General features: G+C 42.0%; 1 protein-coding gene across 1 annotated transcript; it reads right to left on the bottom strand.

Annotated features, from left to right (window-relative positions):
- Positions 1-1756: 1756 nt before the first annotated feature.
- On the bottom strand, positions 1757-27819 carry LOC119252665 (5'-nucleotidase-like). The gene is given in 4 exon segments (XM_037520048.1): positions 1757-1789; positions 1791-1990; positions 5925-6147; positions 27397-27819. Coding segments are annotated over 4 exon segments (795 nt in total). The 5' UTR covers positions 27736-27819.
- Positions 27820-61051: the final 33232 nt, after the last annotated feature.

The following is a 61051-nucleotide window of genomic DNA, read 5'->3' as shown; positions in this document are numbered from 1 at the left end:
TATTTGCAATTTATAAAGTGTTTCTGCAGACACAGCTCATATAATTCTCACAACAATGCAGCACTTTGAGCATTATCCCCATTTTGAAGTGAAGCCAATAGGTTCAGAAGTTCAAGATTTTTTAAGTGAGTCAGAACTGAAGTCTTCTGCCCTGGTGTTGTGTTTCTTTCTTTTCTATCCATAATTTGTTTCTCTTTTTTTGATTGCAAAATAATACACACTCATTATTTGAAAACAGAAGTGCTAAGAAGAAAAAAAGCTACCTGTATTCTCTTCTTAGATAACCCTTTTAACATTTTTGGTTATTTTCTACTGTTTGGGATATTTTTCTTTACTTTTCTTTGATGAAAAGAGAATGTCCTCAGAGAGCTCATGGAGAGATGGCCGAAGCAGCAACCTCCTTAGTGGAGGAGTGTTCCCCATCAAAGCTCCTCACTGCTGATAAAAGCCAGCCACCATCCTGGCCCTCCTAGTCTTCCTTTTCTTGAAAATACTTCAAAGCTTCTTGTGGCTGTGGGGGGGCCCAGGGGGAAAGGCTTGTGGAGCCAGACCCAAAAGTTCTTGGACATTATAGATTCAGATGGAGGTAAAAAGTGGTTTTCTAACTAAAAGTACCTAACACAGAGAAGGCAGTGGGAGAGAGGATGAGAAATACTGGGGGCAGTGTCTCCCAAGGCACTCCCTCCGGTCTAGTGTGTAGTATAGTCAGGGCTTGAGCCCAGAGTTCCAGTATCTGTTTCCTTTTTTTTTTTTTTTTTTTTTTTTTAAGATTTATTTATTTTATGCACACAAGAGCTGGGGTACAGGCCAGAAATGCGGGGAGTGAGAGGATTCACCAGAGACAGAGTGGGGAACAGAACAGGCAGATCAACTGAAATACACTGCTGAGGGGAGCAGTGGGCCAGATAGGAGAGGTCTGCTGCACCTGTGGTTAGCTTGCTGGCTGGGAATCAAACTCGTACTTCATTGGCTATGGATAGCTCCACAGGTTGTTTCTTAACCCTTGTGCCACCAGGGAGGCCCACCTTTTTTTAAAAAAAAAAATTATTTATTTATGTATATAAGAACTGGGGCCACAGGTGCGGGGGTGGGGGGTGGGGTTGAGAGGATTCACCAGAGTGGGAGCAGAACAGGCAGATTGACTGAAATACACTGCTGAGGGGAGCATTGGGCGAGACAGGAGAGGTCTGCTGCGCCATGTGGGTAGCTCCCTGGTCAGGGATCAAACTCATGCTGCAGTGGCTGTGGGTAGCTCCATAGTGCCTCGTCTTAACCCCTTGCACCACCAGGAAGGCCCCAGTTACTGTTTCCTTTGAACCTACATATCAGATCCTGTCACCTTGACGTGTGAGGGTCTTATCTATATTATTTTGGTTATGCTTAAAATTTTTATATAAGATGTTGCTTTTTGGTGTAAACTGACTGTTGGGGCTCAGCAATCTTTTTGTTTTATATATATTTGCATATATATTATATATATTTGCATATATATTATATATTTGCATATATATTTGTTTTATATATTTGCATATATATTATACATGTTATATAAAGATATTGTAATATGCCTAAATTAATGTAATTTAGGTCATTGTGAAGCAATCAATTATTCTGGTAATGCTCTAGAATCTTTCCTTGAGAAAGATTCACACATGTTAACATTCAATATGTATTACATGACTATTACACATTATGTAATATAATTCATACTATAGGTTAAAAAAGCAGCAAAAATAATAAGCTACAAAGACAAAAGTTATCTAGACATCCTGGCCCACATCATTTTTGGGGAAATAATTACCTGTATAAAGAAATGTGTTGGAGTGGCCTCCCACCACGACGTCCACTCCCTTCACTTTCTGAGCGATGAGTTTATCCATCTCAAAGCCAGAGTGTCCCAGTGCAATTATTTTGTTCACACCTAGAGTTGTTAGTTTATCAACTTCAGGTTGTAAGGCAGCAATTTCTTCTTCAAATACTAAATCTCTTCCTGTGGAGCAAAATAAATAAAATGGACATTATTTGGCAGTAATTTTTATTATATTACTTATTATACACACTGATATGCCAGTAAAAGACACCTTCATATATTGAGGCTCTTCACTTACTTAGACTAACACATATTTATAAATCACATATGAAATCCCTAGAAAGCCAAAAAAATTTCCATCAATAGCCTCAGTTACAATCACTCAGTGTTACATTAGTTTAGGATTGTGAATGATAGTATGTTGCTCAAATTCCATGTAAAATTATGAGGAGGTTTCAGACCTGGAAATCTATTTTTAATGTGTTTTATATTTAGATTTCTGTTATGCCAATGCAGAAAATGAGCACACAAGTGTGATAACTATATGTATGCCAAGTCATAATGCTATATGTACACCTTTAACCTACACAGCATTGTATGTCAAATATATTGGTACGTATTATACATGTATACCCTAACTCTTCAGCCATGAATTCAGCAGCCCCTGAAATCAAGTCCTCACCCAACTTTCCAGCTTTCCCTACTCCGAAACTTTGTTCTAGGAAACTACACCTTCAGCTACCTTGTGACTGTGGTCCCTGCGCACTCCTGCTCTCACCATTCATCCCAGCAACATTCACTGAGAACTTCCCAACTGCTGCTCCCCGCCCCCGCCACCTGTGTCTGTTCTACTGAAGGCCCTTGGCCCTGGGGTTCTTGACAGGACCCTCCAGGGGTCAAGGAGGTCTTTGCTCAAGTCTGTCTGCCCCCACCCAAGGCAACCATCACTTTACCCAAGCCCCCTTCCTCTCTCCCTCCGACTTCACAACTCTCTTGTGGTATTTAATTACATTCTATCTTAAGTGAACTACAAAAAAACAGTGGACAGAATATAAATTATGGAGACATAGTTTGCTTTCGAGTTTGCTGCCTAATAAATATTTATTTAGTTTTTCAACAAGTCTACATCTTTATCTGAAATTCCCAGCTGACCTCTATGTTACATTCCAGATGTTCATTGAGAGGAGACACAGGTTCTGTACTCTGGTTGCTCAGGCCGCTGCTGACAGGTAGAGACTAAGGTGTTTTCTGGTGTTATCGGTACTCAGACTAGGAGCATCTGACCAGGTGGCCACTGTAGCAAGAGGCCACTCATCCCAACCCTACTCACTGGGAGCATTTGGTTTGTTAGAAGTGAGGCAGCTTGCTTTGGTGGTGGTGTGGTGTAGTAACATATATCTGAGGAGGTGTGACTCTGACTCACATACAGTGCTGTAATCAATGTGGTCTCAGTAAGAAAGAAAACAAAGAAAAAAAGGCATCAGGCAGTCTGGCTCCCTCTGTAATCTCAGCCCTATCCTCTTTGCAGAAGCCCACTCTCCCCCCCCACCCCTCACCCCCGAGTCCTCAGGTCGAAGCCTGCCAAAGTCACTCTGGTGGGATCACATCCTTTTTTTTTTTTTTAAAGATCCATTTATTTATTTATACAAGCACTGGGTACAGTCAGAAGCGCAGGAAGGTGAGAGAATTCACCAGAGCCAGAGCGGGAACAGAGCAGGCAGAAGGACCGAAGTACACTGCTGAGGGGAGCAGCGGGAGGCAGGAGAGGTCTGCACGCCATGTGGGACCCTCCTTTGGTGGCCGGGTTGCAGCCGGGGATTGAACCGGCGCCGCAGAGGCTTCGGGCAGCTTCGCAACCCAGCGCTCAACCGCTGCGCCACTGGGGAGGCCCGGGATCACATCCTTTTAGTCAGAGGAACACCTTTAAGACACTTAAAAAATAGGTGACACTTGACATCCACAATGGCGCTCTGGCTCCCCCATGACCTCAACAGTAACAGCTATTGACCATATGTCCACAGTGTGCAAAGGCCTGGTCACCGTGGGGCAGATGTCCACCCCCTGGGAGGGCCAGATAATCTCAGTCCCAACAGTAGGGAGCAGGAGAGCCTTGTCTGTTCTGTGGCTGAGTGGCCGCAAGGCCCTCTCCCCTCAGAGCCCAGCAGCTGCTTGGGTTGAGGGCACCTGACCTTCTGATGTTGCTTTGAATGGCCTGCATCTGTTAAAAACAATAAATAATATATTATGTATTTGTATGCTAAATTAAAAATATCTTCAATGTATTATATTATATTAAATGTTATATTTTATTATGTTATATTATATTTTATTATATTAAATGTTATAGTCTATTATATTATATATTATATTTATTATATAATATATGATATCATATTATTATATTATATTAATATTATATTATATTAAATGTATATTAATTTATATATCATATATTATTTTTCTAATTGTTAAATAGCAGCATGTCCTATGTTAATTCTGTTTTTAAATTGAAGCATCATTTTTTCATTCTTTTTTTTAAGATTTATTTTATTTATTTATGTATACAAGAGTTGGGGTGCAAGCCAGAGGTGCAGTGAGTGGGGAGGGAGGGGAGTGAGAGGATTCACCAGAGACAGAGTGGGGAGCAGAACAGGCAGACTGACTGAAATACACTGCTAAGGGGAGCAGTGGGCAAGTCAAGAGAGGTCTGCTGTGCCATGTGGTTATCTGGCCAGGGCCTGCCCATAGCTTCATGGTGCTGAGACTTAACCCCTTGTGCCACCAGGGAGCCTCCTTTTTTTCATTCTTGTCAGTGTTTTGACAGTATAGGATGTCCCCCTCAGGTGTGATTGCCGACGCACTCCCACCAGGGAAGCAGCCACAGTCTTGCACCAAGTCCCTTGTGCTCTGCCCTCCCCTCAAACCTCTGGATGCCTCAGATCTATGGTCAGCTTTCAAGGGTTGGTTTTAAAGTTTGTCTTTGACCCTTTGTTTGGTTTCTCTGTATTCCACATATAAACAACACCATCCTGTATTTATCTTTCTCTTTCTGGCTAATGCTTGCTCCTGGTTTCCCAATTTCCTTTTTTTTTTTTTTTTTAAGGGAGATAAATTCTTTTTTTTTTTTTTAAGATTTATTTTTATTTATTTATACAAGCACTGGGTACAGTCAGAAGCACGGGAGGGTGAGAGAATTCACCAGAGCCAGAGCAGGGAGCAGAGCAGGCAGAAGGACTGAAGTATACTGCTGAGGGGAGCAGCGGGCAGCAGGAGAGGTCTGCATGCCATGCGGGACCCTCCTCCGGTGGCCAGGGAGCAGCCGGGGATCGAACCGGTGCTGCAGAGGCTGCGGGCAGCTTTGCAACGCAGCGCTCAACCGCTGCACCACCGGGGAGGTCCTCCCAATTTCCTTTAAATAAGGAAAGAAAATTTGTTTCGATAATTTAAAGAAAATGCCATTTTGTTTTCACTGCCAAGGTTTTCAGTGAAAGTGGTTCAAATGTTTCTTGAATGGTCTTAACATTGTAGAATAATGTATGTACACATATGTATACACAAATACATGTATATTGTAGCAGCTTTATATTAGAATATAGATATACACATGTATCTACACACAGACACAACAAAGTCATTAAAACTACAAGAGATAAATAATGAAAAGGAAGAAGGTAGAGTTAACTAGACATGTCATAATCATACTAGAAAAGGAAAAGATAGGGTGTACTGAGGAAAAGATAGGGTGTACTGAGCTCTGGGTCCCTGGTTCTGAAGAAGGAAGGGCAGTGAATTACATGAGTCTCATTCTGGAGTAAGTGACTCTGTATTGTTTCGCACTGGTTACAAATAGCCTTTCACCCAATTTTGAACTCACTGATTTTAAACAATGATATTGTTTATGTCAACAAAGAAGTTCATTGAGCAGAAGAGTGAATGTCTTCAAGGCGAAACTGAGAACAACATGGAAGTCACTAGATGGATTTCATCAATGTCATCCTAAGAACAATACCATATGTGATTCCTGTTATTATCTATAATGTCCATTAAAATAACACCAAATCCTGAGTTAGTGCATCTATTTTCAAGCAACGCATGTCAAAAGAGTAGAAAATACCTGGATTTGAGAGATAGGGCGTTTCTTGTGAGGTATATCTAACAATTCCCACCTTTTCACCACCAATGGAAATAGCTTTATATGGAGCATAAAGTCCTGATATTTGAGATGCTAGCGGCCCCTTTGCTTTAATGTTTGCACTCAGAATTGGAAATGTGGCGTTTTTGAGGAGTGGATCAATCAGTCCTTCTACACCATTATCAAATTCATGATTTCCCAGTGCCTAGTAGAAAGAGGAAGAGAAAAAAGAATTAGGAACTCTGGAATTTCCAATAGAAGCATACCTTGAAGAGCATTACACTAGGCCAGAGGCACACAGACCTGGCTGGGCTCTGGGAGGGTAACTCCATGGCTTCTGTCCTCATGCCCATAAATCTTACTCAATGGCCCTGAGGCTTGGCTCTGGGACACTGAGCTCTCTGGCTGCTCTCCAGCCCCCACACCAGGGGAAGGAAGGTGGCCTCAAGGCTCATCAGGTCCCCTGGAGAGCTGGCTACAGGCCACTGACTTGCCAACCCCCACTGGAAGCAGGCTAGAGGGTCTGCATGGTCTTTTCACATAAATCCCCATTTCAATGCAAGAACCCAATCATCCCAACCTCCATCTTGGGAGAACTGTCTTTCTTCTCACAGCCACTTGGTTATAATCTACTATGTCCCCATAATTGTTTCCTCACAAGAGCTCCATAGTCCTCAGTGGAGAAAGAAGATTCACAAAGGCAAGCAGGAGATGGCACTGTCTTACAGTGTGTCATCTGTTTCTTCTTTTGGGACCACCCTGTGTTTCATTCCCGGCTGTGTCACAGGTGACGAAATGATCACATGACTCTGGGGGTTCTGGATACCTCCTGAGCAAAGGGCTTGGTGAGACCTGGCATGGGTTCTGCCTCCATCTCCTTTTCTGTCTCCCATCCCTCACTGCTCTGGGAGTGACCACTGGGTGGGTACAAAATAATCAGCTCTGACTTCAGCAGCTCCTTCTGACAAAACATGACACATCATTCACTTCCCTGAAGAACCTTCCATCCTCTCTCCATGACCCTCTGAATAGTCCCGTCTCCTTAAAGCTCTATCTCCCTGCTGCTATCTCCCCCTGCTAGACCTAGCTCCCTACTGCTCAGGCTGCCGAGGCTGATTCCCTGAGTACTTAAATGTGTGTTTCCAACTTGCTCAACAGCTTTACTTCGCAGGTCAATTTGGAGCAGGCTTGAACGTGCTGACTGGTGGCCCCTCCATAAATTAATGTTACCCCGCCCCCCATATTGTCTTATGGACCCACCCGCTGCTTCCTTATTAGCACTTCCTTCACCCTAAGGGCATGTCTACTTGTTGGGTGGTGTGGGGGGTGGGGTATGTGGGGTGGGGTGGGGGGGGGCAGGCCCTGGCCAGGCCAGACCCAGTTCTCTCGGGCTGCCCCCTGCCCTCCCCTCCCAGGTAGGCATGCCCTGATCATCTGGGCTCAAAGGAGAAGGTGCATGATGTTTCCCCTGTGCATATGCTTGTCCAGAGAGAGCAACACGATACTACTTCTGCATTCGCCCTTCCCCCATCCATCTCTGAGGATCTAACCATTTTTAAATCTATTTGCTATTTACTTCTAATTGCTTCCATCTTAAAGGCTGATCTAGACTTAAATATTCTCTCTGTTTTGGGTGACTGTCACCTTTTTTCTCTTCTATTCTTGGAACTTCATGTTTTCTTTTTATGGGGAAATAAGTCTCCCTTATCAGATGATATTAACTATCTTACTTAATGGGCTTATAATTCCTGAAAGCTTATCCAACTGTCAGTCACAGGGCATTTTATTGACGGCATTTTACTGTGGGTATTCAGCAAACATGGACTGCTATATTTTCATATGTTTGTTCTGTGGTTCATGCCTCCTCCCCCAACTTGAGTGCAACCCCTGAAAGTGTTGATTTTGGCCATCTTTTCACCTCTCTGTCCCCTTGGGGGCACAGGTCCTGATCTGGGTGCTTAGGCTGCTGTGTGGTCTCACTGAATGGTCTCATTCATATTTGCACCTTCAACTCCAAACATAACATTTGCTGCCCTGACTTTTCTCCTGACCTCTAGATCTAATGTCTAACTGCTACATGAACATTTCCTCCCAACATCTCAAAAGCACCCCAAACCTATTTTGTGCTCAAAATAGCCCCCCAACACTCCCTCTCTTACCCAAGATACCATCATCTACCCAGGCAATAAAAGCAGTAACCCTGGAGCTGCTGGATCTCTCCCCATCACTCACTCCCTTACCTCCTACGGGCATTCCTCCCCTTGCCTAAATGCCCCATTTAGTCCATTCATTGCTGTTATCTGAGTGCAATCCTTGCTCCTGGACTATAAATTAGGAAGCAGAATCCTCCTTACTGGGCTTTTAGCTATCCACATTCTTTTCTCTGACCCATCCTAGATATACCCTATCTATGTGTGCCACCTCTATATATTGCTTCCAGAATAAGCTTTCTCATATGCACGTGAGATCTTGTCATCCCCGCTGTAAGTTCCTCCAGTGGCTGCACTGCCTTTGTGGTTAAATTCAACATCCTGAGTCCTCGGTACCTAGGTTTTGAGATCTGGCCTTATATCTCACCTCACTCCCCCAGCCAATGTCTGACATCTACTCTCTAACATGTGAGGCTACGAGGCGGGGCTGCCTCTGCTGCTTATGAGCTGTGAACAGGATGGTTTCTAACCACAGCTATTCTGGAGGGGTAGTGAATACACATAAGTTGTAATGAGAATAAACCAGCATTTAATAAACACTTGCTACACACAGCTATCACGCAAACTGTTTTGTATAACAATGTAATTTTGTGCTGTGAAGTGCGTGTTATAACTATTATCAATTTACAAGAAAAAAATGAGATCTAGAGAAGTTAAACACATTGTTCAAGGTCACATAAATAATTAATAAGTAGTAGAAGTGGGGCTAGAACTACTGCTGTTTGACTCCAACCTTCATAATCTCTATGCTTGGGTCTAAGGGTTGAGGCTGGACATAGTGAGCATTTCAAATCAAACCCTAAAATGCTTGCAGTTTTCCTGCTCTCACTATCTCTGACCCTCTGTAGATGAGAGATAAGGATCAACTAATTGATACACAGCTAGGTAGACAGAATAGAAAAGTCCTTTTTCATGTCATGCCTGTACTAACTTATTCAACTAATGGTTTAATTACTGAAGTCTGATGGCCCTTTTCAAAGAGAAACATCCCAAGAAGTCTTCCTATCCCCTGTCTGAGCTATCTGCCCTTCCTCTGCTCTAATGGTCACGTCTGTGCAGCCCCAGCAGACGTGCACCTGCGCACTCAACCCCTCTCACCTCTGGCTCACTCCCTGGAACAGGGCAGGGATCCCCCATTGTGTGAGTACATGATGAAGCAAAGAAAGCTCTAACCAGTTTCCTGTGTGTATATACAGCATTACCTACAAACAATGCAGAAAAATTCCTTGTAAATACTCATTTTCTGCACAGACCTCTCCTGTGTCACCCCCTGCTCCTTTGCAGATATTTCAATAAATCCACCTTTTCTGTTCTTAAACATAAACACTCATTTTCTTTAGAAATGTGAATATCCATTTCCATTCCTTGACTTTCTCCACCTGTCTTTCTTCAACAGCACTTACTAGAACTTCATTATTCACAGCTTTCAGAAGAAGGACACACAGCTCACCAGCCACACCAGGCTCCTGTCATGTGGCTGGCAAATGGGGGCACACGAGAAATGTGTTATATAAATTGATTGTATTTCCATGTCAATTTTGTATTAATAACATGAAAATACCTCAGAACGATCTGCCCAAGAGAAGGACTTGGAGCAATAAGAGAACAGAACAGAGCAGGTCACCTTTCCGTGTTCCTTTATCTTACAGGGAGTTTATGGAAAAAACAGAAGAGATTTAAAAATTTATAATGCAGTATCATTCCACTTTGCTTTTGGGTCCTCTGTGAAAATTTCTGTTCATGTTTCTTACATGTGCTTATAAGTCCTTGGTTGCTCTGGCACCCAGTTTCCCTTGTGTCTTTAACTGCCCATCCTGATCTGAGCTAAACTGTCACTGACCACTCATAGCTATGACCCCCACATCAGAAAGTGACTTTGTGACCCTGTCATATTCTTTTTTTTTTTTTTTAAAGATTTATTTATTTATTTATACAAGCACTGGGTACAGTCAGAAGCACGGGAGGGTGAGAGAATTCACCAGAGCCAGAGCGGGGAGCACAGCAGGCAGAAGGACGGAAGCACACTGCTGAGGGGAGCAGCGGGTACAGCAGGAGAGGTCTGCGCACCATGTGGGAACCTCCTCTGGGGCCAGGGAGCAGCCGGAGATGGAACCAATGCTGCAGAGACTGCGTGCAGCTTCGCAACCCAGTGCTCAACCGCTGCACCACCGGGGAGGCCCCCTGTCATATTCTTATGCTCGCTCTCCTTTTCCTCCTTCGCCTTCCCCCTTTCTTTGCCTTCCAAATATTTCATTTGTAATATTGGGCTCATTCATTTTTTTTTGGCTCATTCATTTGCTAATCACATTCATGCACTACTTCTATCCCTATGACAATGTTGTATAATTTTATTACAAACACTAAATTTACCAAATGCACTTTTTCTGTAATTTAAGAGTTGAGTCTAGCAAAATGACCATCAGCATCTCCAACACCAGTATCATACAAGTATAATGTGAGCATATGGTCAAGCATATGGTCTAGTATAATGTGAGCATATGGTCTAGCCTCAGCTGCTCTCCCTCACTGCTTTCTTTGTGCCGGAGATGTCTTAAATATTACTAAAAAACCCCATAAAATTTGGGTGCCATACTATCTATTTAGCCCATTGCATTATGTCTAACTACCCAAACACCTGGAATGTTACCTGACTTTTAAAGCTAAAAACACAGGGCCTCCCTGGTGGTGCAAGGAGTTAAGTGTTAGCACCATGAAGTTATCAGGAGCCACTGCAGCATGAATTCGATTCCCGGCCAGGGAGGAGACTCAGATGGTGCAGCAGACCTCTCCTGGCTCTCCTGCTGCTCCCCTCAGCAGTGTATTTCAGTACATCTGCCTGTTCTGTTCCCCACACTGTCTCTGGTGAATCCTCTCACTCTTTGCACCCCTGGCCCACACCCCAGCTCTCAAATGCATAAATAAATAAAACAAATCTTTAAAATATATATATAGCTAAAAATATGAAAAAGGACAATGGAGATTCCTTTCTTCTGTGACTCAAAACCTGCTGTTGTTGTTAAACTCTGAGGAGTGTGGTACGATGCTTTCTAATATCTTCTGCAGGTATTGTGCAGTTAGGAGTGAGAGAAAGCTAATGTTTCTAAAGTTTGGCTTGTAATCCTGACAAATTCCATGTACAGACCAAAGTCTACCTTCCCTTCAGGGATAAGCCTTTCCTCACTTAAGGCAAACCTTCAGGTAATCATGAGGTAATCACATCTCTGATCATTTATTTCCAGTGCTTAAGCTAAATATTTAAACTAATAATCAATTACTATCTCTTGGATACCAAAGTAAATGGAAGGTACCTAGTATTCACCCAAGTTGGATGCAAACAAATGCATGATGTCACAATGCCAGGTCTCCCTACCCCTTTCTCTGTCAGGGGCAGATGCCAATTAGTTGACTGTATTCCTCTTTCCCAGTGAGTTTGGACAGAGCCTCAGAATCTTTCTTATCCTGGCCCTATAAGGAGTTATTGTAAATCAATTAGAGATGGCACTTAGATGAATTGGTTTCATGCTTGCGCTAGGATTATACGTGTATGATCTATTAACTTTTTTTTTTAAGATTTATTTATTTATATAAGAACTGAGGTACAGGTCAGAGGTGCACAGGAGGGTGAGAGAATTCACCAGAGACAGAGCAGGGAGCAGAACAGGCTGAGGGGAGCAGCAGGCAAGACAGCAATCGTCTGCTGCGCCATGTGGGTTTCTCCCTGGCCGGCCGGGATTTGAACCCGCACTGCAGAGGCTGTGGATAGCTTCACAGCGCGGCGCTCAACCGGCTGCGCCACCAGGGAGGCCCTGATCTATTAACTTTTAACAACAATGATTAACAAATGTAACGGGAGTCACTAAAAAGGCAATCTTTTCACATAAAAAGGAAAGAATCCTTCCTGACTTTTCTCTTTTAACAGTATTTGTTCTGCGAACAGAATGCCTGGAATAGTCACAGTGGCACTCTGCTGCCTGCACACTGTCCACTAAGGCCACATACCAACTTCCATGTTTTTCTTTTTCAAAGTTCTTCCCAGTAGGAGCTGCTATTTAACCATTTGTTCTCTTTACCCCAAACATATGCTCCCATTGGTATGAACTAAGTAGATAAATGGAAGAAATAATGAGCACACGTCCCAGGGTGAGAGTAAGAGAAAGAAAGCACTTGGAGGAAGAGTGCCCCACAGCCCCAGGAAGGAGGACCAAGGTCTGAGTCTTAATGCTTGTATTTATTCACGGTCTGCAGGAGGTGACAAGGAGTCAGTGTTCTCAGATGGCCTCTTGTTATTCTGGAATATTTTGTTTTTAAGGAAAAATCTCCCACTTTACAATCTCTCCTGTTACAGTGGTTTGATCACGTAATCTCTCTGTTATTAAATAATACGCATTAATTGGCCCCCATTACCCATTTAAAATGTATGAAGCATAGGGGAAATACTTGTTAAATATTTACTGAATGAATGAGTAAGCCAATAAATAATTGGTGGGGGAAGGAAAGAAGCCACAGAAACTTAATTTACAAGACTGGGATTACTGTTATTCAGCCCCCGGGCCAGTTGCCATCAGTGGCCTCTTCTCTGACTGCACAAGTGTCATCATGTCCATGTGCACTGTCTGGGAAAAAAGATAACAAGACACAGTATCTCACTTTATCTCAAAAAGGTAAAGGGTTGTGTCTTGAAAGCTTCTAATGATGGATGTAGCAGCTACAGAATGATCATTTCAGCAGGCAACTGGTTCCTAAAAGGCCAGGAAGTAGTAAAGTCCTGAAGCTGAAGGGGCCTCAGAGGCCAAGAACCTCTTAGGCGTTGACACGCAGCTGCATTCTCAGCTGAGCAACGTGCCCTCAAATAAAGTTCTCAGGAGGTCACAGTGGACCAGATCTGAGAAGCACCACATACAGCATCCCTAGTGAGCTTGCAGCAGAATTTTTAATGCAATGGTTGCCAGAAAATTTAGACTTTTTCCCAAATTGTGAAATGACTCCTGTCTTCTCCATTTCAGACTGGCTCAGCTTGAAACCACACAAGGGGGGAGGGGTTCACAGATACTGAAAACGCACCAGCCCTGAAGAGGGCCCGAGGCCTGCCCCCTTGTCCATTTCCTGTCTCAGGAGATAGCATAGGGTGCTGACTGGTGTGATTTGGTGCTTGCTGCCCTTTCCTCCCACACCCTTCGTGTGGCCCCTGACTCCTCATTTGGAGGCCACCGAGTCCCCTGTCAGGCTGAGCCCCTGCAGAGGACACTTAACCCCGGTAAGCTGTGAGAAACTTGTGAGGATTCATGTAGGAAAGGAACCCGCACAATCAGAGGGAAATGCAGAGAAGCACCGAGCACCAGACAGCCTCCCCTTCTCCGGGTCCTCCTCTGACAGCCAAGAAGCCATCAAGTTGCTCTTGTTCTGGTGCCATCCCTCATGTGGTCTTCTCCTCCACCCTCCCACTGCTCCCTCTGCCTCATCACTTCTCTCCCAGACCCTTCCAGAGTCTTCCAGCCTGTGGGTTGGCCACCATACTTACACAACTTCCACCCTCTCCCGCAGGCCACCAGCCTACACACACCCAGCCCACTGTGTCTGGCCCTTGCTTTGGGATCTCCAGAGCTTTCCACTTCCCACGGGAATCACAGATCTGATTCCCGGGATGCCTTACAAGACCCTCCTGGATCTCCCTGAGCTGCTTCTTTTCTGCAAAACTGTACCTCAGGTCCAGGAACACCAAACGTTCCACATGATTTATTTATTTATTTTTGATAGGTAAATGATACCATTTCTTTATTTTTTCTTTTTTAAAGTTATATGTCATTTGTTCTTTTAAAATCAATATTTTAGAAAATTTGGAAATTATTGAAAAACACAAAAGAAAAATAATAATTACGTATATATTGCTAGGCATCTTCACACATTTTTCCTTGAGTCCTCCAAACAACAGCATGAAGTACAATAGTTAATTTTGTCCCCACCACAGTTACACAGTTATTTCCCCTACAGGTCATAGAGGTTAAGTGAGTTGCCTATATCACACAGCTAATGAGAGAGAGTGCTGGCCACCAAGTCAGGTTTTTTGACCTTCAGACTCAAGCTTTCCCCACTAGAGTTATTGTCCCTAGAGGGATGGGAGAGGACAGAAGTGCACTCTATATACATGCCTGGTCACTTGGAGCAGGGTGTCAACTGAGGGCTCAGTAATCTTCACATGGCATCTGGAAGCAATGGAAAGAAAACATGGACCAGGAGTCAGGAGCCCTGGGTCCCAGCTGTTGCTCCCCCATGATGAGATATGTGTTGTGGAATTCAGGTCCCCTTTCAAATCTCGTTTTCATGGTTTCATAAAGGTTGTCATTGGATGGTCTCCAGGAGACATTAACTGGCTTCTAAAAAGTTTGGGCATGGAATGTCAGGGTACAGTTGGCTACTGAGTGTTTGACAGTCAGCTCAGTGATCTGCTTCTGCTTCTGCTTCAGCTTGATGCTACTTCTCCTTCAGCAGGAGAGGCTGCTTCCTGGACCAAGTTCAAGGGAACTGGGCCCTAGGAAGGACACAGCAAACTTCTCTCTCTGTAGTGACTCATAGCAGAAGTCAGGGAATGTCACCCTCATAGGTTGCAGGGACCCTGGCAGCCTTGCTAATTAATGTATCACCCACATTGGGATCCTTTCAACTTTGATTCCAAAATCAAAATTTGAAAGGAAATGGACTGGATCACAAGACGTTGGTCTTGCTGTGAGCTCTAAATTCCTTTTACTTTTATAAAGCTCTTTAAATTTAGAACAGAATATCCAGGTTTGGGAGCTGGGACCTGGGCTTTCCACCTTGGCAGTGAACCCACTGTAACCTCCACTTGCATTCCACATGATTTAGATGCAGCTCAAGTGTGACTTTCTGTAAAGCCTTCTGGGATCCCTCCACCGAAGACGCCCCTCCCTTTTTGGGGCATCTGTCATTTCTTGCACACTTGTCTCTGGCAGCACTTTTTTCATTGCCCCTGTCCATTGATACATCTTTCAGATTCAGGAGTGACAGTGACTGTCCTTTTATCCTTAGGGACACTGATGAGCATCTGGCCCGCCAGATGCTCAGCACAGGGCCCAGCAGATGTTTACTGAATGAATAATAGCACCTCCTACACCACCTGCTCCTTTTAAATTGGCCCTATTTTACTTTATGATTTGGTGTATGTGTTATTAAGACTTTTCAAAAGAAGGCACAATATAAAAATAAACCTGGCAGGTAGTTGCCAATATCTTAGTTGTAAAATGAGAGAAAGCTGGTGGCTTTGAAGCAGGTGAGATGTTTACCCTAGTGCATCAGAATTGGCGGCCTGGCCCTCCACACCCCTCTCAGAGTATCTGCCTGGTTCGTTGTTTTGATTTCCTGTGTTTTTATTTACATTTACACTAATATCTCATTGGTGATTGTGAATGGAACAGGTGTTTTTAAAAAAAGTTTGTTAAACTGTTCCATAGGTGTGCCTTCTGTGTGAGCACATGAACATGAGGCAGTTGGGGAGAAAATGGAACTGTTTGAAAATTCTCTTTGTGTTGGAAATATGCTAAGGAGACCCACTATTTGGTATATTAAAGGACAACTGAATTAATCTGAATTGAAAAAGGGGATATTTCACAGTCTCAGCTTTGTTTACAGAGGGCTATAAAGATTACCACTGAATCTGACATAAGAGAAATTTTTTTAAAGAGAGGAAACATGACAAAAAATATTTATAGTTAAGACTTTAATGATACATGACCAGGTACTGGCTACATATTAACTCATTCAATCCTTACAATGCTATGAGATGCTATTATTCTCCTTTTCATAGATGTGGAAAAAGGCATAGGAATGGAAGTGGTAGAGATAGGGCTTGAAAACAAATGAGATTCTGCATCCAGGTTCTTAAGCACTTGTTCAAATTGCCGCTAATGTAAATACCTGGAAAGAATCTTATCTTTCAAGCTTCTAGAGTACAAATTAATAGTGCCATGGCCCTTGTCCCCAGGGAGGATAGGGAGACAGGAGAGGGTATAAAATAAGCCCATCCACCCACCCATGCACACACAAGATATGCAGGAACCTTATAAAGGTTGTGGGAGACAAACTTGCAAAGACATAGACACACATTGCCTGTTAGAGGGTGCATGAGGGGGAGCTTCACCTCCATAATGCCAGCTTACAAACAAATGACATCCATCATCTGGGTGAACAAATGAGGGAATGAAAACACAAGGGCGAAGGTGGAAAGAAAATACATTTCAAGTGAATACAAGAGGTTCAACCATGCAGTTGGAAGAAAATCAAAGGAAAGAATTGATTTAAGAGCAGTACAGTATGTGTACTGTACACCCTTTAGGGTCAAGGAGAGAGTTGGTCTATTCCACAGCTGGGCCCAGTGGCCAGTCACTTGCTCAACAGCAACCTTAAGCTGGAAACATTACACATTACATTCACGGCCCCATGGACCACTTCTGGTGTTGGGTTGTGCTCTGTCCTCCAAGTCCTGGGCCAGGGCATGTCCATCCTGGCAGGTGAATGTGACATCTGGTTGAATGGCAGAAAAGATGCCAGGGTTTGGCCCAGCTCAACTGTACTTCATTGTTTGTTAAATGATTGAGTAGACATTACTGAACAGATAGCATTTCCCATGTCAGATGGAAGAATTTTCAAACTCTTCATATACCCAAAAATGCTACATTTAGAATTACCTGGTCAACGAATTGGGGTCCAGGTAGGTTTAACGAGTCTCTAAGAGATTAGAGGGTTAATGTCTAGATTTTATATAATGCACCAATTATTCAAGTGAAGGAAAGAGTCAAAAGAATTTTCAAGAGCGGTGTGCTTACGTGGTGGAAGAAAACAGACATGGGAAGAGTTTGCATAACATTCAGATGTATTTGTGAGTGAAGTATGGAAAAATGCCAGTTCTACATGTGCTTTATTTTTTTCTACCCCCTCTAAATTTCAGCTAAGAAAACATAGATGGCTAGGACAAGATGTGCAAAAGAGCTGACTTTGCTTCCTGCTTTGCATGTGTCTGGGCTCTGTAGCTGTGCTCTGGGGGTTTGACTCACGCTGGGAAAGAGGAGGCAGCAGGACTGAGAGCACAGGATAGGTGGGGGCTATTCACGTCACTGAGGCCTGGGGAGCCACAAGTCCCACACACAAACCTTCTGAGGTCTGAGCTCTAGACATAATTATCTGTTTTCTTGACAATTTAAAATATGTCATTGATGTTTTAAAATATACCATTTCCACCAGACTATCTCTTGCTAGTTTCCCAAATTAACACAAGTTAATGCTACATTTAGTATTACCAATTACGATGTAATTACCAATTACATTGTTAATTACCAAATTAACACAGTTAATTTGGGCTTTCCTATTGAATATCAAACAATTCTGTGATTCTTTAAATGGAGAGACTGTGAGCACTTGAATAGCTGACTACTCTGCCTGGATTAAGCCAGTACCTCCAAGTAGGAGACCTACCTACTGTTGATTTGGACATATAAGGTACACATGAGGGACAGCAAAGCAAATTGTTAGTGCTCAAATCTCCATGCACACAGGCTAGGATTTCTGCTTTGTTTTCCTCATCCCCTTCCTCTCAGGTCTTACCCATCCTCTTTCTGTAACTATAAAGGGCTCAAATGGGTATTGTCCTCTCTCTATCTATGCACAGGTCTCACACTGTCCTTAGCATTTAGCACAGACCCTGGCACACAGTATTGTTATGTGTGTGGACTGGATGTGTATATGAGACTCCAAGGCTGCAGGCTTTAGACTGGGTTCATCATCATCCATACCCTAGGCTACCATTTTTTTAGTACTCAGAAAGGGACACTCCATCAAAAATCCTGGGAACTTCTTTATCTGGAAACAGTGTCCATGTGGGTACCTGGGAGAAAATCTAAGTCCTCTCTCCTCAAGGAACAAGTGGCCATGGAAGCAACTCTGAGGGAAGAATATGTCGTCAAGCAAATTTAGACTTGTGTGTGAAATGAAATCTGTGGATGAACCAAGTTATGTTGGCTGGCTGGAAGCAATACAGAGCTGGCAGAGGACACACAGCAGCCCCTCTTCCAACATCTCCATCTCATAGCTGAGGAAACCACTGCCCAAACTCACATAGATAATGAGTGTAGGGTAAAGAAAATATCAGGCTTTTCTGCCCTTCCGCCATCAGGATAGATGATGGATCCTTGTCCTGAATGCATGCCTGATGGTGGGCACCTGGAATAGGGTGTGGGCATAGGTAGATGGGATTCAGCTGAGCTAAGACTGTGCTTTTAAGGGCGGCGTCACGGGGGGACGCCAGCAGCACCAGCACCAGCAGCAGCAGCAGCCGCCGCAGCCGAAGCCGAAGCCGAGAAGCAGCAGAACGAACGCTAGAGAGCCCAGATAGAGTGAGGACTTGCTGGGGGCTGGGAGGCCTGCCAGCCTCCCAGCCCCCCAGCCAGCACCCCTGCCTGCCATATGCCTGGTGAACCCCAAATAAAAAACCTGCAAAACTACTGAGGACTCTGACTCCTCCTTTACCCGATCTGCATGGGATCAGAAAACCTGCCTTGTGCCCTGTCCTGCCCCTTACAATTGGCGTATGTCGGCAAGATCCATGCAGACGGGTATTGGAGCCCTCCGAAGACCTGGAGGGACTAAGGAGAACAGACTTTGCCTGTGACGACGCTGGAGGCACCATGGCGGTATAGAAGATGGATACGTCCACGAGCTACAGGATGAGACCTGGCGTGAAGGAGACGCCCGAAAGGACCAGCCAATGACACCGGATAGGACCAGCCAACGACACCGGAAAGGACCAGCCAATGACCCCTGAGGCAGCAGGCCATTGCTGAAGCAGGGAGAGGCCAATGGACTGATAGACTGATGAACTGATGATTTTGGACTGACAATCCCGCCAGAAGGCGGAGGACCTTAGCAGGTTATGTTTATTTTTTGAGAATCTGGGGGTGGCCAGTGGGCCTAGATGGCCAAAAGCAGCCTGTGTATGCCCAGTGGCCAGGTGGAGGAGAAAAGCCAACTAAGGTGGCAAAAGCTGGTACTGATGCTAAGTTGAGAAGCCCTAAAGCGGCTGTTAAGCAGCCTGGGTATGCTGAAGCCCTGTGAGTCTCGTAAAATCACCTATGGGTGATGCCCTGCTCATTCTTGAGTGAGGGTGAGGAGCTGAGGAGCCCGTCCTTGGGGGACGGGTGGGGAATGTGGCTTGGGGTAGAGCCCAAGCCAAATGCAAAGTTTGGATCCCCAACCCATGTGCTTGTGCAGTGGGTTGGCTTGAGAGCAGGGGTCTGTGAGTCGCATGGGTGGCCATGAAGGCCGAGTGTTGGAGCGACTGCAGACAGAAACCCTGAGGGTTGGCGATTACCCCCAACAGAATAAAATTGCCAATCCCAGAGCTAGTGCATCCTGGGGGTGGATGCGGTGTGTGCCTTGTAGCCGAGACTACAGCCAGAGAAGGCCAGGAAGCCTGACGGCTCCTGGTGTGATATAGCAGATGCCGTGTGTGATTTCCCCTCCCTCGCATGAGCAGTGCCTTCGGCAGCAGATTTGGTGGCTCATCTGCTGGTACCAATAATTGTCTTTTGCACTTGGTTGGTGCCCTGCCTGGACTTATTTGTGTTCTGTTGTATTTTGTTATGTTGTATTTTGTTATTTGATGTATTTGCTTTTGTGGGCCATGGCTGCATTGTTTGTTTGCTTAGAAAATTGTGTATATATGTATAGACTGTATGGCAGAAAACCCTGAGGGGGTGGACTGTAGGGTAAAGAAAATATCAGGCTTTTCTGCCCTTCCGCCATCAGGATAGATGATGGATCCTTGTCCTGAATGCATGCCTGATGGTGGGCACCTGGAATAGGGTGTGGGCATAGGTAGATGGGATTCAGCTGAGCTAAGACTGTGCTTTTAAGGGCGGCGTCACGGGGGGACGCCAGCAGCACCAGCACCAGCAGCAGCAGCAGCCGCCGCAGCCGAGAAGCAGCAGAACGAACGCTAGAGAGCCCAGATAGAGTGAGGACTTGCTGGGGGCTGGGAGGCCTGCCAGCCTCCCAGCCCCCCAGCCAGCACCCCTGCCTGCCATATGCCTGGTGAACCCCAAATAAAAAACCTGCAAAACTACTGAGGACTCTGACTCCTCCTTTACCCGATCTGCATGGGATCAGAAAACCTGCCTTGTGCCCTGTCCTGCCCCTTACAATGAGCTAGAAGAGCCAAGAAGTAAAACCTGGTGTCCTGATGTCCCATCCAAATATTTTTCTACAGCCCATTAGGGTCTGTCGCGTCCATGATGCTAAGGAAAGGCCTTTAGATTGCATTTCTGTGCTGGAAATAGGCTTCAGTTGTCATGGGATAAGCTTGAATGGAAGAATCAGTTTCCTGGGTAGTCATATCACAGCCTTTCGACTCTTTCAGTGTCCCTGGGTTGAACCTCTTAGTCATCTTTTGATGATACCCTGTTCAGTAAACCCAGGAGAGGCCATTAGATTCCATTTCTGTGCTGGACAGAATGGGTTTCTGCTGTCGAGGGTGAGCTTAACCAGAACACATGCTCCTGTGTAGTAACACCCAAGCCTGTTGACTCTCTGTGCCCTGGCTTGAATCCTTTTAGTCTTCTGAACTGGTCCCTCCTCTGGCCCATAGAAGTGCAGCTGAATGTTTACTGTGATGGGCACTGAGCTGAGCACTTTACAAATGCTCTTTTGTCTCCTTTGAACCTCACAATAACCTATGGGATTGTGGGTCTGCTAATCCTAAGCGGCCTGTTCGGCCACCATTTTGTTATCTACAGTTCTAAATCCTAAGCAAGGTCAGAACGGCCTGGTCAGTTAGGTACAGGAGCCCAACCCTGCAAGGTGCCTTCAAATTAATCAAGAGCACAAAGCTGGATCACGCTGGGAAGGCTGTGCATCACGAGGTGTGATTGGGAAAGCCTGGGGTGGGGGGTAGGGCTGATGACCGGGAATGGGTAGGAGGGATGATGACCGATGCATGAAATGTACTCCTGACTTACACAACTCGAGGTATGATCGGGAACACGGGGAGGGGGGCAAGGACCGATGTATAACAAGGGACCCCAGAGGCTGATCAGTGGAAAGCCTTGTTGATAAGATTGAGACCATGGCTGGGGAACTAGGGCTTGATCTCAATTATAATACCGAATCATCAAGCAGATGAGAAATGCCTGGAGAGCAGACTCACACTCCCTGATAATATAGATGTCAGCACATTTTCTAGTTACTTTCTTCCCCTTTTCCTTTTTTTCCTCCTTCCTCTCACAACTGATGCTGTAATTCTTCTATCAATAAAAAGGCCAGGATCTTGCTCTTCAGCAGCATCCTGCATTGTGCAGCCTACTCCAGAACTCCCGTTTCTTTATCAGTGCGGTGCTGCCCGATGCAACATGGGATGAAGACGACCATCACACCCAACCTGCACTTGTGGAAATGCAGGCTTCCCAAGATTAACTAGCCTGTCACGTCCATAGACTCTGAGCGGAAGAGAGGGGGCTTGATTCCAAACAGAGATCTGAAACTGGTTCCCTTTCTTTCCTCATCACCACAGTTCAGTCTTTGGCTTCGATGCCTGCGCCTCACCATTGCCATCCTCTTTTCCCACTTGCTTCTCTGATGTCTTCACCTTTCTCCCATTAATGCTTATCTCCCCAAACTGTGATTTCCCTTTGTCAGAAAGAGTTTTTCACATAGCAACTGATTCTCCAGTTCTCTGCAGACAGCAGTTCTGACCATATCCACCAGGGGTGATCAGATCCCTTAAGTTAAAGGGCTCAGTGCCACAAGACCAGGCCCTGGGCACCGGATGCAAGTCCAGGTCACCTATATTTCTGATCAACCTCTCCCTCCCTGACTTGATAATTTGATAGAATGACTCACAGAACTCAGGAAAGTGCTTTAGTTACTATTACTAGTTTATTATGAAGGATAAAAATCAGAAACAGCCAAATGGAAGCTAAGTGTAGGACAAGGTTTGCAGGGAGCAGGAGGGAAATAGCTTCCATGCCCTCTCTGGCCGAGCCACGCTCCCAGCACCTTGAAGTATTCATCAACCCAGTCATTTAGGATTCTTTTGTTACATAGACAAGATTGATCAAATCACTGGTTATTGGCGATTAACGCAATCGCCTCCAAGACTGAAATCTCCAGCCTTCTAATGATGGCTTTTTCTTTCTTCACCAGTCCTCATTCAAAAATTATCTTGGGATTCTCAGTCATCAGTTATCTCATTAGCATAAAAAAGACACTCTTATTTACCCAGGAAATTCTAAGAGTTTTGGCTCCTGAGTGCCAGAGGGACAAAGATCAAGTATTTATTTTTTTTATTACACCACCGGCACCTTCTATTCAGAAACTTCCAGGGCCTCTCTGTACCAACAATGGAGAGCCCAAACTTTTCAGGGTGACCTTTATGCTGCATGCATCTTATCTCCCATCTCCTGGGCTTTGTTCTGGTTCGGGCTGGTTCATCTCACAGATTCCCTTTTTTTGTATCCTGGCCCTTCACCAATTTAAGCATTTCACTAAATCGACATTGAATCAGAGTAGCTCTGAGGCCTCGATTTACTCCGAGATGTGAGGAGCCTCAGAGATGAGCTGATTAAAACCTCTTATTTTATAGATGTGGGACTAGAGACTCAGAGAGATGAATGCATTAGCTCCAGATTGTAGATTTATTATCTCTTGAAAGGCAGAGAGACAGGATTTGTCTCTGAATTTCTGGTGAAGAATGTGAGAATGATGAACTTAAAATTAACCAACTCTTTTGTAAACTTTCAAAAGCACAGATCAGAAGGAAAAACAAAGATTAATTTGATTTTAGCAAATGAAAGATTCCTGTTTGATGAAAGACACTATGGAAATATTAATAGACATAACATAACCAGAACATAGTTACAGTGTCTACAATTGATGACAGATTAATGCCTAGAACTCCTGAAAAGTAAGATAGAGTCAATCCAATATTTAAGAAACAGCAAAGGATGTGAACATGCAGTTAGAGAAGATGCCCAAGAAGTCAGCAAACAAACCAAACTAAGTAGTTTTTAGAAAAATACAAGATTAAACCACAGTGAGAGATACTTTTATACCCTTTGGCAAGCTGGATAATGAGCTTATGGAAGCTCACATCTGTGTGAGGGTGGCTAGAGGAGAGCCTAGAGGTAGCAGAGGGCAGGCAATGTGGCTGAGCTTAGTCAAACTAAGTATACACATTCCTTAGACCAGCAATTCTGCCTTGGGTATGGATCCAAGGAATCCTCACAAGAAGGATCTGCAGGAGATTCTTTTGAGCAGCATATTTGTGGAATTGCAGTATAATTAGCAGGATCTCCAAACTCAGCCCCAGAGGAGCAGATGGTAAAATCGATGGAGATCACAGGACACAACAGCCATACACAGTAGATGCAGTGACATGGACAAATATGAAAAACGATCAGTCTAAGACAAAATTAAGAAACAGAATGAGTGTAGTAATGGGGATGATTACATAATTAAAAAAATGCAAGCACAATAAGAAAGGTTCTGGAGATTAGCAAAGAACACAAAACTGGAAACACTTTAGTTGTCTATGTGGGAGGTAGGGAAAGGCAACAAAAAAGAATCTGACTAAAGATCTGTGTGAATTAAAGGCAGAGGTGAGAATCCTTAATCCAGTTACTTGCTCAGGCCTCTGGGAACATTTAGCTATAGCCAGACTGCAGTCTTCTGGACAGAAAGTGCGGTCAGGACCTTAGGAGCAGGGGCCAGTGAGAGAGGAGGCTGGCCTTTTCCACTATAGTTCCTCTCCTGGCAGCCCGCCAGGTCGGGGAGAATCCTAATCTTACCTATGTGGATGAATCCCTTTGACTTTGTGCTTTGGGGGGATTTCATTAAGTCTCTCAGTGAGTAAACATTAAGGAAGTTTAGACAAAGGGTGTTGGAAATGATGGAGGCGGAAGTGTGGTGTAAATCACACCAGGCTGTCAGAACCTGCTAAACATAGATGAAAACCCAAGTATTCCCTTCCTCACAATCTTTGTTTGTTTGTTTATTTATTTATTTATTTATTTATTTATTTATTTATTTATTTGGCAGTGCACATGGAACTAATCTTTAATTATGAGCTAGAAGGCTGCTAGGGATTTTTGCATTTATCATCTCGTGAACTGTTCACAAAAGTCCACATCGTGGATGGGAGTTATCTCTCCTTTTGCAGCTAGGGAGCAGGATGTCAGAGAAAGTTACCCAGCATGCTCACACTGTGAGAGAATCCATGCTACCTTCCTCATGACTATGGCACACTAGTCCTTCCACTGGACAGTTATACTAACTAGTAGCTTTTGAGCTCCCTTCTAGAGTTTTCTGCCAAGCTTCTGGCCTAGGTACCTGCCCTGTTGCCACCATATCTTTGGGAACTTCTTCAGAAGCTCTCACTGGGCCATGCAGGTCTAGAAAGTCTACACCTCTGTGAGCCTCTCAAGAACAACTGGGGTTTGAGTTAGATCCTAGTTGCTTCCTCTTTGCCTTCCTTACCCTTGAGTCATTAGATATGACGCCTCTAGCCAGGTGCAGTCTTAGAGAGCTGGACATGTCCCACCACAGCACTTTTTCACTCTGAGATGAGTCTCCTTCCTAGCATTCTAGACGTGGCAGGCAGGTGGGTGGGGTAGAAGAACTTTAATAGCAGAACAGCAATAAATTCCGGAGAGTAGATATTATAAACAAAATGACAACAAAAATCTCTGTAAAACCAGAATAAGATGAGATTTATCACATGCTGAAGCTTACAAAAGTAGGATTTTAAGCAGGTCAAATCATGTTTGTTAAATCCCAGATCTGCAGAGTATGTTCTGAGGAAATGCTATCACGAACATGGCCATCAGCCTTATTGTTTCATCAGATCCCCTCTCTTCTCCCTGCCAACATGATACAAGCAATCTAATTTGCCTCTGGCCCCAGTCCAGTGATTTTGCAGGAACTGTAAAAGAAAGCAATTTCATCCAACAAGAAGTATTTTAAACATTCCTGGTGGTGATAGGCTGTAACTTGCTCCAGCCTCACCCAGACACCCTGTCAGAAAAACTTGATATGATGATTAACACCATGAGCTCAATTTGACTTACAGAGGAAAACATTATTATTAGGGAAAACTAAAAAGTCTCATTTTTTCTACTTGGAAGAGTTTATACAACTGTGGAGAAAGGGATGTCACAAAAAGAAAAGTTTACAGAGCTGTGGTTTATATGTGAAATCAAAACAAGCTCTGTAAGGTTTACCTTTCTGGGAGGAAATGGAGACTGAGGCTAGCAACAATTCAGCTCAATATTTATTCTGTCAGGCAGGTCGAGGCAGGTCAGGCAGGTCAACCTGTAGAGCTCCGGTACTCAGAGAACACACAGCATTCTTGGAACCCACAATTCTGATGGTGGTGAGAACCTCTAGATGAACTCTACAACTTAGGGGGTCCATTTGACTTACTGCTGCTTTACCTGTTACCTCAGAACAGAGAGATGCTCCCTGGCTTCTCTCACATCTCTATAATGAGCTGTCCTGTTTGGGGAAAAATACCAAACAACTACACCCTTTTGTCATTTTTTTCTGTCCTCCTTTCTCCAAGTTCCCAGGCAAAAGTGCAACGTGTGCTGCTAACCAGTGTGCTCTTCTCATACAAAGTGTATTGTTAGCCCTCTATATCCCAGCCCGGCCCCCACCACTCCCTCTCTACCCCACAGTGGACTTCACAGATTCGCCCGGGATCCTTGCTCTGTTCTTCCTCTTCTAAAACTCCTAAGATTTCTTGTCTCCAGTTTCTCCACTGTCTTGCTGCATCTCTTTATTATTTTACACAGGGTTAAAATTGAAAGAAAAAGACCTAAATATGTACATATAAACAACTGAATACTATTCAGCAATAAAAAAGATGAGTTCTTATCATTTGAAACAACTTGGATAGAACTAAAGGGAATAATGTTAAATAAATAAATCAGAAGGAGAAGAACAAAGTACTGGATAGAAACAAAACTAAAGGTCAGACAAAACCAAACCAAAAACAAATCCCAGAAATCTGACTGTAGAACTGAGATTAGCAGAGGGGAAGGGGATTGTGGGGGCAAAGTGAGAAGGGGGCCCAATGGACTAAGGTGGAGGGCTATGCGTGCCTTGGTGGTGGGTGTGGTGTGATAACATCTGCAAAGGCATGATCCTTTACCTCTGAATCACATATTGTGTTGTAAACTAATGTTGCCTCAAAAATTTTTTTTAAAAAAGAATCACATATATGCCTTTTGTTTATATTTATTTACTGCTGTGTAGGTAAACTCTTTGACCCTTTTCTAGAATTCAGTTCAACTAAGAAGTCATCACCTCTAACAGAGCAGTTAGGAGCTTGGATTAAATTTTTACTCAGGCTTTAAGAGTCCCTCATCTTTTAAATTGGATTCTCTTCCTAAATCTCTACTGCCAAATTGATTTTATTGAGATTCTTTGAAATGTGTGTTTCAGCGTTTTGGTTCTCTCTGGGAGTTTCTTTCTTAAAAAAATATATATATTATATATACACACACACACACACATATATATATATATATATACATACAGACTCAGTGGTATCTGATAATAAGAACTTTAGTAATTTATGAAATTTATTTATAATTTATTAAGTAAGTGATAAGAACAACTGACATTTATAGGGGCCACATATGTGCCAGGCAACCCTCTGAAGGTAAATATCATTATATCTTAAGGATAATATTATTATTATCCCCCCTTTATAGGGGATGGAACTGAGGCACAGAGAAATAAGTAGCACCCAAAAGCTGGCCTGAACCGGGAACTCACTCCAGGCTATGAATCTAACTGCGGTGAATCTCTGGGGTCAAAGGGCTGATCTGGATAACAATACTCAACCACCTTAACCCTCGATTTCCCTTTCGATAAAATTGAAATAAGACCTTCTTCGGAGGCTTGAGCAGTGCATGAGGGATTCTTGAGGAGTGTACTGCGGCCCCTGGCGCTGGAGAGCAGCCAACGCTCCCACGCATCCTGCTAAACTCCCTCGCAGGCAGGGTGAGCTCCGTTCCTTTTAATTACGCACCCCACAGCGCGGGCCTAACACTATCAGCCTGTTTCAGGCGAATTATCCAAGTGACTTTCACATTTGAATGCACCCGGCACACCGGCTAGAGTCTGGCTTTCTCCCGACTCGGCTCTGATCGCAGGTTTGCCTCCCGGGCTAGCTGCCCCCTTACCATGGCATCGTAGCGTAGGGCGTTCATGAAGTGTGCCACCTCGGTGCCCTTGTACACCGTGAACCAGATGGTGCCCTGGTACTGGTCGCCAGCATCGAGCAGCAGCACATTGGGCTCTTCCTTGCGGATCTCTTTCACCTTGGTGAAGAGCCGCGCCACGCCGCCCACGCAGAGGCTGGCATTGACGCACTTGCTGGAGTCCTGGCTGGTCTGCTCCAGTCGGCTGTGCAAGTCGTTAGTGTGCAGGATGGTGAGCTCCCAGGTGTCGGCCCCGGGCCACAGCAGCGCGCCCAGCGCGAGGAGCCACAGCGCTGGCACTGGTACAGCTTGGGCACGCATGCCTGCCGCGCGTGGAGCAGGCGCCAGTTCCGCTACCGCGCGAGTGGCAGCGAGTGGCTGCAGCTTGCGCGGCGGGCTCCAGAGTTAGGCACCCTGGCGTGCGGGGCGGGGCGGGGCCGGGCCGGGACCAGGGCGGGTCCTTCTTCAGCCCGGAGGCCCGCCCCGAGGTCCTGCGCACGCCCGCGCGCTCACCCTGTGCGACCCTGGCACCTGGGGCAGCCGGGCGCGGCTGGCAGCTGGACCTCGCGTCTCGCAGGAACAGTGCGGAGGTTGTTCCCTGCGGGGAGCGGGCACCAGCCACGATCTCGGCCCACCGGGGAACCTAGGCGCCGGCAGTCCCACTAGTGGGCTCGTGAACTGCTCTTTCTCGGTGGCGAGGGTTGGGTTCAGGGGTGCACCCCGCATGTAGGTCCTCGCTGATTCACGTTCTTTGGAAGAATGGAGTTTTCTAGAGAGGAATGCATGGTTTGTGTTGGGCTTCTGGTTTCGCGAGTTCATCTCTGGAAAGAGAAGAAAGGAAAGCGGAGGGCAAGATGGGACGATGAGAAGAGAGAACCCAGCGCCCAGCTCTTTGGGCTGTGGAAGCCAGAAGTGGATTATGAGACGTGACTGTTCTCTTTTCAGTATGAGAACGCACCAAGTCCACGTTGTTTGGAGGCAGACTCTCAGGTGCTAATAAATCATTCGAATCTATCAATAGCTTCGCGTTTATTCAAGATTAAAATCCAAGTGCACTTTGTTTGGAGGCAGGCTCTCAGGTGCTAATAAATCATTCGAATCTATCAATAGTTTTGCGTTTATTCAAGATTAAAATCTTGGCTGTAAACAGCAGAAGTGCATGGACAGCGCTTGGAGGCTAAAATGGACCATGAGAAGTAAAATCAGCAGCTATGAGGATGTAATGCTGCTTTCTGTTGCTTTTCCAGCCATTGTTTTTCTGTCCTGTTTTGGAGGCTTTAATGTTTTATTTAGTGTGTGTACATGTGCGCGTGCACGCACCTGTTTAATGCGAAGCTTTTAGCAAGGGAGGCAATAATAGGTATGCATAAAATAAACCTCATTACAACTGTATTTAAAATTGCTGCAGAATTCCCTGTTTCAAGGATTGCATACTGACTTTGAATCGAATGTAATTAATAATTTTACTGCTTTGGGAAGAGAAGAGGATCGATTTGGAGTTCTTGCTAGGTGTCCTATGATTTATGCTTTGCAGAATAGTAAATATAGGCTTAGAACTCCAAAATTCATTAAGCCTTATTTAAAATTTGTGATGAAATAAGCATATCAAAAGTTACCATTTTAACTATTTTTTTAAAATATCTTTTAGTGGTAGTGATTCACATTGTATTGCAGTGCAAGCATCCCCACCATCAATCTCCAGAGGTTTTTCATTTTCCCAAACTGAAGCAATAGCTCTCCACTCTCCACTCCCCTTTCCCTTGGGCCTAGTCTGCTTTCTGTCTCCATAAACTTGATAACTCATATGAGTGGAATCATGCAATATTTGTCATTTTGTGAATGACTTATTTCACAACATAATATCCTCGATGTTCACCCATGTTGCATGTTTCAGAACTTCTTTCCTTTTTAAAGATGGAATAAAATTCCATTGTATGTATGTATGTGTGTGTATACACACATGCATAACACGTTTTGTCTATCCAGTCATTTATGGATGGACACTTTGGTTGTTTCCACATTTTGGCTATTGTGAATAATGCTACTATAACTCTAGTGTACAAATACCTATTCAAGTCTCTGCTTTCTATTCTTTTGTGTATATACCCAGAAATGGAGTTGTTCAATCATATGATAGTTCTATGTTTAATTTTTTGAGGAACTGCCATACTTTCTTCTATAACAGCTGTGCCACTTTACATTTTTACCAGAAATGCGCAAAGGTTCTAACTTCTCCACATCCTCACTAACAAATATTTTCTGGTTTTTTATAATAGCCATTCTAAGTGTTTGAAGTAGTAACTTACTGTGGTTTGATTTATATTTCCCTAGTGATTTAGTGAAGTTAAGCATCTTTTCATGTACTTATTAGCTATTTGTATGTCTTACTTGGAGAACTGTCTGAAATTGTGGGAGTCTTTATTCTAGATATTAACTTCTAATCAGATTAATGATTTACAGGTATTTTCTCCATTCCATCGGTTGCTTTTTCACTCTGTTGTTAGTGTCCTTTGATGCACAAATGTTTTAAAAATTGATGAAGTCCCATTTATGTATTTTTAGTTTTATTACCTATGCTTTTAGTGTCACATCCAAGAAATCACTGCCAAATCTGATGTCATGAAGTTTTTTCTCTAATGTTTTCTTCTAAGAGTTTTACAGTATAGGTATTAATTAGGTCTTTGATCTATTATGAATTAATTTTTGCATATAATGAAAGATAAGAGAGCAAGTTCATTCTCTTGCATGTGGCTATGCAGTTTTCCCAACACCACTTATTGAAAAGACTGTTCTTGACAGCCCTGATTTTAGGATATGGGCCTTGAAGCTTAGGTTATAATTAGTCAAGATTTTTCACAGAAACAGAATCAATAGGATAATCTATATCTATATGTATCTGTCTATCCATCCATCACATATATATATCCCATAAGGTATTGAGATGTGTGGATATCTCATAAGGTACTGAGATGGGTATATATATGTGTATATATATATATATATATATCATAAGGTATTGATAAATGTATATATATCTTAAGGTATTGAGATCTATCTATCTACCTATCTAACTATATCTCATAAGGTATTGGCTATTATGATTATGGGGGCTAAGAAATTCCATGACCTGCCAGCTGGAAGCCTTCCTAGGAAAACCAATAGTGTCACTTGAAAGGCCTGAGTGCCAGAAAGTGATTTTACCCTTCTATCTTTTTTTTTCTATCCAAGCCCTCAATAGACAGGACAATTCCCATTCACAATGAAAAGGACCATCTGCTTTATGTGGTTCATCAATTCAAATACTAATCTCTTCCATAAATACCCTTACAGACACAACCAGAAGTAATATTTAACTAGATGTTTAGGTATCCAGTGACCCAAAATGACACATAAAATTAACCATTGTAGAGAGAGTGAATATTTGTCCAGGGAAGCCCATACAGATTGAAAGCAACCAAACTTGGGACCACAGTGACCTTTTCCCCTGAAATGCTACAACTCCATTTGTCAAGTCACAGTCGACTTGGAATCATAGGTTAGCTGTGATACAAAGATTTTGGAAAAAAAATTCACTCTGGGGGCCTCCCTGGTGGCGCAGGCGGTTGAGCGCAGTGCTGTGAAGCTGTCAGCAGCCTCTGCAGCATGGGTTTGATCCCGGCTGGCCAGTGAGAATCCCACATGGCGAAGCAGACCTCTCCTATCAGCAGTGTATTTTGCCAGTCTGCCTGTTCTGTTCCCCACGCTGTCTCTGGTGAATCCTCTCAACCTCCCGCGCATCTGGCCTGTAGCCCGGTTCTTGTATAAATAAAAATAAATCTTTAAAAAAAAAATCAATTCTGTTTTCACAGAATGAAAGCATTCTGTGAGAACAAATTCATTATATGACATTTACAGTAAAGTGTATTGAATATTTGTTATTATTTATAAATTGTGTGTTATATCGGGCAACACCACACTGACAAAGACACAGGAGTAATGGAGCAGGCTACACAATGCAGGATGCTGTTGACAGCAAGATCCTGGTTGTTTTTATTGATAAATAATCATAGAGCATCAGCTACATGCTGTAGGAGGACAAGGAGAAAAGGCTGGGTGAAACTCAGGAATGTCATCTAGGGCTTGGGGGGACATGAGTGCTGACCATGTTATCAGCTTGATGACCAAGTGTTGTAATCGAAACTGGACCCCAGACCTCCGGGCATGGCCCTGATCTTATCAGCAAGGCATTCCATGATCAGCTTCTGGGGTCCCTTGTCATACATTGGTCTTCGGCCCCCTGGGCATTCCAGGTCATACCTCATGATGTATGAGTCAGGAGTAAGTTTATTCATCTGTCCTCTACCCCCCTGGGCATTCCCGGTCATACCTCTTGATGCATACCCTTCCCAGAGTGATCAAGCTTTCTGCTCTTGATAGATATGAAAGGCAGCTTGGAAAGTTTGGTTCCTATGGCTAATTGACCGGTTCTAAAGGGCATTTCTGACCTTGTATAGAAATGCAGAACTGCAGGTAACCATAATGGCAGCTGAACAGGCCACTGAATTCTAGCAGACCCACAGTTATAATCCTTTAGATCAGTAAAATTCATAATCAACTTGTGTGTCTGAATGCATGCCTTTTTTTGAGAGTCAGTTGTTATACATTTATCTGCATACCACAGGAGTTATCTAATGGATTAATTTGTTTCTTTTGTGATGTCAATCTATTTTATATCTTCAGTAAAATATCCACCTCTCTTTAAATATGCTGGCACATTGTATTTATTTAGGTGAAGTGAATTAAAAATCTGAGCCCGGCTTTGAAATGAATATCAGGATCTACTTGCTCATAGGCATCCTGTCACACTGGGTTACATTGCTAAAGGGTTGATACTAATATTTTCATTTTACTGGCAAGAAAACTCACTGTGATGTTTAAATTGGGCTGCAGAATTTGTCCAAGATCACTAAACTAGTAGGTGGTAGAAAATATTTTGAATACAATTGAATTTAGGCTACATTGTTAAGTTTTCACAAAATTGTTAAAGGGTAGATCTAGTGTTCTTTTACCTTCAGACTTGATTGGGTAGAGAGAAATAGTTAGCATCGCTGAGCCTTGTCTGAGAAATATTGCCTCTTATTATTTCTTCTTATTATTATTTCCTCTTATTATTTCTTCTTATTTCCTCTTATAAGTGTAAAAGTGTAATATGTTCTGGCATAATATTGTTACTTGCCAATTCTGGTTATTTCTAAAATATTGTATGTCATAAAAATTCAGCAAACTTCCTTGTCAATTGCTCTACAATCAGATTGTAATTATGGCTTTTAAAAAGTCTTTTGCAACTTACAGAAATATTAATTTACTCCATGTTTCGAGGGATTCACAGGACAATGACTGGGAAATACTCTAAGAAAAAGGGTTATTATGAAACGGAGGATAAAAAGTACAGAGCTTATGGAAAACTGGATTCATAATTGCTATCAAGATACTGTCATTTTCTACATGAGACTGAATCATCTATGGAGGACTAATATAATTTTAAATAATTTTTATTTGAAATATTGCTGTTTTTATATTTTGTTATCCAGATTTAAGGCTTTTCTGAGAGATGACCCACAGCAATGGTAAAAAACATATTTTTTTTTGTGAACAACACTGAAATATTTGCTTTTCTCTTTTTGACACTCCCAAAATAATATTCTTATTTCTCATGGCAAAATATTTATTTGCAAAAATTCAATAAGACTTTCCTTTTCTTTGTAATAGACTATTGGAAATTTGATTGCATCAGAGGTCTTGATTGAAATATCATATTTAAGACCAGACTGCTTTCAGGAATTCTAATTGAGTCTTCAGAGAAAAGACAGCCTGAATACTTTGCTTTCAGGGTTTCAGCTCTATCTGGAAAAGGGTATAAGACTATTCCTTGGTAACCCCAGCAACTTTGGGGGACCTCCAGAAAAAAGGAAATTTCCTAAAGACACAGATGTCACAGGCAAAGTCTACTATAATCACTTCAAAATGCAGGTAAATCAAACCATCATCCTGCATGCCTTTAACTTTTTTTTTTAAGATTTATTTATTTATGCAAACAAGAGCTGGGGTATAGGCCAGAGGTGTGGTGGGTGAGAGGATTCACCAGAGACAGAGTGGGGAACAGAACAGGCAGATTGACCGAAGTACACTGCTGAGGGGAGCAGCGGGTGAGTCAGGAGAGGTCTGCTGAGCCATGTGGGTAGCTCTCTGGCAGGCCAGATGATCGAACTCATGCTGCAGTGACTGCGGACAGCTTCATAGGTTGTGTCTTGACCCCTTGCAGCACCAGGGAGGCCCTATGTCTTAAACTTTTATAGTGATGTATGTCAATTATTTCTCAGTAACAGTGGGGAGAAAAATTAAAACATCTGCCCTGCAAAAACACTTCTAAGAGAATAAGTAGATGGTGGGGGAGGAAGAAGGAGATGGGGGAGGGAAACAAAGGAGGCATTGGCAGCGGTGGTTTGGTAGAGGGTGAGTGGAACATGTGCACATATGGGAGAGCAAAAGAGTAATCCCAAAATTAAATTAAAAAGTAGACACACCATAGACTGGGAAAAATACTTGTAAAAGAAATATCCAATAAAGGACAGTTACCTAAAAACACAAAGAAAACTCTTAAAACTCAACTTTTTGTTAGTATAACAACTATAAAAAACCAAATAATTAAAAAATCAACCAAAGAGCTGAACAGACCTCACTGAAGAAGATATACAGATGACAAATAAACATAGGAAAAGATGCTCCATATCATAATCCATTAAGGACATGCAAATTAAGATTTGGATTTTAGTGCAAATGCAGTGGAAGATATCACTGCATAACTACTAGAGTGGTCAAAATTCAAAATCCTGACAACAGCAAATGTTGGCAAGGATAGGAAGCAACAAGAATTCTCATTCATTGCTGGTGGGAATAAAAAAGTAGTGTATAACTCTGACATCTTGGCAGTTTCTTGCAAAATATATTCTTACCATACAACCTGGCAATCTTGTTACTTATATTTACTCAGATGTTAAAACCTAAGTCACACAAAACTTGCATATGAACATTTATGGCAACCTTACTCAGAATTACTAAAACTTGGAAGCAACCAGGTGTTCTTCAGTAGGTGAATAAACTATGGAGTATTCAAACAATGGAATATTATTCAGTGCTGAAAAAAATCTGATTCTTTTTATCTATAAGCTATGAGACCATGAAAAGACAAAGAGAAACCCATAGTGCATATTATCAAGTGAGAGAAGCTAATATGAAAAGCATAAATATTATATGATTCCAACTCTATGACATTCTGGAAAAGGGAAAAAGACAGTGAAAGCATCAATAGTTGCCATAGGTTAGCAGGGAGGGAGGGATGAATATGTGGAGTGGAGACTTTTAAGTGCAATGAAGCTATTCTATATGTTATTATAATAGTGGATATGTTACACATTTGTCAAAATTCATAGATGTACATCACAAAGGATGAACTCTAATGTAGACTATAGATTTTGCATGATAGTTATATATTAATCATTGTGTTCATTGATTATAACTAGTATCACTCTGGTATAGGTTGTTGATAGGAGAAATTGTGCATTTGTGCAGCCAAGTGGCATATGGGAAATCTCTTTCCTTTCCTTTCAATTTTTCTGTAAACCTAAAAATGCTCTAAAAAATAATACCCCATTAAAAAAGAGAATGATGTAAGTCCGCTCTCTTTTTCATCTTAGCAGCTTAGCCAATAAAGAATGTTTTTTCAGTAGTTTCCATGTGAATGTAGAATTTCTAATAGATTTATTTTATTCATGTGGTATGAATAATTGGCAGCAATATATACATATTTTCCCCTCAAATTAAAGTAATAAAAGGTTTTCTTTATCTTTTAGAAAAAGTGAATCTCCCGTTCATAATCTTACTTTGGAGGATTTTCCTCTTCTGAGTGGTAGAGAGATACTGTCCATGATGTTCCTATTTCCTGCCAAAATCTCTAAAGTGTATTATATGTAATCAAAAAGGATTAAGAGATACAAACTTTCAGTCATAAAATAAATAAGTTGTGGGATGAAATGTACAGCATGTGGACTGTAGTCAGTCAGGCATATGTGAAAAAAAATCTCTTTTAGGATATTGGTGGTGGCTGCACAACAATGTGAATGTGCTTAATGCCACTAAATTGTACAACAAAGAGGGAAGCAAGTATTATTTAAAAATGAATAATGATGTAAAAAATAAATCAAAAATAGTAAAAAGAAGAAAAAATAAAAAATAAATTGTACATCAAAAATGATTAAAATGATAAATTTTATGTTATATGTATTTTACCACAATTGAAAAATGCCATCACCCAGAGATCTGCTTTGATAACTGTTGCCTGCTTGGCTACAGAACAACTTCTGCAGGATATTAGGAGGGGTGGTTGCTGTTAGTGCCTGTCTGTGTGGCTACTAATGAGTGATGATGACTGGAGAAAGAGTCTTTTTTATGAAAGTAGCAAAACAAGATGCATGACAAAGTGTTATAGATGTTCCCTATTTGCAAAGATTATGAAATATTTCTTTTTAGACAAAGTTTTGTTTGGCAATTTTTCTGCTTTTCTAAATCACATCCAGAACATTCAGAGTCTTTGTACTTTTCAAAAAGGACAAAAAAGTAATAATTTTTCTTTGATGACAACAGCCAGCAGATAGTGGCCAAAATAAGGAGATGGCTCTTTTAAAGAGATGACAGGTAGTTTCCACCAGATGTATGCATAGACTTCAAGGTTGCCAATTCCCCATATGTCAAAATATTAAAAAGAAATGTCATTTCTCAATCATCACACAGTTGAGTCTTTTCTCCACTAGAAACAAGATTTCAGAAACTTTATCATAGTGCTGGGCCATTGCATGAGAGTTTCAGAGAGCAGAGACGCACACTATACCTGGCTATCTCTAGCATGTACGCGTGTCATGCTTTCTAGCAAATGTAAAACTCTTTGTAATAGGCGCAACGATTATTTGAAAAGAAGTTTACAGGTTAGGCTGTCCCTAAACTGTGACACAAACATGGGAATTCCACTTGTTGAGATAAACATCAGGAAACCAGTGCCTCAGGGTGGACTTGTCCATAGCCTGGATCAGCACCTGTTCCAAGGCCTTTGGAGTCCTACACTAATGCTTACTAAATGTTTTTATGCCTTTGGGTCATTCCCTTGCTTTCCACAAGAGTGAGTTTCCTGGAGCTTTCATGAGACTGAAGGTAATTTTTACAAGATCCTGAAGATTATTATGTTGATATCTCAATTGTGTTTCTAAATAGTGTTGCTTTTTATTCTGCTGGTTTTTTTTAATCAGAAATTTGGAAGAGTATAACCATTTGTGGAAAAACACAGTTGCATATTTATAGTTATGTCCTAGAGGAAAAAAATATAAATAACACACACACACACACACGCATGCACGCACGCACATTTTTTAAATTGTAGGAAAAATGAAGGGAGGCAAGCCTTCTGTGTAGCAAGTTCAGTGCTGGATAATTCTCTGTTTTATTTAATTCTCACAGCAGCCTTTTCAGAGTTGTGGATAAGGCACAAAAAGTGAAACATTTTGTCTAGTTCAGTACAGCTGAGCTAGGTCTGATTATGCAGCCTTGTTGACTCAAAGTCCAATACATTGTTACCTCTTCTGAAGGACAGGCAGCATGGATTGGAAAGAGAGCTCTATCTAAGACCTTGGGCAGGACTCTTGTTTCCCCAGGGGTGTAATTTCTCATTTTATGTAAGAAGAAATGATGTGGTAATAATTTACTTTCCCAAACATGCAAAAGAGGTTCCCAAGAGACTGCCACTTGTTGACAGCATGGTGGGTGGTGCTGGCCCAGGAGTGGGCATTTTTCGAGGACAGTGGAGCCAACACCTCTTCACTAGAATGATTGACAGGGAATTGAGTGGTAAACTGGTAGTAATGGAGCCCAAGACCCACATCTGAGGAAGCTCAGGTCTACTCACTCCCACCAAGCAGACGTGTATTAAAATGCCTGAATTAATTCCCTCCTTCCGTTTGCAGAATAATTGAACATAGTTTCTCAGGGGCCACCAGCAGGAGCCGACACCCATCAGATCCCTTCCAAGTGCCTATAAAATCCTATTAAATCTCTTTTAATTTTCACAACTACCCCATGAATTAGATACTCTTGTTAACTGTTTTATAGAAGTGGCAACTGAAATTTGAGAGCTTATCTTGTTAATGAGCCCAAGCAGAAATAACTCTACTTTTAATTACTTAAATTCATCAGAATTACTAATATAAGATTAACCTGACTGTACTGACCCAGTCTAACTCCTAACCTGTTCCAGAACCAGTCTCTGGAGAGGTGTATCTCCATTATGCCTATAACTCAGTTCTTAGAATGTGATAAATTCCTTAGATAAATCCGCTTAGTCATGACATAGAATCCTTGTTGTTGAGAAATTTTGTGTGTGTGTACATAGGGATATTGGTTTGTGGCTTTCTGGTCTTATTTCATTGGGATATTAGAGTGATTTTGGCCTTATAGATTGAATTAGGAAGTTTTCTTCCCTCTTCTATTTTTTAGTGAATGTTCATGAGGGACTTGTACTAATTTCTCTTTAAGCATTTGGGAGCCCTCACCATTGAAACTATCTGGGCCTGGGATTTCCTTAACTTCTTATAGGTCTATTCGTATTTTCTATTTTTTTCCTTGTGCTAGTATCACCATTTGAGCCTTTCTGGGGGATGTGTCATTTCATCTAGGTTTTTTTAATTTGTTGGCATATGATTATAATATTCTCTTACAATACTATTTTTTTTTCTGTAAGGTTGGTAGTAATGTCTTCTCTGCAATCTATATTTAAGTAATTTGACTCTTCTTTAATTTTCTTTTTCATTCTAGTTGTTTACCATTTTAAAAAAGATTTATTTATTTATGCATACAAGAGCTGGGGTATAGGCCAGAGATGCAGGGGGTGAGAGGATTCACCAGAGACAGAATGGGGAGCAGAACAGGCAGACTGACTGAAATACACTGCTGAGGGGAGCAGCGGGTGAGACAGGAGAGGTCTGCTGCACCATGTGGATTGCTCCCTGGCCGGCCAGGGATTGAACTCCTGCTGCAGAAGCTGTGGACAGCTTCACAGGCTGTGTCTTAACCCCTGTGCCACCTGGGAGGCCCCTGCATCCTCTTTTTCATATGTCTCGTTTACATTAGTGTCAGAGTGATCTAATTTTTCTTGGTTTCTTCTTTTATCCATTGGCTACAAAGAAGTATGAAGTGTAATTTTCACATTATTTTTGTATTTCCTGAATTTTCTTAATTTGTTGCTTTCTAATTATTTCTTATTATGATTGGAGAACATATTTTGTATGCTTTAAATCTTTGTTAACCTATGGGGACTTGTTTGGTGATCTAGCATATGATCTATCCTGGAGAATGTTCTGTGTGCACCTGAAAAGTCTGTATATTCTGTTGTTGGGTGGAGTGTTGTTTAGATGTCTGTTATGTCTAATTAGCTAATAGTATTGCTCATGTCTTCTATTTCTTTTTTCTTCTGCCTATTCTATCCATTATTGTAGGTAAAGGAATCATTTGATTGCTACTTTTCTAATCTTTTTTTTTTAAATATATATGTCACTAATTTATAAGCTTTTTTTTTTTAAAGATTTATTTGTTTATACAAGAACCGAGGAATAGGCCAGATGCGCGGGTGGGTGAGAGGATTCACCAGAGACAGAGCAGGGAGCAGAACAGGCAGACTGACTGAAATACACTGCTGAGGGGAGCAGAAGAGGTCTGCTTTACCATGTGGGATTCTCGCTGGCCAGCTGGGATTGAACCCACGCTGCAGAGGCTGCCAACAGCTTCACAGCACTGTGCTCAACTGCCTGCGCCACCAGGGAGGCCCTGATTGCTACTTTTCTAATTAAAAAAACAATTGATTTTGGATTTTACAAACATCTTTTCCTTATTTATTGAGGCAATTGACTGTTCTTTTTTTCAACTTTCAATACAATGATTTGCTGATACTGAACCAATTTTGGTCTCCCAGACTGAATTTCCCTTGATTGTAGGGGCTGTGTTCTTTTAAAATACTATTTTATTTTCTAATATTTTAATTAGAATTTTGGTATCAGTAACTATGAGTGAAATTGGTATATAGTTTTCTATTAAGTTTCAGAATTAGTCTGACATTGTTTTATATGAATAATTGGAAAGATTTCCTAGTGGCACAGGGGTTAATGATAGCACTATCAGCCAGCCACTGCAGCTCAATATTTGGCCGGCCAGGGAGCTACCCACATGGTGCAGCAGACCTCTCCTGTCTCTCCTGCTGCTCCCCTCAGCAGTGTATTTCAGTCAGTCTGCCTGTTCTGCTCCCCACTCTGTCTCTGGTGAATCCTCTCACCCCCTCACCTCTGGCTTACACCCCAGTTCTTGTATGCATAAATAAATAAATCTTTAAAAAAATAAATGCTTTTGGGAACAGAATACATTCTTTCAAATCCTCACACTTTATTAGGCATTGGAGTCTAGAGCCTTCCTTAAAAAAGTGGTTCTACGACCAGCAGCACCTACTTGGCCAGAAGTTTCTCAGAAGCGCAGAATCTTAGGTCCTACCCTAGACTTAGTAAATCAGATCTGCATAAGATCCACTGGTCATGCATGTGCACATTAAAATTGCAAAAAATTTTACACTTGAAATCATAACATTTAGTTTAGTGATAAATGTTCTCCAAAATCATGTTATTTATTAATACTGCCTTTAAAAATGAATGAATCTTTTATTCAAACCTAACAAAGAGAAGTTTATAAGACACTGAATACAATATAAAATTGCCACCACACTTCTGAGGATACAACTGCAGCTGGGGCTGACTCCTGGCCACATTCTGATGTCATCTTTCCTCCCCATATCTCCTTATCTCCTACTGGTCTGGAAATAACTAAGAGTCAAAAATATTGACTTCCTAGATCAGCGTGACCTGATCACACCCTCTCTGGACCTGAAAGATCAAGTATAATAATATTTTTTTTTTGTCTGTATGTTTTTCTGTGAAGCTTAGGCTTGTGCTCAAGATACAGGCAGTGGTGCCAGACCTCATGCTGAGCAGCAACTGAAGAAAACAAGCAGCTCATTCTTTCCTATTTGCAATTCTAGCAATTCCAGAAAGCTTTAGGAAGTGGTGAGCAAAGAAAGACCAGCAGCCTGGTAGCCAATGAGGAGCTGAGAGGGTTAGAATTGTGCACATGTCAAGTCTAAATGCTAGGCATCTCAGGAATAATGATGTCTCAGATGTAGCTCAGGTGGATGAACCATGGCAGCCCCTTCTTCCTGGACCACCATGTTACCCAAGTAGGTAGCTTAATCATGTACAGGAGTAGGAGTATTGCTATAAAGGTGAAAATCTCATTTATCTCAGGAAAAACATGATGATTCTTAGTTTAATCAATAGTCTGGGTGAGCCTGAATTCTTGACTTGATGACACTTGGCCTGAAAAATCTGTTCAGCTGGTATGTGTTTGCGATACCAGCAATGCCTGTTCCACAGACATATAAAAAGTTCTTAGAGCACACTTTGATGAACTGAACTCCTTTCAGTTCCCATCAACTAGTTAGGTGTCTCTTGGGTTGCTTTATAATCATAATTTTCTGGAAGGAGAGGATCACCTTGGATAGGATTTGGTTTCCTGTATCAGGGATTTTTACCAAATGGATCCCAAGCCTCCTCCATGTGCAGCTTTCTTCTGCATTTCTTCCTTTTTCCTTCCTCTTTTCCATTTTTGTCTTCCCTACCTCTCTCCTTTTCATTCCTTTCCAACCTATACCTGCATTAATCAATAAATTACCCCATGGACATTTACAGTGCATGATGTTGACTCTCTGGAGGATGCCAAGATTAACACAATACGTATTTATTCTTGATGAACTTACATCTTAGCTAGACAAACAGGCATACACAAACCTAAGATGACCTCCATAGCACATGCTGTGATAGAAGTATTACAGAAATTCGGGAGAGGGACACATCACTGATGTCTCAGATGGTCAGGGGAAAAGACTTTCCAGGGTGGGTTGGACTTGAAGAATAATTAGGAACTATAGCAAAGATTGTCTTAGTGATGTTTATTGAAGAGAAACAAATGGCAACAAGCCATAGACTAGTTCTTTCTGGACCTGTATTTTAAGTTCTTTCCAGTCTAAAGTCAGATAATGAATTTCTAGAACAGATTTTGATTATGCCTAGGATTTTTCTCAAAGTCCCTTTCTCTTGCTCTTTCTTCTTTTGACCCTGGCTTCCGTGGCTTCCTCTTTGACAAAAGGAGGTACAAACATCCTTTCACTTTGCTCAAAGGAAGAAAAGAAGGCTAGACTTCTTTTCAAACACTTCCATCTTCATCATAGGTTCATGGCTGTTTTTCCTATACTTTTCCTCTCTAGGTTACCTAACATGCAACTACTAGCTCAGTTGAATTTGAATAAATTAATCTCCATTAACATGAGCACCCTAACTAGAGACTTTGACATATGCACTTGTTACTATTTCCATCTTTGAGGTCATCAAGAAAAAAAAAAATTGTAAGGTTTACTTCATTTGTCTTTTTATTTTATTTTATTTTATTTTTTATTTATTTATACAAGCACTGGGTACAGTCAGAAGCGCGGGACGGTGAGAGAATTCACCAGAGCGGGGAGCAGAACAGGCAGACAGACGAAGTACACTGCTGAGGGGAGCAGCGGGCAGCAGGAGAGGTCTGCTGGCCAAGTGGGACCCTCGCCCGGAGGCTGGATATCGAACCGGCACTGCAGAGGCTGCTTCGTAGACCAGCGCTCAACCGCTGCGCCACCGTGGAGGCCCTCATTTGTCTTTTTATACTAGCGTCATAATTAAATCCTGAAAATTCTTTCTGGTAGCAAGTTCTGTTCCAGATAAATCTTAGATTTTTTTTTTTTAAGATTTATTTATTTATTTACACAAGCACTGGTTACAGTCAGAAGCGCGGGAGGGTGAGAGAATTCACCAGAGCCAGAGCGGGGAGCAGAGCAGGCAGAAGGACCGAAGTACACTGCTGAGGGGAGCAGCGGGCGGCAGGAGAGGTCTGCGCGCCATGGGGGACCCTTGCCCCGCGTCGGCCGGCCGGGGAAGGAACCAGTGCTGCAGAGGCTGCAGGCAGCTTCACAGCCCAGCGCTCAACTGCTGCACCACCAGGGGAGGCCCTAAATCTTAGATTCTTGCGAAAGGATGGCATGATGGAGGGTCACAGAGAAAACGGTTTACTTTCTCGCTCACATGCAGTTTGGGAACACTAAACCCATGCAGGTTTCCATCTCGTGTTGACCAGGTGTTCAGAAATCCTTACCTGGGATTTATGGCAATTTTCCACGTTGAGGACAGTTAGATAATTGTTTAGTTAACCCAGTCTTTACTGTGGATGTATTATAACTCACCCGTGACTGAGCAACAAAGTAAAACTCTTTATTAATTTTATTTATTTATTTAGAGCTACTTTTTTTTGAATATTTATTTATTTATGCATACAAGAATTGGGTACAGGCCAGAGATGTGGGGGGTGAGAGGACTCGCCAGAGACAGAGTGGGGAACAGAACAGAGAGGCTGACTGAAATACACTGCTGAGGGGAGCAGCTGGCGAGACAGGAGAGGTCTGCTGTGCCATGTGGGTTTCTCCCTGGCCGGCTGGGGATCGAACTCGTGCTGCAGAGGCTGTGGCTTGCTTCATAGTGTGGTGCTTAACCCCTTGCGCCACCAGGGAGGCCCTCCTATTAGTTTTAAATGGGAAAAATGATTAAGTTTGTCTCTCAAAGTCAAGATCTGTTTTCCTTTGGTCCCTTACTGTTGCTTTATGTCGTGGTAACTGCTGACTCAGGGGTAAAATCTCGGTGCTGGTTTAGGGCTCAAGGACTGGGAAAATTTCAAGATAGAGTGGAAGGAAAAGCTTTGTTCTGCTGGGCCTCTGTCTTGTTGCTTATCTTGCCTAGTGTTGCTTTTCCATCCCCCCTCCTCCTTTTGCATTCTCTTGAATAATATTGTTGTCTTTAATAGTCTCCCTTTGATTGGTTTCCTCTCTGTTTGCTGACTAACATTTCATGTTTTCCTGAGGTCAACTCCTGGCTGACTGGCCAGAAGCCTCAGCAACAGAAAGTGCCCAAAACACCTTTTCAATGGGCTTTAAAATGTAACTTCAAAAAGACTGAAGTTTGAAAGCTGATTGCAAGCAGAGGTTGAAGACAAATTCTTGTTGCTATGGATGTAGAACTTCACTTGTTTTTCTGATTGTGTGTGTGTGTGTGTGTGTGTGTGAGTGTGTGAGTGAGAGAGAGAGAGAGAAAGAGAGAGAGAGAGAGAGAGAGAGAGAGAGAGAGAGAGAGAGAGAGAGGAACACAGAGTCTGTATGTGTCTGAGTTAAGACAAATCTTACACTATTTGTATTCATTCATTCTCACATTCTCCCCTTTACATGGTTTTAAAATAATTTTATTTCTATGATTCTTGCCATTAACATACAACCAGAACAGATGGTTTGGGTGTTTACAGTTGGTGTAGCTGTGATGATTGTCAAATATGAAAATGCTCTGTACCTGATGACAAAGAACTGTTGTTACTAACTCCACCTGAGTGTTCCTCTTCTGCCAAGGGATCCTCCAGACATCCCCACAATCCAGCCCGTGGAGGGTTCATGTCTGTTCTAGTTAAGAGCAGTCCTCTGGGGTCCTGCTTCACTGTCCCCTGCCGTCCCCCCTCACACCCGCCTTCATGCTTGTCTAGTTTATGTCCTCTATGTTGTTACTTAGATTATCACCTTCCAATACTTAACCCGGGAGTACATGGCTACCCAGCAATATTAGTGCTGTAATTTAGCCAAGATTTCTGAAGGAAGCACAGGAAATCTCTGAACAGTGAGAAGTTTCCACAAAATCCAGGCACTCATGATCACACACCTTCCCTCATAGGAACAACTTTGTGATAACTTAGATGATCCTAATACAGACCAGCTCTCTTGCTGAAGTGTGAGCTTCTTGTCACTGGAAGCAGACTTAAACAACCTCTAAGATCTCTTCCCCAAAAATGACATTTTTAAAATGGTAATAACACAAATTCTTCCACAAAGCATATAACTGATTTGTTAGATGAGATTCATACCAGCAAAATAAGTGAAGGGCCAGGTACTCCCTTAAGGCTGTTGTTTGCCTGACTGCGTTTAGACATGTGATGACTAAAGAGTCAATTGGATATGGAGTAACCTTGTAATTAGGGAACTTTTTCCTGGAGCACTGCTCATCCATAGCAACCGAGGGAACGTGGGATGAAATGACAAGCATATGTGTGGAATAGCAAAATGCTTGGGAGGGAAGTGGCTTGATTTGGGGAATAAACAGTTGAGCTTCATACATACAATGATGGCAATGAAGGAGGATTTGTTTTCTGGGATAAAATTGAATTAGACATCTGGAATATGGGTGGGAAGTGATGTCCAGTGTCTCAGCAAGGTAGAGAGCCAGAAACCATCGGAAGGGGAAGGAAAAAGTGGGAAACAATCAGGAATGGTGCCAGTTCACTGGGAGGGGAACCAGCCCTACCCCCAACAGCCCCTCAGACTCTCCTGCACTCACCTGGGAAGAAGAGAGCATAATGTACTATGAAGCATAACCTGTTAGTTCAAGAAAAGACACACAGGTGGCTGGGGAGTATGTTCAGCCATTTTTATTTTCTTATTGAAAAATCATGATATCATTTCCATATCTAAGGATATTCAATAATATCCAACCATTCTCAATAATCAAACGTCCTAAGTTGTTTCTAGAATGTTTTCAGTGTCAAGGTTAATGCATTGCCTTTGCTTGCTATGTTTCTTTAATAGACTTCAGTCTAGAACAGTCTCCCCATCTCCCTTTGTTTTACTCATTGAACCTTTGATGAATCCAAGCAGAGGACTGCTAAAACACACCATGGGTTCCTGCCACTGTTTCCTTGTTGGGTTGTATTTCTGAACCTGTCTTCTATTCATGGCTTTAATGCGGTAGCCTGAGGCTCTGCTGCATATTTGGGGTCAGCACCCAGAGAACTAAGGGTAAACCTCCATACATATTTGAAGGAGCAGCCTCCTTAATATGCCTCTGAAGGATCTCAGGTTCATTCAATCCCTATGCACCACCACCTTAACCTATGTTTACTACAAAACAATCATATTCAATACACCATGATCTCTGGGATCATTTCTAAAATGCACAGTCAAAAAGGACCAGGGGTGTCTGACTCATTTTCCCTCTGCACCGGTGGCGCAGGCTCACTCTCAAGGCACCAAAAGTGAAGTGAAGGTTGAATGTGGATTTGAAAAAAGAGGGTGTGTATGTTTCTTTCTATTTGCAAAGAAGTCATTTTTCCTTTCATTTTGCTCGCAACAGACAGATACACTGTATACTGTGAATTGGGCTAAGATTTTTGAATTGTGAAATGGTTGGGTGAGTGGAGTGGACAAAAAATTGAATATGTCACTGCCATAAACCACTCCAGTATTTCCACAGCTCTTCTCATTTCCTCAGAAATCTGTAATCATGGAGATTGAAGGGATCATTTTTACAATAAGCAAACAGAGGACCAGGGAGATAAAATGAGTTGCCCAAGGCAAGCCAGCTTGCTGATAAGCAGACCTGGGATTACAGCCAGTCTCTTAAACTTAGCTCTGTTCTTTATCTGTTATTCAGAATGATGGAAAATAGATGCCTCAGTAAATAGTTTTATATTGGTGCTGGGGAGGAAGTGAATTTGATTAAGCCAGCAGACACAAGAGACTCTCACAATAGTTAAAACCAGAGCAGAGTGTTCCATCAGTCTATCCTTGAATCTTGAAACATGGTCAATGTGGTGTATTCTCTCTGAAAGAGCAGAATGCTTGCTTCCTGAAGGTTCTTTTCTTTCTGGTTTGCCAAAATCATAGATTTTGTTCCTCAAAGTTTGAATCATTTTACTATGTGTGTGTATGGGGGGTAAATAATTTTTACTTGGGCTATCAGGATGGGTTGTTTGTTTATTAAATTGCAAACTGAATCACTTTGGGAACTATATCTTTTTCATAGGCATTTTCCTTCTGAAATAATTTTGCAAAAATCTCCCCCTTCCTCCTCCACAGGCATATAAATACCCTTTACAATTACCAGGTGTCTGTCTTCACCTGTCTATTACTCAGGGAGCTTTCAGAAGTTCTAATTATATATAAAATTGTAGATTGTGTCCTAAATTATACTTTGCTTTTAAAAATAGAAGTTAAGGTAATTTTTCTCAGCCCAGTTGCAAATATCACTGTGGTTTTATTTTTGTACATCAAGTATATTTGATCTATAATCAAGTAAGTCTCCTTTTTTCACTTAAACAAATCTCTTCAGTTCTCTGTAGAAAGAAAGAAAGGAAAGAAGGAAGGAACTAAGTAAAGGTGGGAGGGAGGGAGGTTGGAATGAAGGAAGGAAAGCAGAAAAAAAGAGAAAGGAAGCCTACCATCAGTTACTTGCTCTTGGTCATAGTTCCATTTTTGGTCAATTTTGTCTATGTTATAAATTACAGAGATCATATTTTCCTATGGTTTTCTCTATAGTGCCAGAAAAAAATTCCCAGAAGATGCCAGAATAAGTCCTTTCAGATTGTTATTAACCCGAATTGAGTTTCTGAGCCAATTCTGGCCATAGGGGAGCATCATGCTTAGACCTAGTATCTTTGAGTGGGTTCCTCAGGAAGCAAACTCTGCGATAACTTGTGTTCAGTAGTTTTATTGGAAAATGCCCACCGACCAACAATTGTCAGAGAGTTCAAGAAGCTGGATTGGGCAAAGGAAGGCATTACACAAACACTGAGTCAATTTCATGGAAAGCTCGTGAGCTGAGATGTCCCCTCAGTATTGTCCTTCCTTGCATCCAGACAGCCTCATCTTCATACTGTTGCAGCAATTTCCCAGAGAAATCAGATGGCGCTCAGAGCAGTGGAGAGAGAGATTTATTTGTCCCCCCCGTGGGATAGCTCCCCAAAGGCTGAGCACCTAAGAGGAAAAAATGGCAGTTTGTATGAGGAAACTTGCTATCTCATCCATCATAGCATAAGTGTTCTTTATTGTTTGGGAAGAGGGTCAAGGTCGCCATGGTGACCACTGTGAACAAGCAGTGCATTGCACCCAGCAACCTCTCTGCTCCAGCAAGCAGCAGAATCTAAGGAGCAGACTCCCCCAAGCAGCAGACATGGAAAACTTCCTGCTCCAATACTCCCATCCTGATGAGTCACTGGCTGCGAGCTGACTCCAGGGATACCCTATGACCTTGGGCAAGGTGGCTTTCTTTGGCTTGTCTTTCCAGGGTAGTTCCTAGAGACAGACCTAGCTGAGAAACATTAACTGCCAACACTCGGGGAGTGGGGGTGGGGGGGAGTGTGTTTCAATCCTGAAGTAGGGGGATCTGGGAGACCCACCATGGCAAATATTATCTTTCATCTTGTGAACTATTTGCATCCACTTTTTTTTGAATAATGATATCTAGAAATATTTGCTCCAGGATTCTAATTGGTCTGTGTTCCTGATTAACTCTCAAAAGCAAGGTCAGCTGTCAGCATAAATTACTGCCTCTGTGATTGAGTGGTTTGTAGGGTAAATGAAGTTCATCAGACTTTTATGCCATTGGCCTCTGGACTATAACCTGTGGCCTTGATCTTGTTAACGTAGAATGTGTACAGGTGTAGGGCACGTGCCTGACTATGGACACCTGAGCACGGTTAGCCTAGCGGTCAGTCTAGAAGGGCAACATTACTCAGTGACAGCTACAGCGAAGTAACTACAAGAGGATGAACCATGGCCACAAGAGGAAGAGACCTTAAGAGCACACCAGAGAAAGCCCAGAGGAAAAGAATGTTTAGAGATTCACAGAGGGCTCAAGTTGCTGTCTCCCTGCTGGCTTGTTTCCCCTGCTTACCATTAAATCCTGTGAAAATGATGCCAAGGTCTCCAAAATTCTTCTTTAAACTGCTGGAACTGATGGTGAAACTACCCGGCCTGGGATGGTTGCAAAACAGGGTTGAACAAAGTCAACATGCCATCAAGTGGGTAGCTGGTCTTTTCTAAGGATGGCACTTCTGCCCCTCACTTCCACCTGTAGGAATAGGCAGATTGGGAAGATTGAGTTACCACTAAACTTGCAGTGAGTGTGCCACCTTTTCTTCCTGGTATCATCAGCCTGATCTAAATACTGTCAACATCCAAAATTAAACACTGTAGAATAGAGAAAGGAAGAGAGAGGGAGAGAGTCTCGGAAGGTCCCTTTGCTTTTGGCCTGAGGAGCAGAAAAGAGACCTTCTAAACTCAGAGATTGAGGGGATCACGCTGGGTTTTTATTCTCCCTCTCCATTCCCCACAGGTCCTAGACAATGTGGTGGCAGCAGCAAAATAGCATGGGAAATTGTGGGAGCCAAAATACTGACAGAGGGGAGCTTTCATTTTTCATTTAGTGGAACTGCAGTTCCAAGAGGAAAGGACAAAAACTTCTCCCTCTCCTTCCCTCATGTCCCTTTAACCTTCTCTCTGTCTTCTTGCATTTGGACCCCTGATGTGATTCAGTCATGGAAGTGAGTGATTTTTGGCTGATATACGGAAGAAAAGAGGTCCATGGAATCCAAAAGTACTGGGGAGACAGCAGAGAAGGAAGAATTCAGGAAATGGATCCTATAAATTATTTGTGAAGGTCTGAGCTGATCTCCACCTGTGCTTGGTGGGTCTGCTCTGACTAGCTTTCCAAAGAGGTGAGCCAACAAATAGACTTCCCCCAGTTCCTAGACTAATTACTGGGTGATACAGTCACAGGTCAGATCTGAATAACACCTAAAGCCTTTGAAACCTGAACTGACGCTGTAACCACAGCACACAGAAAGTGAGTTGAAACTCAGAAACTGAACTTAATCAGGTCAAGTGCTTGCTGAAACAGAATTATCAACATTCTCTCATAGGGCTTAAATAAGACCAAGTTTAGGATACAATCCAAAGATCCAGGATACAATCCAGAATTATTTGACATATGAACAACTATGCAATTCTCAACTTGCTTGAGAAGAGGCAATCAACAAACACCAAAGATGGCCTAACACAGATGTTGGATTTTACAGCAGGTAGTATAAAAATACATAAAGGAGTGACCGTGAACACTTTGGAAACAAAGTTAAAACAGAAAGTTACCCCAGATAACAACTCACAAAGAGCTGTAACACTGATATTTTACACCACTTCTTGGTGACCAAGTGACTGGCACTACTGCCCAGCACGGCTGATGGGTGACCAGCCCTCTGTGTCAGCATCACGTTTGAGAACTATTAACACTGTGTATCTGATCATCTGGTACTGCCTGCTGGTGCTGCTGCCTCCATTGCTATTTGGTCCAGCATCTGACGCTGTTTATCCTGACATTCAGACTGTTGCTATGGGCTGCTGTAGTGTCATCTCTGTGGCCCTGCCTGTGAGCCCCTCCTGCTACCACTGTGGGCTTGACCTTGGCCCGATGCCCGCTGGTGTGTCAGAGCTCCAGGCCCTTGTTGATGGGATATTGTTATCTTGAATGAGCAACGTTTTGTTTGGTAGTAGTGACCACTACCTGGGGGGAGAGAGCCAGCCACTTGTGACCTTTGAAACTCTTTGTTTCCCGTTTGTTAAATAAATCCCATTGTTGCTATTTCCTGAACCTGTGTGGTCTTGTAGTTGTACGTGCGGGTGAAAACCCACAGAGAGTGACCTGTCCTCTCCTGCTGTCTTTTGACTGTCCTTTTGTTACAGGGCAGCCCTGATAGAAAACGGGTTGCCTGACTGTGGGTCCTCACCCGCACGCTTAAAAAGGACTTATGAATACTCCGCTGCAGGCACACACAAAAGCTTAATAAGAGGTTTATTTACAAGGGAAGGGGAAATGAGGAAATATACAACTCAGGGAGAAAAGAGGGAAATAAAGTTTTAAATGTGTCCTACCCTTTTCTCTGCCCTGGAATCCCAATGGCACTCTGAGAGCTGGCTGCGAGCCACAAGCCGTGAAGCCAAGAGGAGAGAGACCCCAAGGCCCACGTGTCATTTTTATACCAAACCTGGCTGCTTAACTCCACCCTCAGGTCCCAGCAACCTTCCCTTGGCAATGATAGGATTTGTCTTTCCCAGTGTCTTGATGACTTTGGTCTAAAGTTGGGGTGAAGTCCGCAAAGCCCGTATGAAATTAGTTCAGGACATCCTTTCCCCCTAACACTCTGACCTGCTGTAGTACCCTTAGAGCTCTGTTTCCGTTTCATAGCCTTAAAAGTCCTCTGTAATTCACTTATTCATCCCACTCTCACGTCTACCCCCTGGCAAGGACTGATAAAAAAATATTAAGTTTATATTCTTTATATGAAAAAAAGAAAGTTGCAGCAGAGATAGAACATAAAAAGGAAAACCAGGTGGAAATTTTATAAATGAAAAACACAATAACTGAAATTGAAAATTCACTAGGAGGATTCAATAGTGAAGAAGCCAGAGGAAAAAAATAGTGAATGTCAAGCTAGATCAATCTGAACAGTAGAGGGAAAAAAGAGGGAAAAAGAAAATAAAGAACCAAACTTCTGGGTTCTAGGGGACAACAAAAAAATCATCTGTGTCATCAAACTCCCAGGAGAACATAGAATACAGTACTGAGGAGGGTGTGCAGAAATGATGTCTGAAAATGTCTGAGGGAAGAACGTACCTACAAATTTAATAAACTTCAAGTACGATAAAATCAAAGAAATACATGTCCAAACACATTACACTCAAATTTGTGAAATATCAAAGAAAAATTCTTGAAATAGTCAGATAGAAGCAATGCATTATCTATAAGAGAATGATTAGATGACAATGACTGTCTCATCAGAAACCATGGAGATCAAAAGGAAATAGCATAACATCTTCAAGTGTTGAGAGAAAAATATTGTCAAATCAGTATTCTATATTCAGCAAAAATATTTTTCAGAAATGAAAGTAAAATAAAGGTATTCTTAGATGAAGAAAAATGACAAGAATTTGTACCCAGAAGCTCTGCTTCAAAAAAACTGCTAAAGGAAATTCTATAGAGAGGAGAGAAATAATATCAGAAAGAAACTTGGAATGTCAAGCATCAGAAAGAGCAATAGAGCAGGTAAATATTTGGATAACTATAACCTTGAGTTCTTTAAAATATGTTTTATGATCAAAAGCAAAAGTGTAACAAAAGTATACCTGACAAAGCTTTCAGAATATATAGATGAGGTAGTCAAGATAATATTTCTAACAAAACAAGGGACAGGGTAAGGGGATCTTTTAAGATTTTTAAATTTTGATTGAAGTGATAAACCTAAATAGATTATGAAAAGTCAAGAATGTATTTTGTTATCTGTAGCGCAACCTCTAAAAAAATTATACAGAGATACCTCTAAAATCTTAAGAGGTAGTGTTCATAGTGAGGCATAGGGTAAGTTAGGGTAATTAGGCAGTTTTAGGGACATTGCAGGAAGGGACCTCTGAAGAGTTTAGGAAGACTTCAGAGATAAGGACAGCTAGAGGAATGTAACCAATTCCACTGGGAAAAACAAACATCCCAGGACCAAGGACAACATTGTTAACGCTGGCCTTGGTTTCCTTCAGGTGATAAAGGGAGGTGGAATTTGGGGAAATGGAGAGTGGATTAATTAGGGCAGCAGACTCATGTCTGGTAGACCACTGTCCACCCCTTTGTCAGAGTGCAGGATATTTATGCAAGGGGGAGATGAGAAGGGGTCAGCACTGAGACCGGTGGGCACCAGCCTGTTTTTCTTCAATAGCTGATGTTTAACTTTCTCTTCCCTAAAATGCAGAGGTACTCATCTGGGAGACTGGGCCATAAAGATAAATCTATCAAACAAGGGGGAAGATGCAACAAATGGGGAAAGACAAACCTGTTAGATAAGGAATGTAAAGATCCTCCGCTCAGTAGCAAATTAAGTGAGACAGCCGAGAACTGACCAATCACAAAGAGACTGGTGGAGCTTTAGAATAATCAGGGAAAGAAGGTATATATTCCCTGAGACACGACTCCACTTTGGCTTCCTTGCCCCTCCTTGGCCTGGTTTCATGGCCTGGGAGTCCCACTTTATTTCTGTTCTTTTACTCCTCAATAAACTTTTCTTTCTCTAAGCAAACCTGCCTCTTCTCGCTTGCTTGCCTGAGCGTCTGCGAAGTTCCTGCTGCAGCTTCGTGAGACACCAACCCGTGGGGGTCTAGTGGCTGGGGCTCAGCGCTGCCCCTGCAGCCTGGGATCCGTTCCTGGCTGGGAGACTAGGCCTGACAATTCCAGTATCAATAGCAACATTGCTTACAATGGCCAAGAGGTGGAAAGCACCTAAAAGTCTGTCCACTAATGAAAGGAAAACTAAATGTGCTACATACATACAAAGGAATTTGATTTGACCATGGAAAGGAATGAGGTACTGATATATGACAGTGAACTGTAAAAACTTTATGCTAAGCAAATAAAGTCAGACAAAGCTAAAAAAAAATCTTAATAGGTAAATTTGAATAGGAAAATAAAAGGTGTTCAAATACCCTACTGCGGTAACCCTCCCGACGGTCACTAAGTGAAGCTAACCGCTCCTTAGTGTTTAGCATGGTCACGTCGCCAGGCACGCGGGTCGGACCCAGTGTACCCTGATAAAGAAAGAAGTGACGAAGTAATTAGCAACCAGCACCCACTGCCTAAAAGATGCTGAGACAGCCACATGTAAGCTTTAACTTCAATCCAATTATCTTGTTATGTGCTTCACTGCCCAGCTGCATACCTTAAACAGGTTTAGCTACTCTTTGGAAATATGTGAGAATGTAACTGAGAAAAACAATTGTTCTGATTCTATAGTAGTGACTAATACTTATAGCTGTAATCAATAGTTAATGGTAATAGTAATCAAATGTTGATTTTGAGGAATATAAATAAAACATAATGATAGAAATAGATTCTAGAGCTATAGTTTGGTTAATGTTTAAACTGAGGTCAAAGGAAAAAGCCAAGATGGTGGAACTGGCTTTAACTGACAAGACCTCTTGAAGAGATTACAAAATGTACTTAACTGATTGATGATTGTACTTGATTGAAATTTTGGTAAATATTATCCAAAAACAGTATGCGATGTTTTTGCTATGTTTCACTACATATGATAATCTGATGTATGATTAACCACAAACTGGAAAAAATAATCTTATGTAATGACCAAAAAAGATGTATAAAAAGAGAAGGTTTGCTTCAGCAAATTACACTCAAATTTTCACTCTCTTGAAGTGTGTCTTGAAGTGAGCACCTCGTGCTCACTCTCGCTCAATCCCTGAGATTGTCTCGATCTCCCGCCGCTGCTGGGCTGGTCCGCGGCACCCTACCCCACCCCAAAAGGCAGGAGGTGGGAAATAGAGAAGTGAGAAGTAGGGAACAAATAGAAAACAATATTAAAATGGTAAACATAAATCTCACTAAACATATCTTTAATTTCACTAAATAAAAATTCTTATATACCAACTAATAGAGATTGTTAGAATGGATGAAAAACTACACACTGTATATAGGATATACACTTAAAATATAATGATACAGGTAGATTGAAAGCTAAAGGATGGGACAAGATATACCATGCAGAAACCAATAGAAAGGAAACCAGGATAATTATATTAATGTTGAAGAATATTTTAGAGGAAAGAAAATTACCAGGGATGAAAAAGGAAATAGTATTCAGATTACATAAGCATAAAAAGGCTTTAAAGAACACTTAGAAGTTCTAAATTTGTATGTACCTAACAACTGAACTTCAAAATGAAGCAAGAGGGCCTCCCTGGTGGTGCAAGGGGTTAAGACGCAACCTACTGAACTTTCTGCAGCCACTGCAGCACAAGTTGGATCCTTGGCCAGGGAGCAACCTACCCGGTGCAGCAGACATCTCCTGACTCGCTGCACCCCTCAGCGGTGTACTTTGGTCGATCTGCCTGTTCTGTTCCCCACTCTGTCTCTGGTGAATCCTCTCACCCCCTACACCTCTGGCCTGTATCCCAGCTCTTGTATGCATAAATAAATAAATCTTAAAAAAAAATTCGCCAAGAGATCATATCCTGGATTGTAAGTCAAAACTTATTAATTTAAAACAAATTAAAATCACCGAGATTGAAATCATATCAACCATCTTTTCTGACCATGAAGGCATCAAACTAGAAATAAACCATAAAAAGAAGCCAAGGAACTTTCCTACCTCATGGAGATTAAAAACCACACTATTGGAAGACCATTGGACTAATGAGGAGATCAAAGAAGAAATTAAAAAATTTTTTGAATTGAATGACAAGAAGGACACCAATATCCTAAATGTATGGGATGCAGCAAAAGCAGTAATAAGAGGAAAATATATAGCAATAGAAGCTCACATCAGGAAACAAGAAAGAACTCAAAGAAACAACCTAATCTCGAAGCTCAAAGATCTAGAAAAAGAACAAAAAAACCCCAAAACCAGTAGAAGAAAATAAAAAATAAAAACCAAAGCAGAAATAAATGAAATTGAAACTAAAAAAACAATCCAAAAGATCAATGAAACCAAGAGCTGGTTCTTTGAAAAAATCAATAAAATAGACAAACCCCTAGCCAGGCTCACAAAGGAAAAAAGGGAGAAAGCACAAATAAACAGGATCATCAATGAAAGAGGAGAAATCACAACGGACACAGCAGAAATCAAAAGAATAATCAGTAACTACTATGAACAGTTATATGGAAACAAGTTTAACAATCTAGAGGAGATGGACAAATTCCTACAACTCTACAATCACCCAAAGCTAGATAAAGAAGAAATAGAACACCTAAACAGACCAATTACAAGCAGCGAAATTGAAATGGTAATCAAAAACCTCCCCAAAAACAAAAGCTCAGGACCTGATGGATTTACAAATGAATTCTACCAAACATTCAGAGACGAATTAGTGCCTATCCTTCACAAACTCTTCCAAAAAATTGAGAAGGAAGGGACAATACCAAACACGTTCTATGAAGCCAACATTACACTAATACCAAAACCGAACAAGGACAACACAAAAAAGGAAAACTATAGGCCAATCTCCCTAATGAACACTGATGCAAAAATCCTCAATAAAATTTTAGCTATCAGAATCCAACAATGTATCCATAAGATAATTCACCACGACCAAGTAGGATTCATTCCAGGGACACAAGGATGGTTTAACATCCGAAAATCAATCAACGTTATCCAACACATCAACAAAAAGAAATATAAAAGCCATATGATAATATCAATAGATGCTGAGAAAGCTTTCGACAAAGTGCAACACCCATTCATGATAAAAGCCCTTGAAATTCTTGGGATACAAGGAACATACCTCAACATCATAAAGGCCATCTATGACAAGCCAACAGCCAGTATAATTCTCAATGGTGAAAAGCTGAAAGCAATTCCATTAAGATCTGGAACCAGACAAGGATGCCCACTCTCACCACTGCTTTTCAATATAATACTGGAAGTCCTAGCCAGAGCAATAAGACAAGAGAAAGACATCCAAGGAATCCAAATAGGAAAAGAAGAAGTCAAACTATCACTATTTGCAGATGATATATTATACATAGAGAACCCCAAAAACTCCACAGAAAAACTAATTCAACTCATCAGTCAGTTCAGTAAAGTGGCAGGATACAAAATCAACACGCAAAAGTCAGTAGCCTTCCTATACACAAACAATAAATCTGAAGAAGAAGAAATCAAAAAAACCATCCCTTTTGTTTTTGAAACAAAAAAAATCAAATATTTGGGAATAAATCTAACAAAAGAGGTAAAGGACCTATACAAAGAAAACTATAAAACACTGTTAAAAGAAATAGAAGAAGACACAAAGAAATGGAAAGACATCCCCTCCTCATGGATTGGAAGAATAAACATTATTAAAATGGCCATCCTTCCAAAAGCAATATACAGATTCAATGCTATTCCAATCAAAATTTCAATGTCATTCTTCAAAGAAATAGAACAATTATTGATGAAATTCATATGGAATCACAAAAAACCCCGAATAGCCAAATCTCTCCTGAAAAAAAAAAAGAAGGGAATGGAGGCATCACACTCCCAGACTTCAAACTATACTACAAAGCCATAATCATCAAAACTGCATGGTATTGGAACAAGAACAGACATACAGACCAATGGAATCGAATAGAAAATCCAGAAATAAACCCACAGATTTATGGTCAATTAATCTTTGACAAAGGAGCAAAGACTATGCATTGGAGCAAAGAAAGTTTGTTCAATAAATGGTGCTGGGAAAACTGGGTCGCTACATGCAAAAGAATGAAGCTTGACCACTACCTCACACCATACACAAAAATCAACTCAAAATGGATTAAAGAACTAGACATAAGACCTGAAACCATAAAACATATAGAAGGAAATATAGGCGAAACACTACGTGATTTGCACATCAAAGACATCTTTACAGACACATCACCCAAAGCAGTGATAGTGAAGGCAAAGATAGACAGCTGGGACTACATCAAATTAAAGAGCTTCTGCACAGCAAAAGAGACAATAACAAAAACAAAGAGAAACCCCACCAACTGGGAGAACATTTTTGCACCCAACACTAATGATAAAGGACTGATCACAAAAATCTGCGAAGAGCTGAGGAGACTCAACAACAACAAAGAAAATAATCCAGTCAAAAAATGGCAGAAGAGCTAAAAAGAAACTTCTCTGAAGAGGAAATGCAAATGGCCAACAGGCATATGAAAAAATGTTCAACATCACTTGTCATCAGGGAAATGCAAATCAAAACTACCATGAGATACCATCTTACACCAGTGAGAATGGCACATATTAAAAAAACTAGCAACAACAAATGTTGGCGAGGGTGTGGAGAAAAAGGAACTCTTCTGCACTGTTGGTGGGAGTGCAAACTGGTCCAACCACTATGGAAAGCTGTGTGGAGATTTCTGGACCTACTAAACATAGAGCTTCCATATGATCCAGCAATTCCACTCCTAGGTATTTACCCAAAGGACACAGAAACATCAATTCCAAAGAGCACCTGCACCCCTATGTTTACAGCAGCACTGTTTACAATAGCTAAGCTTTGGAAACAACCCAAATGCCCAAAAATAGATGACTGGATCAAGAAGATGTGGTACATATATACCATGGAATATTACTCAGCATTCAAAAAAGATAAACACATGCAATTTGCAGCAACATGGATGGCGCTGGAAGGGATCATGCTCAGCGAAATAAGCCAAAAAGAAAAAGAAAAATACCGGATGGTCTCACTCATAACAGGAATCTAGAAAACTTAAATAAGGGACCAGGAAAATGAATAACTTTAAGAAAGTGAAAATCAAAATCAACAAAAAACTATGAACCAGAGACACTTTTAGGGGGGTGGGGGCGGGAGGGGAGGGATTGGGGTCAGAATGGGGGGGCTGCAATTGTATGGGGAATATTACAATAAAATTTATTATTTAAAAAAATATAAATAAATAAAAAAAATTAATAAAAAAAAATAAAATAAATAAAAAAAAATAAAACAAATTAAAATCTTAGCAGGTGTTCTTAAAAAACAAAAGGGAGAGACAAATATGTTCTGGATTGGAAGATTGAATGTAGTAAAGATTTTAATTCTCTGCAAATTGATCTACAGGTACTTCACCAAGGAAAATATAAGGATAAAAATAAGCATATGAAAAGATGTTCAACCTCATTAGCCATGGAGAAATGCAAATTAAAACATGATAGTTACCACTACATCCCTATTTGACTGGCTAAAGTAAGAAATACTGATAATACCGAAGTGTGCTGGCACAGAAGCCACTGAAACTTGTATATTAAGGCAAAAAATGGTTTTGCCAATTTCCTATAAAGTTAAACATACGTGCATGACCAACAGCTCCTCTCCTGAATATTTAGTCTAGGGAGAACAAACTACACACAAAAATGTACAGCAACTCTACTCATCATTGCCAAAATCTGGAAACAACTCAAATATCCTTCAGTGGGTGAATGGATAAACTGTGGTACATACATATGATGGCAATAAGGAAATAAATGATATGTGCAACAATTTGGATGGATTTGAAAGACATTATGCTGAGGTCAGGATGCTCGTCTCTAAAGGCTTTGTGCCTGATGATTCTATTTATATGACATTTTTGAAAAGACAAAACTGTAGTGATGGAGAACAGAACAATAACTGCTCTAGGATGTGACCATAAAAAGGTAGTATGAGGGAGTTTCTGGAAGGGATAGGATTGTTCTGCATCCTGGTGGAGATGATGGTAACATGAATCTACTTGGGATGGAGAAGGGAAGGATAGTGGATTACTTTAATTGCTGTTGTTATAAATTTTAAAATTTCACTTTTAAAGTCAGTTTATTAAGTTCCATGATGAAAGATATCAGAATAGTCTCCTGAAAATTTTTTTTTTAGGAAAAAAGAAAAGAAAACCCAAGTCACCTGAGGATAGCCACAGGTGGGGAGCCACATTAGCATCCCTGCAGTTTAGGGAGTCAGTTCACTGTGTGGATTTCTGTACCAGTTTACTGAGAGTTTCCATCATGTCTATGTCTTGGACTTTGCCAAATGCTTTTTCTGGACATATTGATAAGAGCTCACTAAGTCAGGGATATCAAAGAACAACCTGGGTGGGAGAACCCATGAGCCAAAGTTTCCTACATGAGGCATAAAAGATTGTGTCAAGTTTGAAGAAGGGTAATAGTTCAGGATTGTCTAGCAATTTGGGGAGTGGCATGAGCAGAGGTGCGCAAAAACACCATCTAAGCCAAGAGGGTCCGGGGTAAGACTTTCTTGTAGTCACTTCTCACTAGCACTTTAGCAGGAATGAGGTTACTGTGACCTAGAGACAGCCCAAGTAAGTGTGAGTTGGCGGGGTAGGAGTTGCCCCAAGTCCTGTTTGAACACGGGGGTGGAGTCCACAAAGCCTGTATGGAATTACCTTTAGGACATCCTTTTCCCCCTAACAGCCTGAGTCATGGATCGATGGGGCCTCACCAAATAATCTGGGCCAGCACAGGACGAGGCACCTGACTTACTGTTATCTCACAACCCCCTGGAGGGAGAGGGCTGCTATCTCAGAACCGCTTGTACAGTTGGAACGTAACCTCTGTTCCATGCCCAACGGTGGCCCAAGCCAGAACGAGCTATGATGCCGTGCTCTTCTTCCACTTCCTCCTCCACCCACCTCACAGACTTCTCGTTTAAATACTTCCTTCTCCCTCCACTCAAGAAGACTGGCTAAATTCTCCTTTCCAGCACTGGTTCCCTCATGCGTGGTTCTCTCTAATAAAATCTCAAATAGAGCAGCTATTGCTTTCTAGTAAATTCTCTCCCTAACAGGCAAAGCACCCACTCTTTTGGGGCATGTAACAACCTGAGGCTCTTTGGAGGATGATCTGGAACATGACTTCATGTGGTTCTCATGTTGGGGTGTGAGTTAGAGTTGTGGGGGAGAGAGGACAGAGCCATAGGGCACGATACTGTGTCAGCCTATACCACACAGAGCATGAGGGGCACTCCACAAGACTTTCCAGGGCCTGCCTTCTGCCCCTTAGAGATGCCATCTGTTAGTTGTGCTGGGAGGTATAGTTTTATATCTCACGCAAAGTGGCAGGCCTTAATTCTGAGATAAAGGCACATTTTGTTAGAGAGAAAATAAATAAGTAATTTTAGCATGGGTGGTTGGAATGAAGAAAGGTCAGAGAATAGGAGGGATATTGGGGGTTGTCTCTGAAGGGTAGAGCCTCTCAGGTCACAGATTTCCCCATTATTGGAATAAAAGCTGACTGGGCTGAGTTTGAGTGGGCCAATCACCCATCCCAGACTTTGCTCAGGGCTTATCAGGCATTACCTTATTAAGCAAATCACATCCTTAAAAGAGGAAGTTTTCTTTTTTAAAGCCTCTTGGCTGTTTGCTCCACCCTTCCTTTGGTTTGAATCAAAGATAAGCTTCCCTTAATAATAGCAACTGGAGTTCTTTTTTTTGTGTTAAGTTTAATGGTTCCCAAAATCAGCACCGCTTATTTTGAATTCAGCCACAGCTTGATTTGGATAGACAGTACATGCACTGGGATGAAATTTGAGGGATTGTGGTCTGGAAGGATATACTTTTTAGCTTTGAGATAGAAATGTAATTTGGTGAGCTTTCTTTGTCAGTAAGAACTGACCTCTGTGATTCACTTCCAGCAGCTTGGGGGGCTCTGAGTGTCACAGGGTGGTCCCCGGGGGAGGTATCAGGTTCCCTGCCCCACCCAAGGAAGGGTGGAGCTGAGGGGGGGGGGAGAAGAAGCTGCAGAGGAGACTGAGGAAGGGAGGAAGCAGGATGGAGCCAGAAGGAGACCTGGGGGAGGCACATGGAGCAGAGAGACACGTGAAGAAACTGTTTGCTTTTTGGTCAGGGACAAATGTGGGTGAGAGACCCATGGGAGGATAACAATGGCAACTTTTATCTTGATTTTGTTCTTTTTCCTCCCAGACTAGTCTGACTGTTTTTGACCCTTTTTTATGGATCCCTGCTGAAAGGTGCTTTAAACTTGTGGCAGGCTTTCGGACCTTGCTTTAGAACAA

Source organism: Talpa occidentalis, unplaced genomic scaffold (assembly GCF_014898055.3).
Source record: "Talpa occidentalis isolate TD23 unplaced genomic scaffold, MPIMG_talOcc4v2.1 talOcc4.2, whole genome shotgun sequence".
Taxonomy (NCBI): Eukaryota; Metazoa; Chordata; class Mammalia; order Eulipotyphla; family Talpidae; genus Talpa; species Talpa occidentalis.
Note: the sequence above shows the minus strand (reverse complement) of the source record. Positions and strands in the feature narration are given on the sequence as shown.